This window comes from Leiobunum rupestre, chromosome 3, assembly GCF_980474605.1.
Source record: "Leiobunum rupestre chromosome 3, qqLeiRupe1.1.hap1, whole genome shotgun sequence".
NCBI lineage: Eukaryota > Metazoa > Arthropoda > Arachnida > Opiliones > Sclerosomatidae > Leiobunum > Leiobunum rupestre.
In genome coordinates this window covers 73,699,754-73,766,031 of record NC_143386.1, presented here as the reverse complement: position 1 = coordinate 73,766,031, position 66,278 = coordinate 73,699,754, and the positions used below count along the sequence as shown (strand labels likewise).

At 35.8% G+C, this 66,278-nt stretch overlaps 2 protein-coding genes and 1 long non-coding RNA gene across 3 annotated transcripts in view; 2 read left to right on the top strand and 1 right to left on the bottom strand.

The window, feature by feature from the left end:
- Positions 1-28,454: 28,454 nt before the first annotated feature.
- Positions 28,455-30,522, bottom strand: LOC149954592 (uncharacterized). Its single transcript, XR_016479796.1, has 2 exons — positions 30,352-30,522; positions 28,455-28,691 (listed from the first exon to the last, which is right to left on the bottom strand). It is a non-coding gene; the product is annotated as an uncharacterized LOC149954592 (long non-coding RNA).
- A 13,070-nt stretch (positions 30,523-43,592) lies between these two features.
- Positions 43,593-48,626, top strand: LOC149954591 (uncharacterized). The gene is made up of 8 exons (XM_090169151.1): positions 43,593-46,572; positions 46,628-46,715; positions 46,895-47,247; positions 47,309-47,478; positions 47,537-47,566; positions 47,625-47,767; positions 47,836-48,187; positions 48,246-48,626. Coding segments are annotated over exons 1-4 (444 nt in total). The 5' UTR covers positions 43,593-46,570; the 3' UTR covers positions 47,310-47,478; positions 47,537-47,566; positions 47,625-47,767; positions 47,836-48,187; positions 48,246-48,626.
- Positions 48,627-65,890: 17,264 nt separating this feature from the next.
- Positions 65,891-66,278, top strand: part of LOC149954590 (leucine carboxyl methyltransferase 1-like) — a 15,951-nt gene continuing 15,563 nt past the window's right edge. Inside the window, exon 1 of the mRNA XM_090167645.1 lies at positions 65,891-66,120. The gene's annotated coding sequence lies outside the window, so the exon portion shown is untranslated. The remainder of the gene's footprint in view (positions 66,121-66,278) is intronic.

Sequence of the window (66,278 nt, the reverse complement as noted above, 5' to 3'; positions counted from 1 at the left end):
TTCGCTAACGTGATTTGGTCCAACAAGGCGCTCTGGCTTCTTTCACTTCTTCGGTCACCTCGTCGATGTCTTCGATTGGCTTGCTTCAATTCTTCTTCCTTTAGACACAGCAACGTCAAATTTTCTATAATGTCATCGAAATCTGCCGGGTCCAATTTATTTTGTCCATCCAACGCGTCGATGAGACTACACGCACTAACAACTGCTAAGTTTTGTTTAGCTTTTTGCCTTTTTAACCTAATTTTATTGTCCGATAGGTCAATTTCATCAGATATATGATTGAAGTTTCACGTAGCGTTGATATCCAAAGTCAGTCTCGCTATTTCCGGGTTTTGCCACTAAAATAAGTTACGGATTTGTCTATCAAATAATAAAAACTTTTTGGAGAGCAAATTGTATTTCTTAATCTCAACCGAAACTATGACTGAACACCACCCCTCTCACACTCTACCAAAGCGTACAGGTTCAACTTCTCCTTTTCAGTCTTAGTTTTCGCTACCAGTGCTCGGAGAGACTAATTTTCCGAGAAAGCACATGCTATTTTCTAGTAACAATAGAAGAGCTGCGAAAAAGAGTGAGTGAGATTGGAAACACAGCTGAAAGCCATAAACACATATATTGCTTTTCCCAGTTCTAACATTTGCTCAGACGCAATTTAAAGCTGCTGATTGCGACAACCTTTTATCAGAGAAAAACAATTATATGTAAAGAGCCCGGTTAGACTTTGCTTAGGGCTTGGAAAACTGATTTGATTAAGGGCCATAGTTATGAGTAGGATTTCACACTCATGACCAGACAGTGACTTTTTTTAGATGTTAAAGGTACAAACACTCAAACAGAAGACACTAAAAAAATAGGAGGAACTCTCCAACATCACAATCACTGCCCAGTGATAAACAATGGCGGACACAGTGAACGGCAATGGTGGTTTTTGTTTTCTCTAGACAAATTCTTTAAAATAAATATCGAACACCTCTAGAACGGGCTATTTTTTATAAGAATTTTTACAAAACCACTATTATTAGGTTAACGTTATAAGTATCTATGGAACGTCTGTAGAATAACTTTCTCTAATGTTTTTAACGACTAGGATATCACCCATGGCGGTTGAGAGGCAGAAATTTCAGCAAGAAATCAAGATCTTTAATCTTTAATATGTGTCTGTACAACTTATAAGGAGTTAAAATTTTATCAGTTTTTGATAATTTATTTATTTATTATCTCAGTGAAGAGAAATCCGCTTTTTTACGGCGTGGAAGAAAATGTAACTGAAAACCAAATTAAAACTTTCCAAAAGAAATATCTTGAATATATTAAATTGCTCGTGTAATAAAAAATATATTTCAGTCAATTTATGATAATATCTAAATAATAAAACTGAGAAAAGGTTAGAGAAAAGAAATACTCTTCCTAATAGGGTGTGGACTTGAATCGTTTAAGAAAAAACCAAACTGAAAACTTTCCAACTAATTTCTTAAAGGAATATATTAAATGTGAGCCCACCTTTTTAATCTTTACGAAATGATATTTCGAACCAAATTCGTTCAACTTTACTTAAATAAGATTTATAAAACTTTGACCTACAGGAAACGGTCTAACTGTGTTATTTCTCTATATAGAATTCGCGACACTTAAGCAATTTAACAAATATTACATTGGATCCATTTCGATTTACTTTAACGTGATGTAAATCACTACATGTATTTCCTCTTGGAATATTAAACCGGCTTTTGAAATTTAATGTATGTATGTTAGTTATAAAAGCCTCAAAGGAAAGGTACCAGTTCCGAAGCCACCGAGGATTTCCTCTTTATTTTTGAAGCACTTAAACTAGGCTATGCGAAAGAACATCCAGGCGAAGCATATCAACCGCAAGTGTTAATTGCAGACAAATACGATACTTGGAAATCTCAAATCTGGAGAGTGAATATGGTGAGTAATTATTGGGAAACTGCGAAATGTAATTGCCGCTCATTTCAAAAAGACTTCTTGTGCAAGCACATACTAGGATTAGTCATCCGATCAAAAATTTACATTGTTAGACCAGAAGCAAAGGACCTACCTCTTGGAGAAAAAAGAAAACGCGGTCGCCCAAAACTATGTACAAAGGCTTTACTCCGTGAATAATACGACTAAATGTAAAATGTAAAATTCAATAAACGAAGTGGACAAAACTAATATTTTGGACGGTATTTAAAAAAAAAACAATTTCGGCGAAATTAAGTTTCTGCCTATTCTAGTTAAATGCCATCCGTAGTTTTTACGCTAACAACGTTGGAATCTTTTGAGTCTAATCCTTGGCTTAAGTGCATTTTCATTTGAAGAAATTCGATTGGTTAGTTGGTCTGCTAAAGGGAAAGCAGTACATCTCAGAGTTCTTCTTGTAGGTAAAATTTAAGATTATAGACTGAACCGAAATTATATTTTTCGTAGAGTCTCTAAAGCAAAGCCGTGCAATTTGCGAGGCGCTGGGTTTCTTAAAACCGATGTAAACTTCTCCTTGGCCCACAAGGGACCGGGAAATATTGTTTTACCAGGGCTTGGGACCGCTCTCGATTGCCCTGCCCATAAGCATGGTTTCTAAAACTGTAGGCTTGCATAGCATGAAGACTTTTCCACCGACCTCCTACGCCTAATTATTTGTGGAATAATGGCATTAACAGTCGCTCGTTTACAGCATAGTTGATTATTGTTAGATTTATTATTATTAAAAATTCAGGACTCAAAATCGCTGCTTTCAAAAACCAGCGAGGAGAACTTGTAAACTCTACGCAAAAGGAGCATTTTCACCCAGTGCCACAAGCTGGGATCGAACCCGGCTCGTTTTGCGGCAAAGCGAAAGTGTTAGACACTCTGTCACCCCGCACAAGCCACAACCAGTAAGCGTATGATGAACTTCATATTTTTATATTCTAAAATAATCAAAGTACCTAGACTTGGTTTGAAAATCGATTTGCAATAGTGGCTAGTTTACGCCGGCTGAATAACGCACAGTGCCGTATTTCCGCCTAGGCCAACCTAGGCCGTGGCCTAGGGGCCCATCCTTGGATGGGGCCCTCCAGTGACCTTAATTGCTGTATTCGAAGTCTTAAATCTATAATATTAATCGTAATTTATATTGGAGAAATTCCTAGGTAGAAGATTTTGTTTTAAAATTGCCAAAATTTCTGCCTGGCAGTTTACGGACGCAGCCTTAAATCACAATGTTGCATAATTATCGCATATTTAGTCGACGATTGTTAAGAGCTTTTATTTAGTAATATAACCATGGACATAGGACCTATACTTTTACCTAGACAAACTGCTGGATCTACGAAATTGAGGCCGGTTTTGAGCTCCACCGCTTTGTTATGCGTGATATGGACAAAATTACGTGGCGCCGCCTACGGCGTCTACGCGCGACTAACTATACCTAGGCTATAGCCTTGACTATACTAAAAAAAAGGAGGTCAGCTGTCATATGTAAACAAAGGAAACATGGAGGAATGTACCAATTAATTTCCAAATTATATAATGAAATGTGTGTAAATATTTATCTGTTAATGAAATACCAAGAATGTATTTATTGATACTCAGGGAGAATGAATATGTCGAAATTATTTTTAGCGTTTCTCCAATTCCACCCGTTGGGCCCCCCGGTATGTTCCTCCGCTTTAATAAAATCAAATAATAATGTAATCTCAGTGGTTCTTAAAAATTAGGTTTTTCGACGCGATTAACGCTGCAGCGAGGACGCAAAAAAAAAGACCACCTCCTTTTTCCCTCCCCCCCCCCCCTTAGCGTGACGGGGCTAGGGGCTCAACGTGTCCGTCGATAGTCTCGACATATTCATTCTCCCTGAGTATAAATAAATACATTCATGGTAATACTTATGAATATATTAGTTTCAATATTAATATAAATAAATAAAATAAACTACATAAATAATAGGAATAAAAATAAACAGTGTCAGAGTATTTGGCCATTGACATTGCATTCAAAGGATGTAAAAGGGAAGTATAATTGTGGAAGGGATTCTACACACATTGATGAAGGATTAAAGAATTCTTATTGCCCTTGAAAAAGAATTAGCTTGGTGAGCCTTTTTCGAATAGCTTCTTTCTTCATTTGATCATTTATGTCTCTGCTTATTTTCCTCAGCCTTATGTTAACGTATATTTTGATAATCTTTTTCATCAAAACATTAACGTGGTGTTGTGATCCAAGTTCGTCATCAAACATATGTTCAGTAAGAGTTGGAAAAATATTGTCTGTTACTAACTGGCGCAGAACCAAACATTCTATTTTTAAGTCAATGTTTTTAGCCACAGTTTTAATTGATCCGAAGTATCTCACTGCCTTCTCAGTCAAGCTACAAATCTTGAAAACACTAGCTGTCGGATGACACAATCCCCCATTGTCCTTTAAAAGGAGTAGAAGTTTGGTTGGGTCCTCCTTTGCATAGCTATGACTTGTTAGTAAGGAATGCCTTTCGTCTAAAGCGTGTAAACATGTTTGGCATTTTAATGCTTTTCGTAATTTCTCTACAACAAAACCAGCCATATAACGGATTATGTTTTCTCGAAAGATGTTGGATGTTGATGTTTCATCAGTAAGAAACATAATAAAGTCATCCATTTCTTCCTCTAGAGATTCTTCTTCAATAACTCGTTCGTTGGTTGGACCTGGCACCATGCACAAATTTGGAACGTGAGTGTTGTCCAAAGCAATTACGTTGTGTTTTTGTATCCGGCAGTGAAGTTTCTACAAGTAGGATTGTTGTTCCAACCTCCTCGCTGACGAATTGTGTTAAAATATAACTCTAAATGGTCCTGCGAAAGTTTGTAAGTTAGAAGGTACCTTAAAAAATAAACAATGGTTTACAAAATCTGGTATTTGCCAAAACATTTAAGCGTATTTAAAAAAAATATACTTCAGTGGTCCATCAGGGGGAACAATGAACTTTTCTTCAATGTCCAAAACACTGAATTGTGACACCAAAACCTATAATGGCTGTCTTTCTTTGGCTTTTCCAAGTCTGTTAAATTGAATAGAAGTTCTTTAGTCTTCATTATGTCACGTTTGGTTATTTCAAGGTTGGTAAGCCGAATTGGTGCCTTTTAACCTTTAGCCCATGGATTTCACTAACATTATTAAACACTGAATTATATACTTTTGTCCCAGTTTCATTAAATGTTAGATCACTTTTTTCCCTCGCAAAAACCGAAGGAATTGAATTTTCCGCGTCAGATCTTTCGCGTTTTTGCCAACACGATAATCTGAATCTTTAAAGTGTTTTCCACAAACAAAGTGATACTTTCTGGGTATTAAGTTCAATCGATTTATTGCCTTAAGCCATTTTGAGCACAAGTTTATGTTAGATTGAGGTAATCTTTATTATGAAAAATGGACAACACAAGGTTTTCAACAAAGATCTGAAGTTGTTATGATAAAAACAAGAAATACTTGTGAAATGGTATTTTTTCCTTTGGTGACCGACTTTTACAATTGGGAACCACACAAGTTTGTACCATTTTCAATTGTTTGAAGTTTAAATTTACGTAAAATATTTTATTTCGCGTTGTATTATACCAAAAACTAACTTTATTTCTTAAATTAAACAATTTTTACAAGTCGGTAAGCCAATACGTTTTTGCGTCCAGCGTTCGAATCTTCCGCTTTTTAGAGTTTCTCCGTTCTCCACCAAACGATTTGGTGGCGCCACGGAATTTTGTCCATATCACACATGAGACGCGCGCGGGACGGAAAACCGGGCACAAAACGCTAGTGCCTCGAGATTCTGCAATACTCCGTCTAGGTATAAGTATAGTTCCTATGTCTATGAATATAACCGTAGAGCTCAGACTTCTACGCTGAATCAGGGAAATTCAGGCACGGCCTAGTTCCAGGGATAAGAGTAAATGCAGTGCGTGAAAAGGGGGCCCAGACTCCTTATCTGCCTATGGGCCCAGGATCTCTAAGTCCGGCCCTGATAACGCAATAAATCTCTTCAAGTGGCTCTGGTTAAAGCTTAAGCTGTTTGCGAATTTACGTATTGCAATTTATCCGCAACTACCTGCTTTGTGTTTTTCAATTCTGATGATTTATCAAGCTGGCGGAAGACAAATCGTCTAAATGGGTACCAGTGAAAACCGGAATACACTAACATGGGCGGTTTAAAGACTTAGGCTGTATTCCATTCCGTGATCAAAATATTACTTTTATGGAATAAATTTAGTCAGAAAACTGAGATTGTGTGCTGCGAAATATAAATATCGTGCGACAGAAAAACCGATATATCATTTCCTTTGAGTGTATCAGTATAAGTAATTGCTCTAACTTAAAAAATATTAATTGATAGAAAGTGGGTTATAATAAAGTAACTGTACCAATTTTTATCGAAAGAACAATAAAACTGACTATTTACTGCCATTTTTCATAGTGGTATTAAGTTTTTATATCAATTCCCTTTGACATTTGTACAATCATGTCAGTTTTTGAAATTCATTAAATAGAAATAGGTTTCAGTGACCGACGTCTTTTTCGTTCGAATCGGCTTGATTGCCATCGGTTTAAACTAGAGGTCGGGGATGGTTAACATTTATTCAATAGATAAAGCTATCAAAATTATTCGTAAAACATTTTGATCAAGTAATTTATATTTCTGTATTATACGATTAATTGTTTGATAAATTTGTAAAATTAATCGGAAAAACGACGATTTTTTCGATAAAAAGCTCTAATTTTACGAATAATACATGTTTTTTAATCATTTTCCGAAATATTAACCGGTAAATTTCTTTGTTTACATTTTCCCCCGAAAAAAATCAATTTAATCATGGATAATGATTAACCGTCACCGACCTCTAGTTTAAACGCATTACAAAAGTGGTGGCCATTTTCAAATATGGCGGAATCTCTACAGGAATAGTTTCATGTGCACCTACTTTTTCGTATACCCAAATTATCTTTTTGACATCCTCGACGAAAAATTTTAATAATAAGAGGAGTTTATTGTACCGGAAATACAAATTGAGTAGACTAATAATAACAATCAACTAGGTTAATACCGATGGCACCAGCCTACGCCCAAGTAATCTAGCCACTCTTTATGCCCTTACCCCAGGTGGCCTGATTGTATCGCGTAGGAAAGTGGTGGAAAGCCTTTCATGCCACCCGAGCCACTCACTATTACCATTAACCTTACCAAGTTTTTATAGAAAGGAGAAGCCGAGGTATTCAGGGGATAACCCCTACAACCAGCCGGGATAGAACTTACAAATTCTACGCAGAAGGAACAGCTCCAAATTTTTACCAGTGCCACAAGCTGGGATCGAACCAAGGCTTTCTTTCTGCGATCAGGCTCCCCGCCAGCAATAGGCACAAGTAGGCACGTGCCTACGTTGAAAAAGTGTAGGCCTACTTTGGGGGCCTCTAAATTTTTGAAACGGTGCCTATAACCCTCAATATTTTTACTTACTAGTTTGTAAAATAAGATTTGATATTTCCATTTTTAGCCTACTGAGAGTAATATAACAGATTGGAAACGAAGAAAATCGAAAGTTAATTTTATCGAAATGTACTATAATTAGAGTACGGTTGGCAACGCTGTCCGTGATTATAGATTTTCCCCTTGAAAAAACTTTTTCTTTTGAATTGACTGATAAGAGATGGTGACGCCGGGAGGGGGAAATACGTCATGCTAGGCCGCAAAGTTCAGGGACACCTGTCTTTTTGCCTCGGTCTCAGTGAGAAGCTACAATACACACAACAAAGACATTTAGTTTCTTGGAATTTGACGACGTCAGTGAAGATGACCGGAGGGTGGGATTGCCAAAACTGGATTTCTCTCTTTCTCTTCCCAGCAGAGGTAAAGCCCAAGCCTATTGCTTTGATAGGAAGGGGTTATTCTTTCAAATATTGAGGAATTTGGGTTTCCCCTTTTTCCCTCTTTTGCGAAGTCACGTGATTTCAGTGACCATCGAACGGGGTCCGTCAGTGATTAGGGCCTCGCGTTTCGTCAATCATCATTTCGTTTTCGTCTCCTGAGCAAGATAGTTCTCAATTTCGAGTCTCTTTTGGCCAGAATTTAACTAGATTTAATAGTTGATTTTTCAACAGCCTTTTTCAAGGCTAATAAGCTATTGTAGCTTAATTTTCCAAACAGCCTTTTTCAAGGCTAATAAGCTATTGTAGCTTAATTTTCCAAACAGCCTTTTTCAAGGCTAATAAGCTATTGTAGCTTAATTTTCCAAACAGCCTTTTTCAAGGCTAATAAGCTATTGTAGCTTAATTTTCCAAACAGCCTTTTTCAAGGCTAATAAGCTATTGTAGCTTAATTTTCCAAACAGCCTTTTTCAAGGCTAATAAGCTATTGTAGCTTAATTTTCCAAACAGCCTTTTTCAAGGCTAATAAGCTATTGTAGCTTAATTTTCCAAATAGCATTTTTCAAGGCTAATAAGCTATTGTAGCTTAATTTTCCAAACAGCCTTTTTCAAGGCTAATAAGCTATTTATAGCTGATTTTCCCACTGCCTTTTTGAAACCTAATTAGCTATTATATTTACATATACTATAGCTCTGCTTTATCCAAACAGTCTTTTCGAGACTACTAAGCTATTACAAGCTTCGTTTAGAATAGGTTTTAAATTAAGTTTTAAAATATGAGCACCCGAAAGTGTTTATCTGGGGCCCAAAAACGCCAGAAGCGCAAGAGAGAAGATGGTGTTGTTAGTAGTCAGAAAGGCGCGATGGAACGTTTTTTGAAATCGTCAGGCAAGAGTCATAATGATAGTCCCGGGGAAAGCTTGGGAAATAAAGAAGGTTTAGAATTCGAAGGTGGTAATATTTCTGAGGTTCTTCCAAACGTCAGTTCTGCTTTAGACATTGCACTAAGTAATGAAGCCGAAATTATTAGAAACCCTACTATATCTGCCGATGTGCAAGATTTAATTAATTTAACAGAAGTGCGCTTACACGAATTGGATATTAGTTTAGATAAAGATTGCCTTCCAGTTTGTGAAAACTTTGTATTAAGTTTTGAACTTAATTATAATTAATTAAAATGTTTAATTTTGTATTTGTAACTTCGATATTGGATAAATTTAGAAATGTATAAAACTCATAAATATTGTTAAGGATGTAAAATTGACCTAATTTATTTGGATAAATTTAGAAATGTATTAAACTCATAAATATTGTTAAGGATGTAAATTAAACATTTTAATTAATTATAATTAAGTTCAAAACTTAATACAAAGTTTTCACACTCCCGCGCGTAATACATTAGTATTACCGATTACATATATAATTTTTTTTTAATCCATCAAATAAATTTAGAAATGTATAAAACTCATAAATATTGTTAAGGATGTAAAATTGACCTAAAAATATAAATGTTAAAGTGTTGTATATAAACAATTTGTAACCATTAAACGAGAGGGAGAGGTCCGAAGAGGGTCCACAATTCAAGGTAGTGAGTCACTGGTTTTTTGGAAGCTACCGTTCACTAGCGTCTAACTGTCCGGCTTAAAATAGTCGCCCGTAGGCTCTACATTGACGGACAGGTAGAAGGGGTCGAATTTTGGGGCTTTTCAACGGACTTCTCGCTCTCGACTATTGGAAAATTTCAAAATAAGAGGCCCGGCGATTGGGAAAAACCCGTCACGGGTCATCTTTGGTACATCTTTTTGTAAAAGAGGAAACGAAAGCATTGTGCAGTTCCTTCGAAAAAGTCCAAGTGAAAGGGCTCAAACATTTAGGTCGCTCCCAAATGGAGAAATAAAATAAAATAAAGTTTGGTTAAGGAGTACGAAATAAGTCTCTTTAAATCTAATCGTAGGTATAAATCTTAGTTAGCTTTTCAGTCGGCTAATTAAAGAACAAATTCAAAGTTAGCTCTCCCAAAAGTTATTAGGAAGAATCGTCAGAAGAAAACAAAAAATACGAAGTTTTCTGAAATACGGTTTAACACTTGTTACAGTTCAGCCTAAACTCAATCCTTTTCCTAAAACTTTAATGGGTGGTAAAATTCGTGGTTTCATTTCTTCTTGGTACGACAAATATCGAATGCTTGAGTATTCAGTTGCAAAAAATGCAGTTTACTGCTTTTGTTGTCGTCATTTTCTAGGCAGTAGAAATACTGGATTTGTGAACGGATTTTCGGATTGGAAAAATATGGCGAAAAAATTCGAAGAACATTTCACTTCGAATAAATCTTCCCACCAACTAGCCTATATAATGTATTTAGACTACACTGAATTAAAATCTCGTGGATCAATAGCGTGTCAGGTTAATGGCCACCATAGACTTGACGTAATTAGAAATAGAGAGGTATTATCTGCACACGTGGAAGTCATAAATTTATGTTCTCAACAAGATTTAGCACTTCAGTGGAATACATCTGCCGATAAAATTGGAAACAGAGGAAATTTTATTGAAATTTTAGAACTTCTGAAAAGAAAATGTCCTGATTTGAAAGCCAAATGCGAGAGTATGCGCAATAATGCAAAATATATTCACAGCACTGTACAAAATGAAATAATTGACATTTGTGTAAATTTAGTAAGGAAAATGATTGTCGAAGAGGTCATCGAATCCGGTGGGTTTTACTCTGTAATTGCCGATGAAACCCGAGACAATGCAGGGGTGGAGCAGCTAAGCGTTTGTATTCGATATACTAGAATAGAAATAGGTGTCGTAGAAAGATTTCTAGGTTTCACTGATTTACATAAGTTCGATTCTGAGAATATCAGTTTGGCAATTATAAATCTTTTGACAGAGGGTGGTTTAAAACTGGAGAATTGCGTTGGACAGACATATGACGTGGCAAGTGTAATGAGCGGACACGTAAAAGGAGTGAGTGTGAAAGTAGAAGAGGCAGTAGGCGGACATTGTCCGTACGTGCATTGCTACGCGCACCGCTTAAATTTAGTTTTAGTTGACTGTTGCTCCAAAATATTGGCAGTTAGGGAACTACTTGGTTTGGTTCAGGCCATATACAATTTTCAAAGCAATTCGGTTATTAGAAGCGAATATTTTGAAAACTCCCAAAAAGATCTGTGCTATGAGATACTTAAAATGCCACAAAGCTGCGACACTCGGTGGTGGAGTAAAAAAAGATGTTAGTTATTTTAGAAATAGACTCGATTCCGCAGTTTTAACGTTAGAGAATCTAATTGAAAACGGAAAACCAGAGGAAGCTGCTGAGTGTCGTGGGTATATATGCCAATTACATAACTTTAACAACTTAATATTAATTGTCGCACTAGACGAAGTATTAGGCGTAACGAAAGTTATTTTAACGGAAGCCGTTGCCATTTGCCAAGCTACCGTTAAGACCTTAGAAGAATGTAGGAGCTCGGAACGTTTTGATTTAATTTGGGTAGAAGCTACTAAAATCGCAGAATCTGCTTTTATTGCAATACCTGATCGTAACAGCGAACCGATAGCTTTATAGCCCAGGGTATTTAGGTTTTGGAAGGGAACTAATTATGACCAAGCTGAAAATTTCAGGATCGAAGAGGCTTTTGGTCCTATACAACCTCCCAAAAGTCCCCAAGCGTGCGGCGATGCGGTTGGCCGCCATCTTGGAAAATGGCCGCCGTACTGGATGTAACAATATCTCGAGAACTAATCGACCGATTTCGATGCAGTTTGTGTCAAACGATGTATTTTGAAAAGTATAATAGAACTAACTTATACATGTGCACCATACCCTAATAATACGGGTTTTAATACGTTTTAAGTCAGAAATAATCGAAAATGTTTTAATTATTTAATTATTTTTTCAATGTTTTACATTTGTTAATTTTTTTCAACACTACACCTTTTTAGCCTCATATACGCGTAAACTGATAGTTTTTACCGTTTTACAATCGGTTTCTTTTTCGACGAGCTACATCGAATTGTTTATAGCCCCACACTTTTCTTTTTATAGCGTGGGAAAAGTGAAAAAAAAAACCGAGAAAATATTTACGTTAATATTTTTTTCGTCTTTAGGTCTGAGATTAGGAGTATATATTCACTCTTCACATTGCATTTCATTATTGTAATTTAATTGTATATTATTTTAAAATATAACTAAATAATATTATATAATATTTTTATCTATGGGTTATACTTTCGTGGGTTATTTTGTTTATAGTGGAGAAATATACTTAAAAATATTTATACTTCTTTTACTTTCCGTTATAAACGATAAACCGAAATACTAGTTATTTTCGCTATTTGCACTTATCCATTTTTTAATATTAATGTTTTTTTTAAATTTTATCCATATGCATAAAAAATTATTCTTCGTCGTCGTGTGAAACGTCTTCCACGTTGCTGCACGTATGTCCTCTGCAATGATAGTATACCGCTGAACAGTACAGGCCTGCAGTTTTACAAGAACATCTCCCTGTACATCCCACTTTGCACTTGCAACTGATGATTTCCAAGAGGTCGTCAGGAGCGCATGGTTTTAGAAAAGGAATTGGACGAAGACCATCGTTAGATTTCTCCCACCCCCATTCTGTTGGTATTAAGTCTTTTCCAAGCCACTGTTGCACCTAAGAATAACTGATGATTAGCTTGTGGTTTTCACTTGTTTACAAATAAACATCGATTCACCTGCATGGAATGTTGTCTAGCACTGTCTGTAGTTGGTTGTAAGTCTGCAAGATAAAACTTAGCAGATAAGGACTGCGTGGCTACAATGCGGTTGTAGGAGTAGTATCTCGCTTCATCTAGCGATTTCATTTAATTTTGCCCGTACAGAGCCAATATAAACGACTCTCCTGCCTCTGCGATTTGATCTTTTGAAGCCGTGTGGCTCCTAAATATGTTCAGTTCCCTTCTTAATTCTATAACGTTCTTGAAAATTTTTAGAGCCGATTTCTTTCCTTTCTTAAAGAACGCCGATGTGGTGTCACATCCGGAAATAGCGTGCAAAACCATTAATGAATCCGCCATTTCACCTAAATTATCTTTTATAGTTTTTGCGTTTAATACTTTATCCGGTTTGTTTCCAATTCCTGGCAGTTGAAGGAAAACGGAAGATTGACATAGAGTTACTAAAATGACAAGAATATCGGTGTCATTTGCAACAACTACAACGTTATTGGATTTTGCAGATAACTCGAGCGCGGTGTTTGCGATTAATGTATCGGCATCTGCTTTAGCTTGTTGAACTTTAATTGCAGAATTATTGAGGTGTCTTGACAAAAAATCTATAAATCTTGATTTGGTTTTTTTATTGGCTAAAAAGTCTTGCTGTCCAACAGTAACGAACGCATTAGCTTGCACGATTATATCAGCTGATGACTTTCTAAAAGTTCTCCTGCTCTGTTCGACTACCTTTGTGCTTGATGCTGCGTCATAACCATCAAACACGATTATTGCATTACTCCCAAAATGGCTAAAAACATATGACAAGTAGGCGTCACATATTTCTGCGTACGTTGCTGGTCTCTGCCACACCACTTTGTGTAACAAGTATCCACCATCAACAACGAACTCTGGGTTTACTGGCAATGATTCTTTTGGCACTGAAAATTGTTCGAGCATTTCGGTTATGACAGATTTCTTAGTTTTACGCATTGCGATATTATCAAAAAGAGCAGGTGGCTTTGGTGAAAGTTTATAAGACGTGTATTTAGCAAGGTCACTTGGCTTGTTATTTATAACGTACACTATTCTATTAAAAAATTGCTCTGGATTAATTGGTACAACTTCATTTCGAATTTTCACTGAGCTAATTTGAAGAGCTAAAGTGGTAACTTTATTTAACCTTTTTAATTTAACGTCTGCAAATGAGTTACCGACCATCTCGGAAATAGCTTTCAGCCCAATTTCCTTAGCTACAAAACAGTTTACTGCTTCATTGGCTACAACACCTGTTGCTAGCGACATAACGTTATCAACCGTATCAATAAAAGGAGGATATGTGTCAACCCAATTCTTAAAGGTTTTAAAGTCATTTTGGTCCTTCGTAATCCTTGAATCTCTTAGTTCGACGTGTTGCTCAGAGGTTTCGAAACCAATTTTGCAATATTTTTCCAAGGCATCGCAAACTCGCGTACACGCTGGTAAAGTAAGGACCCATCTAGCTAAGGTACTCTCTGTTATACCACGGCCTCTTATTAGTCCCCCCGATGTTTTAATGGATCTCATGAGCACTTGCTCAATGGTCATGTCAGACCATATCCCGGACCAAAACCGATCTGTTCGTCTGATAGTGAAATACCCTTTTTCACTCATTAATTTAAAATCGAATTCGGGTATTTTTTCTTCGAGAGCTAACATGTCTTGCAAGTACAAATGGGCGCTTTTAGCGTAATTTAAGTGACCCGCCGCGTGGAAATACGGGAGCATTTCTTTGATACAAAACAAATGAAGATACCAGTCTCCAGTTCTCTATGCTCGAATATATAGACGTAGAAGCTCTACTTGTCTGTAATATTGCACCCAAAGCTTTCCGGTTGCATTCTGGCCTCCCGCGTCACACAATCGTTTATCAAATATCTCCTTTATAATTTGTACGCAGTCTTCTTTTAAGCTTTCTTCAATTGAAATTTCGCCTTTAAAGATATTATTATTGATAATTCTTAAAGGGTCCAATAATGGTTGTATGTCATCGCTGTTTTTTAGTATAAAATAGGCGAGAGCTTCTTGAGTTAGAAAGTGGGCTCTCAGCGACCTTGAAAAAGCTTTTCCCGATATCATATGTATTACTGACGCTTTTGCATATACGGTTTCCCACAACTCTTCTAACCCTGAACCGGACATGATATAACCAATTGAACCAAGATAAGACATTAGGAGATGAAATCCTCCTAATCGTACGATTACATTTGATAAAGTTCCATTCGATCCAGAAGCTTCAACCATTTCCCTGGCTTTCCAATATAAGGGCTGATCGAACGTGACTATGCAAGTAGTTTGGTTATGTTTCTCACATTCTGTCTTCGCATATAGAAGGGCGGTGAAAATGGTAGATAAATTACTCGGATCCAAATTAATAAACGGCAATACATCGACCCGGCTCTTATCGTAACCTTGACTTTTAGTCGCTATTTGCATATAACCATTCCAGCTAGTGCTTGGATCAGCGTTAAAACAATACGTTGAAATCCACATGGGGGTCGAATTTCAGAAAAGACGTAATTTTTAAGTTTTTGTCATTCAAAAGATATATAATGTCTTGAACATTTACACTTTTCAACCCCAAGGTACTAGGTTTTTTGTATGTTTTGATAGCTACTGCACCACGAGATACAATGTCTTTATTTGTTACGTCTTTTCTACGCGGAAGACCGATCCTATCGCTAAGGTCTTTTCTCTGTGGTGTTGTACATTTGATACCTCCCATGCTATGAAATGTGCCTTGACCTGTTAAAGTTCTAATGTTGAAGTCTGCATTGTCAAATGAAAACTGTACGAAAGAATTTAAGTCATCCGTGGTGGAAGGAAAAGAGAGCGCGGAATCTTCAAACCGGATTACTTCTTTGTAAGAGACCGTGACTACTATTTTCTGTGAATGTACACACCAACAGCGGTTAGAAGCTTCGGAACAAATGATCGAGGTCTGCATACTGATATAATTGCTTCGATTATTGCGTGTCGCTGTCTTTTAAAAGTTCCGGTATCGTTTCGCATTCTAGTTAATCGTGTGATAAAAACCTGCAACGTTTCTGGAATTAGTATATCGTTGATGTCGGAATCCAAATCGTAGTTTGAATACACGTTTGCATCGTAAACTTCAGATCTTATTTCTTGTCTAATTATATCAGCTGCTGCTTCTATGACTCTAAGTTGTGTTTTCATCTTGTCGCAGTACCATTTCTCATAAAGAATTTTTCCAATTGAATCTTTAAAGGAAACAACGCAAGATTTCCTCTGCACGTCCGTTAACAGAATGCAATCCCCATACCGTTCTTTCAGCTTTTTCTTAAAATATTTTGAAGTGTACGTGGTATTAGAGTGTGAAAACTCTTTTAATTTTTCGTCTAACTCATCCAAGGAATATTGACACTCGTCGCTATTTTCTAAATATTCACATAGTTTTGAAAATGCCGCTGCTAGTTCTGGATCTTCTGGTCTTCCCGAATGGCCCGATGGTGATTCTTCGTGCAAAAAAAAATTAGTTTGCAAGGTCTGTGGTATTTGGCTTCAGCGGCCACTAAATCGACCACCGTATTTACACGCGCCTTTACAATTTATCCTAGTTCATCTCCACGTTCCATTGCGCATTTCTCTATCGCGTTTGTTATTTCTAGAGTAGTAACTTCCGAAACTGCATCACGATATCGTCTTTCGTTTATTCCCTTCCCACAAAATAAACAATTAGATTTTAATTTAAATTTTTCAAGAGCTTAACTCCACTACTAGGCGGCACGTCTAACGGGACATCATTTAAAAGGGCTTTAAGGTGAGCTTGAATGCTCGATGGACGAGTATAGGTTTTCCGACAGGAAGAATGAACTGAAATACTTGCGACATTTTGAAGTTTTTCGTGAACTTGGTCTTTTCTCTTCAAACTGCATTCGATCAATGTTTTTATTCCTTTAGTTACGTTAACAGTTTTGCCGCACAAAGGCTCACAACACAAAACACAATTTGGCTTTTCCATCTTCAAATCATATTCAAACTCTAGCTTTTACTTTTAGTGAAATATTTTATAAGCCCAAACGATCTAGCTTCGTTAACTAAAAGCTGTTTTCAAACTAGATTTTATTTTGGTGGACGGAGGTGCCACCAGAATAAACAATTAAATTATAATAATGAAATGCAATGTGAACAGTGAATATATACTCCTAATCATAGACCTAAAGACGAAAAAAATATTAACGTAAATATTTTCTGTTTTTTTTTTTTTTTTTCACTTTTCCCACGCTATAAAAAGAAAATTGTGGGGCTATAAACAATTCAATGTAGCTCGTCAAAAAAGAAACCAATTTTAAAACGGTAAAAACTATCAGTTTACGCGTATATGAGGCTAAAAAGGTGTAGTATTGAAAAAAATTAACAAATGTAAAACATTGAAAAAATATTAATATAATTAAAACATTTTCGATTATTTCTGACTTAAAACGTATTAAAACCCGTATTATTAAGGTATGGTTAAGTTACTTCTATTATACTTTTCAAAATACATCGTTTGACACAAACTGCATCGAAATCGGTCGATTAGTTCTCGAGATATTGTTACATCCAGTACGGCGGCCATTTTCCAAGATGGCGGCCAACCGCATCGCCGGACGCTTGGAGACTTTTGGGAGGTTGTATAGGACCAAAAGCCTCTTCGATCCTGAAATTTTCAGCTTGGTCATAATTAGTTCCTTTATCAGTCCAAAAAAATGCATAAATACCCTGGGCTATTACGGAAACGTAAAATAATCCCTAACAAGAGATTAAAACATAGTGTGGTAACGAGTACAACGGGTAGCAGGGAAACGGAAGCAAAAACCCTGATTGACCAGTTGAGGTCCACCTATTTCGAATTAGTTGATAAATTTATTTCAGAAATGAAAATTCGACTATTGGAAAGCTCTGGCTTATTCAAAGGTATAATGGCGTCTGACCCTAACTCGGAAAACTTTCTTAACGAAAACGATATCGTAACCCATTGTAACACTTAAAATCGGTTTCAATTCGACCTGAATTCGTTAAAAAGCCAAATTAAAATAGCCAGAAATTTAATTATCCCCAAGAAATTTACCAGCGTAATCGACTGCTTCCACTATTTAATGAAAATGGCAGATGGGTTCCCCGACCTAGTGAAATACTACAAAATTGTTTCTTGCATTCCTGTGGCAAATACAATCTCAGAAAGAAGTTTCAGTTCACTCAAAAGAATTGAAACACGTCTACGGACAACTATGGGAGAATTTAGGCTTTCAAATCTGGCTACACTGTCGATAAATCGTGATTTGTCGAATTGTTTAAAAGAAAACCCAAAGTTAGTAGTCGACGAATTTGGAGAAAAAAAACTAATCGAAGAGTGTCATTCCTTGATTAAAATGCCTTTAAAAAATTCAATGGGAAAATAGAAATCATGTCAAAATTTAAAACATTTAAATAAAAAAAATCCTTGAAACTCGGGAATTTTTTAAATAAACATTATAGATGGGGCCTCTAATTCAGGCTGGGCCTACGTGCATAAAATCCCTGGCGGGGCTACTGTCTGCGATTCGAAAGTGCTAACCACTCCGCCACCCCACATTTGGAACACTGTGTCTTGGGCAATAATTAAATTACATTAAAAACAAGTAAGGGAAACAATCAGATTTGAAGGAAAAGCGTTTAAAGTTTAGATAAACATGTGAGAAACCTTAAGCAATTTCCTTTTAAATAAGTTCTTAAATTGGACCAAAAGCCCTTTAAAGCTACCGATTGCCAATCCAGCTTTAATATTTAAACGGTTTTCGATTGTAGTACACCTTGAAAAGTAAGCACTTCACGGACTGACAAAGATATTTTGAAAAGCTTCTACGGTCAAGTGAAGAAGAATCTCTTTACGTGTTTGAAACATTCTATGAGATCGGTGCGTATTCGTGTTGTTGCTAATGGCAACGAGTTAAGGCATTGGAGACGTTTTTCGTACGGCAGCTTTCCCACCACGGGGATCATAATTTTTATAGACCGAGCTGTCCTTGCTCTTTTGATCGATTTAGCTTGGGGGTTGTCGAGTTACACGCGTTACAGAAATATGGAAGAAATTATACGGGAATTTTTTAATGTGTTATCCTAGAAGAAATCCTATGAGCGCTCTGTGAAATATGTGCCTTACACTATTAAATAATATAATAATGTATAATATTGTTACATAAGTGTGACACTTCCTATTCTTCGCATGCAAATGTTTTACTGAGAGCTATTTACAAGACCAACTGCATTACAGGCTTCGTCACCGTTTTGCGTTCGCTTGCTAACGCGTCACACGTAGCCTTTCATATCGCCTCGCTAGGGGGACATTTTCTTCTCGTGATGACATCACACCGTTACTAGCTCTCAGTAAAATATTCCACAAAGTGGCAAACTTAAATATTATTATATACCTATGACTATAATTGAATACAAACGCTAAAAGCCTACATTAAGACTACATATGTCTCACAATTTAAATTTTAGATTTAAAGTATTGCTGAGAAGCATCTATACAGGATATCCGGAATTACTCTGACTGGGCAATTTTATCAAAAACTACTAGAGTTGGAGTTGCGAAATTTTTTCAATGTGGGAAAGCTTAACAGTGAAATATTTTAATTTTAAATTGTAAAATATTTTCACGTTTTTCAACAATTTGATTTTTGGTGGGAAAAAACCTTCAATGAGAAAATTGTAGAGAAATATCAAAAATGTACAATAAAGCAAATTTTATTTAAATAGAGAAATTTTTCACGGAGATACGAGTTGATGAACCTGGTCACCTGTTTAAAGGAATTAAAAGTCGCTAGATGACTTGGGCCCTAGGTGCTGCCTTGTGTATTAGCCTAGCTGATTATTAAACATGCTCGACATAGGAAGCAATAGTTTTTAGAGTTTTGTACGAACATGTCAGAAATAGCTTCAATGGTTCATTTTTTTTAAATAAAATGATATTTTTATTAATCGAAAAATTAACTGAAACCTATACTAGTTAAAGTCAAATTTTTTTATTTTTATGCCTACTAATAAAACATTTCCTTTTGATTTTGTACAAAAGTCTGTTTTTAATTAGTATTTAAAGCGAAATCCTTCCGTTTTAGAACCATTCTCTAACGATTTTGAGTCTAATCAATTTAGCCACTTTATTAGCGAGCTTTAATGGTAGATATGTATTACGGGGATGCCGATCGCAATGCTCATAGAGTTAGTGATTTGATTAGTATTCGCTATCCTGACATTAGACCAAGCCACAACAATGGAGACGTCAATCCCAGGTTCCATGGAGCAGGTCGTCAAAACGTCAACATGGAAGACACCATTCTGGCTTATTTTATTGCCTATCATCAAGCAAGCGTTAGAGGCACAAGTGACGATCTTGGTTTGTCAGGTACTACGTGTGGAATACTCTTCGAAATCACCACTTCCATCCGTTTTGAGCGGCCACCCACCAAGCTCTACTCAGAGGAGATACGAAACGGTGATAAGAATTTTTAAAATGATGCTGCCATTTTCAAAGGCGCAATAAATAGATTTTTATGGCAGTTTGTTGTTTTGGTCGAGATCAACTTCACACTTGGAAATCGCACGATCGTCACAAGTGACATCTGAATAAATAGAGGATTATCAACCACAGCATGAGTGGTATAAATAAATAACGTAGACAGTTTTCACCCTCCCCGGTTAAAAATTAAGTAGTCTAGGTGTCCACCGTCACGCTGCGTTATAATAATTAGCTAGGCTAATACCCAAGGCACCACCTTAGGCCTAAGTCATCATGCGACTTTTGAAGCCCTTAATTCAGGTGGCCGGGTTACAATGCGTAGGAGGGTGGTGGCAAGCCCTGCATGCCACGAGATCGAGCCAACAGCTCCCTACACTAACTATTACCGTTAACCTCGACAAGTTTTTATAGAAGGGGAAACCGAAGAACTCGGGGGAAAACTCTTTAAACTAGTGGGGAGAGAACTTGCAAACTCAACGCAGAAGGAGTTGTTCCGAGTTTTCACCCAGTGCCACAAGCTGGGATCGAACCCGGCTCCTCTTGCTGCGAGGCGAAAGTGCTAACCACCGGAGAATTACTTTGGTAGATATTTTTAGATGGCACGATTGGTAAAGTTTATCTCTGGTATGGCAAACCTTGTTTTTAATTATTTTCCACGCCTCAAAACGTTCAATTTCTTTGCAAAACTGTCAAACATAAATGAGTTCAAATTTGGAAACGCTTTTGGAGGAGCGATCTGTAAAGGCAATGCAGTAGCTCTAATAGTTTCTTGGTGGTCCTTAAAAAAAGTTAAATTTTTGGAGCCAACCCAAGATACGCATTCCTATGAAAGTATGGTAATTTAAGCTAGGTATTTAATTGTTGTTTATGAATCCATGAGTCTGGAACTTTTCACATGTTATTATTTAGTTAGAAATTGACACAATAATGACTAACCATTTCAGCATAAACGAAAGAGTTTTATTTATTTATACCAGTAATAAAAGGAGTGGAAAACTAGGTACAGCGGATCTGATGTGTGTGATGTAAATATTTCAAAACAATATTAAAGTGGTTTTTCATGCATTTATTCCCATCATCACAGCCTCTAAAATTAAATTTTGGCTTTTAAAACTGGTCAATTGAAACAATAAGAATATTTAGGCAAACATACTCAGGGCAATTTTAATTATACGCAGATCTTGCAAATTTTTCTTCCCTTATCTTCCTTTCCAACTCTATTTGGACCAGAGGTTTTTGCTGAATATATGGTTGAGTATTCTCTACGTCACGTCATTAACTGTCAATAATCCAAACTGGTTTAGATAATCAAACTATAAAATGAAGGATGAAACTTAAATTGTTAAACTGTACCTCACAGCAAAATAGAAGCTAAACCCTTACTAGTTTTTTTTACCTTTTTTTTCTAACTTTACTTCCAGAAGCTCAAGGGTTTCCTCATTATTAAAGCGAAATTCATACTCTTGTGATTGATTTTCAATTATGTTTCTAGCTTCTGTATTTTCTAGTTGAAGGGTTTCCGCTTAAAAATATTTCAACCATTTGTAAAATGTCTTTGGGATTGCGTAGAACATCTATAACTCAGACTAAATATATAAATTGAATTCATTAAATAACTTATGAATTACAAAAACCATATAGATAATCGATACATTGATAACTGAATAAATATGAAATGTTATATTATTATATATAAGATATTAATGACGTACTATTCTTGCAATTGAATAAAAATATTTTCAATTAGTTACTAGGTTTTGTTGGTATTGGCGGAGAGTCTGCTTCTAGAAGTAAAGGTTCATGAAAATATTTAATATCAGGAGTAAAATAAATAAAAAGGAATGGCACTATATATAATAGACCCAGCATAAATGCTTTAGGTCTTTACGAACTTGTTGAAAAACAGATTTAATTGTAAGGGCTTAACCAGTTTATTTGTAACCTTTTCAATAAAGTTCGTGATAAAGTACTTGAAACAATAATTTTAACACACCTCAATAAAATTATTACCGTATTACGGACAATTGACAGATTTCAAAAATACGTTTTTGCACGTGACAGTACCTTAACATTGTGAGGTATAGCAAGCTTAATTACCTGCTTTAAAGCCTAAAATGGCGGGGTACTTTCACCCGCCAAATGAATGTTAACATCCACCAATACATTAAAATTCAGCATATTTAATTATTGTTGGCCTTAAAGAAAAATACTCCGAAATTTGGGAAATAAGATAATTATTTATCAAATAATTTAAAATTTCGCTTCGGGTTTTAATATTGGCTCATGGAATCTCAATATAAGAGGAACGGCAAACGCTAGCCTTCCACAGTACAAAATAGCCGCGTTCACACTATGCACTTTGGAAACGTTTTGAAACGGTTTCGAAAGATAAAATTCACAATTTCGGAGTCAACTGTATTAATAGCCATACTATAAATACATTCGACACCAAAATTTTAAAATTTGATATTTCGAAACCATTTTAAAACGTTTCCAAAGTGTCGAGTGTGAACGAGGCTAATGTTTTTCCCCGCGCTTCAATCAGTTCGATTGTACCCCGTGATCGTAAAATTACAAAATGGAAGCTCTTTATAACAATGATTTAAGTTTTTAATCAATGCTTGTTGGTTTCCACTATTTATTAGTCTTTAAATAAACTATGAAGTTAAATTGGCTACTCTTTGCGCTCTAATTTAACGCGTAATACGATTTAATTGCTTAAAAATGCCGAAAAGTAAACAATGTATGTATTCTCTGTGCCAAAATAATACATATTCAGCTAAGCCTCGGACTGTACACACGAACTTCGTACCGTTTCCACGTCCCCGAAGAGAACCCCTTAAGTGTCAACAATGGATATCGGCGTGTGGAAGGTTTGATGATCGTTTAACCATCGAAAAACTTACCAAAAAATCTTTCTACATATGTGAAGAACATTTTATTGGAAGTAAAGGGCCAACTTCCGAACATCCAAACCCTGTACCCTATGAAGAAACCTCACAAAGCTTGAATCTTATGGTATGTTTTAAATGTTTTCTTGTGAAGTTATATATTTGTTTTTAAATTAATTATATTCCTTTCTATTTTAATAGAATCAGTCATTCGGAGTACAGAGTATTCAGTCTCGGTCAATATTAAATGTATCAGATATTTTGCCAGATACTTCTGAAGTGGTTATTGATGAGGAAACTGATCCGAACCCCATACCCTTTGAAGAAAGCTTGAATCTTATGGTATGTTTTAAATGTTCTCTTGTGAAGTTATATATTTCATTTTAAATTAATTATATTCCTTTCTATTTTAATAGAATCGGTCATTTGGAGTACAGAGTATTCAGTCTCGGTCAATATTAAATGTATCAGATATTTTGCCAGATACTTCTGAAGTGGTTATTGATGAGGAAACTGATCCGGTGGTTCTGATGACTGAGGTTACAATATGCTCCTCTGAAGAACCTTACCAAACTGAAACAGATTTGAGTAATTCCGTTAGTGATTCTAATATATTCAATTCCAGTGTAAGTTTAATATAATATAATTTAATATAATTGATTCAAATAATTAATCTCACACCTTTTTTAGACTTGTTTAAGTAAACAAGCGAACATTCAAACTCTGGTTGGAAAACCTATTCCGAATAATTGGACTCTAATACTTACGAAAGAAGGAATAGCATTAACCAAACAAGATATTGAAAAAGGGTTGATCACAAAGTCCTTCACTTTAAAAGACCATGAGCTCCGTGGTATATTACGAATTAATGGCAAAGTTATCAATCCGAATCACCCACTAGTAAAGTCACTCCCTGATGTTACAAATGAAGACCTACTTTTTAATCTTCTGATTGCTGTCGATCAATATCCCCTCTGCACTGGAATTCTAAAAGATGAACTCTTAAACCATTTTAAAACTAAGGAAAAAACAAATGGGTATATAAATTTATGTGATGAAGCCCTACATTCTTTATCCTGTGAAATAATTCAAAGCCACCAGAAAAAACAAAACAAAATTAATTTAGAAACAAAAGACTTGTGTCATTTTTGCACTAGTTATCGAAGAGTTCTGATTAATAGCATTATACGCCAAAAAAATATTCCAACAGCACATGGGGAAAAAAGAATACAGTATTTACAGCGTGATGCGCTAGTAAAAAAATTGAAAACTCAAACTCAAAGAGCGATTGACCTTAGAAAGAAAATAAAGAAAGTCAAGCTTAAGATGAAGAAGGATTTCAAGAAGTCTGGGCAGTATTTTTGTGACACCGATACACTTTTTATATGTGAACAGCTAGAAAAGCAGAAAAAAATATTGCCAAAAAATTCGTTCAAGAGAATATTTGTGGAACAACAATTAAGTATCTTAAAAACTAAAAGCAAAACACAAAGGCGGTGGCACCCTAAAATTATTAAGTGGGCACTTCACTTGTACAATAAATCATCGTCAACATACAATGCTATGGTTTCCAGTGGAGTATTCGAGCTTCCGTCGAAGAGAACACTATACAACCATAGCTCTCACGTTGGACTACTAGCTGGATACAGTTTTGTTCAGGCTACTGAAATGCTCTATTCAAGTTGTCCCGAAGAACACCAACGATATGTATCAATTATCATAGATGAAATGAAGATAAAAGAAGATATTATTTATCGGAACAGCACGGGAGAATTGATGGGCTTCAGTAACTTGGACAAGACTGGAAATTAAATTTTAAATATAAGGAGCGAGACCAGTCAATTACCTGAAGTAGCAACCCACGTCCTTCAGATTATGATAAGGAGTATCACTGGAAATTTTAAGTTTCCTCTTTCATATTTTCCATGTAAGGATATGAATACTGACAGCCTTCATAGGATACTTTCCGAAGCCATCTCGAAATTGGAATTTCATGGAATTAAAGTGCTTAGCATTATCGCAGATGGAGCAAGTACAAATAGGAAAATGTATCGTAATTTTGTTTCTAATGGATACCGTTCGAAGAATATCTACGCATGCGATGTAGAAAGATAGGTATATTTTATATGTGACCCACCACATTTGATAAAGACGGCTAGAAATGGCTTTAGTCATAGTAACTTCCACATGATGACCAAAAAACTTATTAAAAATGGTCAACCAATACAATGGACACAAATCGTGAGGTTATATGAATTGGACCTTCCCCGAACCATTAAAATAGTTCCCAAACTCACTAAGGATCACGTACGTTTGGATTCTCATTCTCGAATGCGAGTGCGGCTTGCATCGCAAGTTCTTAGTGATACAGTAGCGAACGCCCTCGAATTGGAATTTGGTGACAAATGCCGGGAAACAATTAAATTCATTCGTTTATTGAATAAATTTTTTGATTGTATGAACGCTAGGCATTTTAAAGAAGGACTTTTCAAGCGAAACCCTAACTTAAACCCATATAAAAGTGAAGAGGATGAAAGGTTAAAGGTAATTTAGCAATTTAATTATTGAATTAATAATTTGCTAAAGATTTTTTTAAGTGGCTTGAAGGACCATTCATTCAGTATTTTTTGGAATGGCAAAAAGAAGTGGAGAGTTTACCCAGTTCCGTCTCTGCAACTGAAAGGAGCCAAATGACCTTAAGTCGAGAGACGGTTGAAGGCTTCTTGATGACAGCAAAGTCAATTCCAGCTATAATACGCTTTCTACTTACCAAAAAGGCCAAATTTGTTTTAACTAGCCACCTTAACCAAGATTGTTTAGAAGAAGAATTTGGAAAGCACCGGAGTTCTTGTGGAGGAAACACGAATCCTGACATACTACATTATGCTCAAAATATTGACAGGTTTAAGGATTTAGATGGTATTATAAAACCTCCTAAAGGAAACACACAAATTGATGATCCGTAAAGATTTATACTTTTTAATTAATTTAAAAATAAAAATACAAATTACTTTTTGCATTAAAATCTTTTTATGAACAATTTTGTTTAGGACATTACCATAATCACAATGCTTTTATTAAAACAATAAATATACTAAACTAAATAAATATCGCAGCCATCATGAATTATTCCTTTTACTTTAAGGGGTAATGAAAAATCTTTGACTAGGGTTGGGTTTTCATTAGAAGTTTTTTGACATGAGATTTTATTCCCCCTTTTTTCTTTCAAGCCTTTACGTAGGCTAGCTTGAGCTTTTTCTTCAAGATTTTTTTCCCAAAGTGTTTGGCGCGCAAAAAAAGCTGTAACCCCTTGCCCCTCAGTCGCAAATAACTTTCAATTAGCCTTTTTAAAATTGATTCTTTCAGATCCTTCTCATTAGGCACCTGAGAACTCCCCAATAAACAATGCCACTTTAGTTCCACTTCTTCATCCTCCAATACTTTGCGCTTTGCGTTATACATTCTGTTTTGGTTTTCAGCAAGTATGGCTATACCATCATTAAAAACATCAACTATTTTGTCCACCATTTGAAAGAAAATGAAAGTTTCTTTCTTGACATAAAGTAGACCACCCTGTTATTCGATGTTACCCAATTTGTGATGTCCAGGTTTGGTAATTCTTGGTTTAAATACATCTTTACCTCTTCCCCTGACCCTTTAATAGCTAAGGCATTCAAAATGTCATATTTTTAGGAACTTTTCTACACGTTGAATTAACTGTAGATCCAGCTACATAATATAGAATCTGCAGTTCACGAACAGACGACTTCTTGTTGATTATTTCCGGACTAATGTTTTCGCTTGCCTTAGGCTCACTTTTTGCTGCATTTCTCTCGATGTATAATTCTAATTCATTAAGGATGGTACGTAGAAGTTCTGAAGCACAATATTTCTTCTGATATAAGGTAATGGCACAAAATATCTGAAATTAACAATATACAATTAAAGACTTTATAACAAACAAAAATGTAATTATGAAATGCTTACTGGAGGAGCAAATGAAGCTAAATAAGAGATTGTTTCTTCTAATATTGTCTCGTTTGATTGTAGCAATTGGGCCACTGTCCAATAACCTTTACACGGCTTAAGAGTAATATCACCTATAATTTCATAACCTTTTCTCCAAGGAGGAATCTTATCATCTTTAACTACACATCCTAATTCTTGTAAGACTAAATTCAAATCAGAATTTATTGTTGATTCACCTAAACTAGACGTAGCTTTAATGCCATTGATAATAGCTTCATGAAATAGTTGTTCAGAAATTTCTGCAAACGAGACATATGCACTTTTAAGTAAACATACAAATATAAGGTCTGCTTATTTAACTAACTTAATTGATTAGTATCTTCTTTTCTTATTTTTTTGCCTGGAATTTTGCTGGAGATTTTGGTTCATTTTGACGAATAAGTACATAAGACTTGTTATTAAAGTTGTTTGCGCAGATTGTTTCCACTGTTTGAGGGATTGAGATTGACAAATCCAAATCGCAATAAGGTTCAATTAATAGTTTTTCCTCTTTTTCTATGAATATCTCTCTGTCAATAAATATAGTACGATATAAAGTTAGAAGGTATTTTTAACATACCCAAAGCAAAGCCACAGCAGAAGTTCATGTAGGTTCGCCAAGGCTTAACTTGTTTTTATGGGTTATTACACCTTCTTGTTTATAGTTTAATATAATCAACTTTCAAATGTGCGTTATAAAATACCGATGTAATAAAAATCTAACACTGACCTTTGGGAATAAGCATGTTCGTCGTGTAATTCCTTTTTCTTTCTTCTTATGTTACCTTCCACTCTGAGCGACCTGAACACGCGCGCCATTTTGTTTTTTCTTTAATGACCTTGGCCCACTCCTACTATTCTGATCGGTAAATTAGGGTGAAAAAACCGCTTGCTTACCGTTCCTCTTAAATTGAGATTCCATGATTGGCTATTGAACCCCCTCAATAATATTAAGTAACACCTTAATTATGTAATTTACATTTTACGAGTAGAAGTATCAGCTAGGCTAATACCCAAGGCACCACCTTAGGCCTAAGTCATCATGCGACCTTTGAAGTATTCCTCTAGGACCTATAAATGATACGTGTTCCTTTGCAATTCGAAGCAGTTTCCAATGGACGCCATTTTCACGGCTTAACATTACTCCACTTCACTATATAAATTGTCAAAATTACATGGCGTTGAGATATTGACTGATTTATAAACCATAATTTTTCCAATAAAAACTTTTGAAAATCACTAAAACTACTCATTTCACCTTCACTATTTTATCCGATACGTATTTGGAAATATCAGTAGGAGTTGGTGAAGGTAAATATTTCAAGGAAAAAACTACAATATAAGTAGTTGAATCATGAATCTATTTAAATAGATTCATGCTTGAATACTTCTCTAAGATGAATATTATAAGAAACCTGCCTACATTATGAATTCCATCAAGAAAATGAAACCAAATTTTTAACTTTTAATGTATAATTTTTACATTTATTGACTTTCAAAAACATCCACCTATTTAGGCATGTTGTTTCATTTTCCTCTATGAATGTGCTTGCAGTCAGTTCTACTAGGTCGGTATGAAATGGTATTTCGCTGTCGACAAGGATTTCTACGCTTCCTGGACAGAAGTGGTAAACGTTTGAAGAGAGAGCCAGATAACGGATCCGAAATCAATAAACCTTTTCCTAGATTCGCCAACGAAAAATCATGGTAAAGATCAGTAATTATAATAATGTTTCTCCTTTTCGAATAATATTCGGCAAAATTAGATAATCAGCCTTTGTATAAAGCAACTGAGCCTGCTTATTTACTTCTAGTGCTTACGTCACTAACATTTTATATTAATTAATAAGTTCAATATTTACTAACATGTTCCTTTTACCGAATTATAAGTGCGAGATGAAATCTCGAGCACCATCTGATTTTCCAATTTATTTGTGCAAATGGTGCGTGTCCAAGAATATTTTATTGAACGTGTGACACACATATTATACTTCTACCATGATTATTAAACTATAGGAGGTTAGATTAATAAAGCTTTCGGATATCGCCCATAAGTCAAACTTGGTTTTGCCAATTTCCCCCTCTTTTATAGTTACAACATTGAATATGGTAAAAATTTATAAAAGTTATAAAAGTAAATATTTTTTATTACAGTATTTCCTTATTTACTCGTAATGGGTCGTAATCTAACCTCCTAAGAGTTCTATATTAATTTTTTACTTTAAAGAAATATTTTTAAATAGATCTCCTTATCATTTATTAGTTGCTCTTCTGTGTTAATGTTTTTTTCTACGTCACTAGAAATTATATACCGGTACACCTACGAAATCGTATCATCCTATATCAAGGCAGTCCTATTATAATGCTCTGCGATAGCGTCCACAGTCCGGACGGGTAACCAACAGCCTTGAGCAGCAGGAGAATCCAACCGCCGACAGTCGAACCGTTGACGCAAGCCAGCCAACCCTCCGAAAGGCAGAGCAATCGGAAGACAACTCTACACTGCACACATAGCCATGGGAATAAAGATAGATGCTTTAGCACCACCAACAGACAGCCAGCTTACAAAAGAACAGGAGGCAACGGCCGGAAGTGAATGTACCAATAGGCAGAAACGGGCGCTGGTGGTCCCAGTGGAACCCAAAAGGCGGGACGTAAGGGCCGCTGCACAGCACAGCTGAAAACCAAAAAATTCCGGAGCGCCGGCAGTGCGAGGATCTCCACTTTTAGGGTGAGCGGAAGCCCAATTTCCAGCTCCTACTTGACCGAAGTTGGATGTCGGGTTAGGATCATGTAACATATCTCAGTGCACCACCACCCTTATGGGTGACAAGTGCCGAACCACGACAACCTGTTAAAGCCACCAGCTATTGCACCCCTTGGTCCGATAAGGGCCAAAGCTACTACACAGATTAAAGCACGCTCTAGAACCGAGCGTGTCAGTAACTAATGTTTAACTTGGACTAGTGACATCGAGACCACCAATTATCAGCACCACCACGCGAGTTCACGAAATGTATTATGGACGTTCGCAAAGCAACAAAACACACCACAAAATTTGAAAGTGAAAAGAAGCTTAAAAAACGTTAAAAAGCGTACTATTGTTAGATGGCGACTTAGACTATACAACTTGTCTATTGATCGATCTTAAAATTGCTTTTTGGGAGCGACAATAGCTCTAAATTCTTGGGTCCCGTGGGTTTAGGCATGGTGCAATGGCTTATAGTTTCATATTAAACGAATTAGATTAAATTAATAAAGAAATTTGAAGAGATTTCGGATTTCAGGAGAATTTTATATTTGTAGAAATGTAAATTAAATGAAAATATAAATTACAAATACCTGAAAGCAGTTCACAATTTACCAGAGCCAAAGCACACGCAAAAAATATTAGAGATAAAATTAAAGCTTTCATATTTGTCGAACGAAAAAAATTTAGTGATAACAAGTTCTACTGTTACACTACGAGGTTTCCTTTCAAAATGGTGATTTCAATTCACATACTTTTTTATATTATCCACGTCCACAGAATCACAAAAGGATATTAATAAACTAAATAATGTTTCTTGGAGAACAATGCACACAATGAATAAATAATTGTGAGTCAATAATTAAATACGTCTTGTATATTGAAATCGAACTATCACAAAAGGTAATAGATAAATTCTACACGTGGTAAATAATCGTTAAATTTAAAAACTTACTTTAAATACAAATAAATTAAAAAATAAATAAAGAAAGAAAGAACGACCATACGGTTTTTCAATTTAAATACAAATATTAGATCTACAAATAGTTTATGGAATTTCAATTGATTCATAGCCAAAAAAAGGCGTCTATTTTTTATTCCAGTGCCCTCTATAACTCGTGCCATTTTACTTTTATTTCCAGCACGATTTTTGCAACACCCAATATTACTAACAATAGAACACATTACACATGTACCTTAGTAAGCGGGAGGGATGGAAAATTGTTGAGTTGGCGATATCAAAATTGCATTCACTTTTTTGAAAGGTTTCCCCAGCCATCCAACCCCTTTGCCTGTTAACTTCTGAGGTTCCACCTGTTAAGAACTTTCATATATCGGCTAACTCAAACACTTATGGTAGAACTAATGTCTTTGTTGAAGTAGTTTGGACTAGGCTAATCATGACAAGTAAGTAGAGATAAAATATAGTTTATTACATGACTGTATAACCCTATCTTATGCCGAGTTACATTAGTTTATATAGCTATACATAGACTGATAAGCGGTTTAGGCGGGAAGCACGTTATCTATTATAACAACCTTTTTTTTTTTTTTTAGTAGTCTAGGATCTTGGGTTTCTTTACAATACGACCAGACCTGGTTGTTTGTTTCTGTGTAGGTGATACAGCTGGTGTGGGAAATGGTTGGACTTTCGAAGGAAATGGTGACGGAGGAATGTAGTTCTGCTGTTGGATCATATTCGTAGGAACAATGTTCCTTCTCTAGTCTCTTGACGTGGAGGGCTTGTCCAGACATTCAGGAATCATCTGTTGTTGGGGAATTTGTTGAGCTTTTGCTATTTGAGGAAGATGTTGGGGTAGTAAAGATCGTTGACTCGTTGATTGCTGAGGCATTTGGTTTATTGTTGGTTGGTGAGGTATCTTTTGAATAGGTTGTTGAGGTACCGTTGTCTGACGTGCAGCTGTTTTCAGAGTCACTGTCTCTTGTGGTGTCGAACGTTGTTGTACTGGATAGCGTATGTAAGTACTCTCTGCTGGGTTCCATCTATCTCTGTATGAAGAAGTCTCATTAATTGTTAGGGTATTTGGGATATGTAGGTCTAGATTTCGAGGATCTTCACAACCCTCGGAATTAATTTTGCAGGGTTGACTTGCTGTCGGGATTCTTGGACGTAGATGTACACGTGTTCGCCTAAAGTTTTTTCCGTCTTGTGTCTTGATTAGGTAGGAATGGGGCTCTGGAGCTCTTGCATCAACGACAGCAGGGAGCCAAGTACGATGATCAGCTTGATAATAAACCGGGTCGCCCGATGAAAATGTTTCTGGCGTAGGGTGGCGTACGGTAGTCTGCTTCTGAATCATATTTTATCGTCGTTCCTCCAAAGCCGTTTGCATATGTCAAATCGGGAATTGGGGTTGTAGCGTAGCTCGTGACGTGGTATTCTGAGTGCGTGTTTGGCGACCCATCAGCATTTGGGAGGGAGTAGGTAGCTTCCCGATGGGCGTATTCCGGTACTCCATTAAAATGTAGTGGAGGTTTTTTCCTTCTGATTGAGCTTTTAGCATCAGATTCTTAATGGTCTGGACTGCACGCTCTGTAAGGCCATTTGATCTTGGATAGTGAGGACTGCTGGTAATGTGAGTAATGCCCCAATTCTTTAGATATTCCTTGAAGTGAAAGGAGTTAAATGGAGGTCCATTATCCGAAACCAGTCGAAGAGGAGCGCCATATCGTGCGAAGTGAGGATCTAGGAAATTGATAATTGCTTGTGAGTTAGTTGTTCGTAATTCTTTGGCCTCGATAAATTTGGAGAAACAGTCAACTAAGAGGACCAGTTTCTTGTTCTGGATTTGAAATATGTCCGTTCCGACGGTTTCCCATGCTAATTTTGGGACTGGATGTGGGTTAATTTGTATAGAGGAATTGGCCGGGTCCCTTGTCCTGCAAATGGTACACGATTGAATAAAATAAGTTATGTCAACAGTCATTTGGGGCCAGTAGACATGCATGCGAGCTTTAGATACACAGGCGGTGACCCCTTGATGTATGGAGTGGAGTTGCTTCATTACTTCCGGACGTAGTATCATTGGGACCACGAGGCGGTTACCTCTGGGTCATTCCATGACAAAACGACCTAGTTTTTTTTAATTTTAACACCCGACCCCTTTCGATTTCGCCAAAATTTTGTATACAAGGTTTTTTGGGCCTAGGAAAACGATTTTGACAGTTTCATAACGATCGGTTCAGCCGTTTACGAGATACAGCATACGCGTTTTTTCAAAAGTTCGCCTTGACCCCCTAAATGTTTTCTAGTATATCGTATGACATAATTATCGCAAAATCACATGTAATACCTCATTTTAAAGACAATGCGCACCCTAATATGAATATTTAATCAGAGTTGTCATTTGACGTAAATGTCATTAAAATCTGGGCCTTTAAATAATTTGACCTTTGACCTTGCCCAGACACCTCAGTCGTAGGTCAACGATTTTAGCATTTTTAAAATTCCCACTATCGAATACATAATAATCACTCAAAATCTCAAAGTAATATTTGTAGTTTTCGAGATATTAATTTTTGAAATTTACCCCACCACACACAAAATGAAATACCAAAACCATTTATTTTTATAGTTTACACACCAATTAATTTTTTATTTACACAAAACAGCTTAAACTTCTTTATACATGGAAAAGGCTTTGGTAATTTTATTTTTATCGTGTTCTTTGATTTGATAGCCTTTCGAATTTGGTAAACCTACAAGAATTTCAATTGCACATAGAACATTTTCACTTGACACCCAACTGCTATCGATCCTTCTGGGCCATGTGTATTTGTCCGAAATACCAGGGGGACGCAAAAAGTTTACAAAGAAGTCTCCAAACTCTTCTGATACTTCCTCAATTAATCCAACGTAAAGTTGGCCTTTGTAGACGCTGGCTACCAAATTTCCCACTTTAAAGTTTTCAGCCTCTTGATTTCGAGTATCTGACAATTCTAAAGTCGAAACCTTAACTGTGGTTAGCGAATCGTCATTAGATAACGGAGAAACCATGATTTCATTTAACGATTTCGGAACGAATTTATGAAACCCTCGAGTTCCTTTTACTGTTATGGCTTTAGAAAACCTTTCTTTTAAAAGTTCCTTTTGTCGCTCAATTTCTTCGTTTTTAACATAGATGAACTTGATATTTTCGAAGTTTGATAGGCAGAAATTAAACATATCTGTTGGAGTCAAAATCTGTCCAGTCACTGGTCGCTGAAGACTGACTCTTGCTGTTTTACGCTTCACTGTTCCGCCAATTCCGTCACAAGGTCCCTTGCCATGAGATGTGGCAAAAAAATGCCATTCAGCGTCCAAACCAAAATCTTGTTTGTGGCAACAGAGATTAGAAAAGTTGTATTTGTTTTTATACTGTCCAGCACATCCATCCGTAAAATAAATTAGCTTTCTAACATTAGGAACATGTGTTTTTATATTTGGAATTAGATAAGTTAAAAAACTGTGAACAGTATTGGTTGTATGTGTTCTGGTATCACTGATAATACAAAAATTTAAGTGGTTAAGTTCTCCGTTTTCGACTACCCTGAAGTAGATTACGAAGGGATGCACTGTCGCTTGAGAATTGTCCCAATGGAACCCTTGTGCTTCGTCTTGAATTACGAAGGAATAGTTCTCCGCAAAATCACCGAGAACAATTACGTCACCAGGTTTTAGAGTTTTTTTGAGGTTTTTAAGATAATTAGATTGCGACTTAGATGTGTAATGATGACGCGTTAGTTCAAGTAGTTTAATGGCCAAAGAGTCGAAAAAGTTTTCAACACTCTCGCTCAAGGTCATGAGCTTTGTGCTGTCAGTTGTCACCCATTGCATGAACTTTATATTTTCAAAATCTTCTAAAAGGTTCGTTAAATATTCATTTTCAAGTAGACCATTTTTCCCAGGACAGTCCTTGCACACCCTCATCATACAATTCCTGTTTTGAGTGTCACACACGGTGAGCGCCATGAAATCGATATCACATTTTAAAGGACAAGGAGACGGTAGAGCTGATATCATTAGCTTGACATTTTGGTGATAGGTGCAGACACACACTGAATGTGTACCTGACGAACCTGCTAATACACACCAAGGTGGTCGTAGATAACAAAATGACGAAAATCCTAACGTCAAATCATGCTCTTCCTTGAATTTGTTATAGAGCTCTCTCAGGTTCAGCAGTACAAGCCTCTTTTGATGATGTTCTTTTTGACCTGTCTCGTGGTTTCTAACTGACACAAACTCCTTTTGTCCAGGTGTCATACGACTGTTATCGTCATTTTCGTAAAATTCAACGACCTTTGATTTAACGTCTTCGGTCAATATTAATCCCTTCGATTGTTTCTCTGGTAGCGAAAGAATTCCTTGACTAGATTTAAGATTCCTGCTTCGTTTGACCATGTATTCTGGTGCTCCAAATTCCTCCATTGTGCGTTGTATTCCAAATGGTGACAAGGTCAGGATCTGAAGCTTTTCGCCGTATGATGTCTTGGAGTTATTGAATTTCTCTCTCAGTTCGTTCAAAATATTCTCATATAATCGATGTTCTTCGAGCTTTCTAAAAACATCGTCCGTAACCATATTATCGTCTGTTTCATCAAGAGAAATTTCCATTGACTCTTCTAATTTGCGTTTCAATGAATTGTTCACAGCGTTTAACTTAGTCCTGCTTAGAATTGTTTTTTGGCGAGATGACAAACCTTCTGTACAAAAGTTAAAAAATATATGTATTTATATATGTATACATATATAAATTCTTTCAAATTGAATATATTTCTTACTTCTTTTAACAGGAGATTCTCCCAAGTTTATTAGAGTTTCGTTAACTGCCACTAAAGCTATAGCTTTGTCGTCTTGCGTCGCATCTCCCGATGAACAAGGTTGACTAAATGAAAAAGAATCGCTTTCTTGTGATTCTTGTGCAGTGTGAACTTCTGAAACGTCCAACTGTATTTGGAGTTCATCCTTTACTTTTTTTCCAGCAGACATAAAACACTGGATGCACAACTTATTTCCAGCGATAACTTCAATTCCTCGTAACTTTAATTTTTTGAACAAATCCAATGAAATAGTTTTTAGTCCACTCTTTCTTTCAGCGTCGTGAGTCCCAAAAGGATTCATACACTTCTTTTGACTCGTTGAATACCTTTTCATAAAAAGTTCTTCATGGTGACGACATATGTTTCTTATTTTGGACATAGGTATAGCTGTTCGGCTGCTAAGAACTAATTTGTCATCCTCGGACAGATGGTTGTTGATACCAACTGTTTTCGAAAGTGTTTGCAAATGACATTTACTACTGTCTCTCCAAAACGAACAATTTCGATCCATTTCAGGGCTTTGTTCGAGAATATACAGTTAAATAAATTCTATTTCGCTACTCAATTATCGCTGTTAATATATTTAACTACTCAATTATAACTATTATATATTAAAAATATATTAAAACATTTTTACGTTATTAAAAACGTAATCGATATGACTAAGAGCAATATTGGGTTTTCTTGAGATATCTAGCACATTTCCATTTTAGGGTGCAGTAAGATACGCTACAATAATATTGAACGCCAGACTATACTAAGGACAAGCAATTTAGTGATGTCTTCTGTCTACAGATAACATGCAAAACTAAAAATAATATGTAAATAACTCAACTTAATTTAAGAATTAGTGTATTTGATATTCTAAACTCAAAATTACCAAAATAATAATATTTTTAATTTATTTAGTAGGTCAACTAGTTTCGTGTATAAAATAGCATTTTCATTAATTTGAGGGGTAAATTTCAAAAATTAATATCTCGAAAACTACAAATATTACTTTGAGATTTTGAGTGATTATTATGTATTCGATAGTGGGAATTTTAAAAATGCTAAATCGTTGACCTACGACTGAGGTGTCTGGGCAAGGTCAAAGGTCAAATTATTTAAAGGCCCAGATTTTAATGACATTTACGTCACATGACAACTCTGATTAAATATTCATATTAGGGTGCGCATTGTCTTTAAAATGAGGTATTACATGTGATTTTGCGATAATTATGTCTTAAATATAGTAGAAAACATTTAGGGGGTCAAGGCGTACTTTTGAAAAAACGCGTATGCTGTATCTCGTAAACGGCTGAACCGATCGTTATGAAACTGTCAAAATCGTTTTCCTAGGCCCAAACAACCCTGTATACAAAATTTGGGCAAAATCGAAAGGGGTCGGGTGTTCTGTGGCAGGCGTTTTGTCATGGAATGACCCCTCTGTAAATGAGGCCATCAGACTCGTGCATTTCTTCTTGGTACGGCCAATATGGGACGATGTCTTTGGCTAACTTCTTTTGCGAGTTCGGCCAACCGTTATAGATGGATGTACAAAGCGTCTGTAAAGTCGAGTCTTGTTTTGTAGCCTTCTGAAATTCCCGTTGCCTATCTTCAGAGAGAGCTGTCATGGAGTAAAGGGTTGCATGGAGTCCCTCCATTTCAGTAGTATCGAGGACTGTCTGTTGGAGGGCTGCACGGGAAAGAGTGTCAGCAATTTGTAAATTTTTACCAGGAACATACGTGAGTGTGAAATGATATCGTAGCAAACGCAAGACCATTCGTTGTAATCGAGGAGAGAGGAGGTGCATAGGTTTGTGGACAATTGCTAGGAGAGGCTTGTGGTCCGTTTCAATGAGTACATGAGTCCCTGCGATGTACCGCTCGAACTTCTCACATGCGAAAAGGACCCCAGCAAGCTCTTTCTCAATTTGTTAATATCGTTGCTGTGTCGGAGTGAAGCTAGTAGATGCATATTCAACAGGTTTGCTATTCTGCAGTAGGGCTGCCCCAATTCCTGTAGAGCTAGCGTCGACAGTTATACAGCATGGAGTCTGGGGTTTGTACATAGCCAGGACCGGAGCTGTTGATTTTAGTAATTTTAATGAATCATATATAGCTTGCTTATGTTCGTCCCAGTAGAAAACCGCGTCTTTCTTCAGGAGGACACGCAGTGGAATAGCCTTTTCGGAGTAGGATGGTAAGAAACGTGTAATATAATTGAACATGCCTAGGACACGTTGAAGCTCTACGGGATTCTTGGGTGATGGTAAGTCCATAATCGCCTGAACCCTGTCCGGATCAATTGAGATATTGTCTGGAGTAATGATGTGGCCCAGGTACTTGATACGTGACACAGCCAGTTGAAGTTTTCTAGAACTGAGTCAACCCGTTGTCACGTGAAGTCTGTAAAATGCGTGTCAAAAGTTGGTTGTGATCGTTATTATCGGTGGCAGCGAGTAAAAAGTCATCAGTCGCAATGAATGTGTTCTTAAATTCATCTAATGGGAAAATGAGCGACATTACTTGTTGGAATACCTCTGTAGCGGTAAAGATGCCATATGGTAGCCTCAAGAAACGGAAGGTGCCAAATGGTGTGGCAAAAGTGCAGGGGAATGAGCTCTCTTCCGTTAACTCCACTTGCCAGAAGGCACTCTTCGCATCTAGGACTGTAAAAAAAGTACATCCGTTAATTTTGGAAAAGATATCCTGAGCTGTGGGTGAGGGAAAAGGTTGGCGTAGTATAGATTGGTTCAGTTTTCTAGGGTCTAAGCAAAGACGGAGATTTCCGTCAGTCTTCCTCTCGACTACCAAGGGATGAACCCATTCTGTTGGGCCATGAACAGGGGTAATTACCTTATTCCGAAGCATCAGTTGCAATTCTTCGTAGACTGGTTGTTGTACGGCATGTGGGAGTTTATGAGCGACGGAGACTGATGGGACTGCGTTTGGCTTCAGCTGAATATGGTACTGTATTGGCAGTTGTCCTATCTTGTCGAAGACATCTGAAAAGGTGTTGATTATTTTTTGAGGATCAGTATAAGCGGTGAGTTCATTTAAAGGTGCCACCGAATTAGATTGACAGCTTAATGGTACGGCACACGGTCGTGGAACACGATACAGCAAGCCCAAGGCCATGCAAGCCGAAGCACCAAGGATTGGAGTGGTGTGTGCCGGAGTTATGTAAAAAAGCCAGGCGTTGATGGGCCGCAAAGGATGCACATGCAAAGGAGCCCATGCCTATTACGGGAACTATATTACCAGTATAGGCAACTATCCGACGTAATGGTGGCTGTAATGGAGGTTTTGTTGGCATTTGGTCATAGATGTGTTGTGGTAAAACGTTCACGTGGGTTCCAGTGTCTACTTTCAGAAGAACGGGAGTGTTATTCAAATATATATGCTCATACCACAAACTGTCCCTCTGTGAGATTGGACTGCCAGAGTCACTCAAAGCCATCAAAGTGTGCAGCAAGAAATCGGGTTCGGCTTCTTGATAAATTGTTGATGGATCAAAGAAAAATTGCGTGTGAGCTGAATAGTTGGCCATATCCTGATGCATGTGGTCGTCAAGGAAATCCTGGTTCGTGTATTCACCTTCTAGGCGGGCGGAATAGTGATCACCAGGTAAGGAGTCCAAAGACTGTACTATATTTGATCGGCAAAGGCAGCCCAGTGACCCTTGCGGTGGCAGTTGTGGCAAAGGGAAGCAGCAGCAGGGCAGCGGCCTGGGTATCGATGCTGGAGTCCACAATTTAAGCATCCTGGTTGTCGTGAAGACGAAGAGGAGGGTCGCTGCGATGATGAAGAGGTCAAAAATCGTCGTCGTTGCGCCGAAGATTGAGACAGATTTTGCGAATAACCCCGGCCCCGATAGGCAATAAGGCACGTGGCTGGAAATTATGAGGTGGGTGTCGAGGACGTGTACGGTTTTGTTGAAACACTGCGTCTAGGCTAGTTGACGAAGGACCCGTAGTCTGAAGAGACGTAGGGCGTTGCAGGGCGGCATGATGTGAGGAAGTTTCGTCCGCTTAACAAATCGCTATGGCTTGGAGCATGGTGAGATTGTGACGAGTAAATAAATTTTTGCGTAATTCATCTTTGTAGACACCGGCAAGGATCTGGTAACGGATTAATGAGTCGTGAACAGTGTCAAACTCACAATTCTTGGCATGAGAGCGGAGGGCGGTCAAGAACTCATCGAACGGCTGGTTCTGTTTTTGTATGGTATGAAAGAAAGCATATCGGTGAGAATCTGGATTGTGATATGGTGCATAATAATTATCAAATGCAGTATAAATATCTTCCAAAGCAGGGTGTGCTTTCTCTGGTGGTAATGGAATCACCAAAGCATCGTAAATCTTCCGGCCAGCTGGGCCTAAGGTATATAAAAATATGGCAACTTGAGTACTTGCAGTTTCAGTGGATAGTTTCGTCGCTGTAGAAAAAATTTCTTTGTAAGCAGCCCATGCAGAGGCAGGATTGACAGTCCCCGGATCGAACTGGTCTGGGGCGCGAAAAGACGAGGCTGTAGCCATACTGAGGCCTTATGTCTAGGCTAAATAACTCTGTTAAATTTTAATACAATAGATACATATCCCACTTCTGACACCATGAAGTGGTTTGGACTAGGCTAATCATGACAAGTAAGTAGAGATAAAATATAGTTTATTACATGACTGTATAACCCTATCCTATGCCGAGTTACATTAGTTTATATAGCTATACATAGACTGATAAGGGGTTCAGGCGGGAAGCACGTTATCTATATTGGCGGGAAGCGCCATCTATTATAACATTTGTTAAAATCGGACAATGTAGCTAATTGAAAGTCTTGCTGTTATCTAAGCTGCTTCGATTTGACCAAGCTAAGACATCTCGATTGACTAAATTCATCAATTTTGAAAATAGTCCATGAACCACGCGTTTTGTCAGTCACCTCCGTGGGGGGAAAATTCTTACTGTGCTACGTGATAGCATATGACCCCAGTATAGAGCTCTACCACTTGTATAGGGGTCTACGTCACCAATGCTTTGTCGTATTAAGAAACCCGCTCAAAATGGCGACCATTACACTGCAGTAGTTTACCCCCCTATTCCTGGATACGCGAGGGGGGCGCAGCGTGCTTTCCCCCACGCGTCCCCAGCTGCGTGACGGGGGGGAATGAAGCGGGGAATCGCGATTCCGCCCCCCCTCGGGCGCGTGTCACGCGTGCACTCGTGCGTAACGAGCACAGGTGTTAATTAATTAGCCTAGTTAGTCGACCTGTTCAAGGTCAATTAAAAAAGGGTGAATATTAATGAGCGTGGTATTGTTTTACCGTTAGGGGTCATTGACCTGTTAGATAGTAACATGTGTTTAGGATCATCAAGTAGTTATATTATATGTTTGAATATTAATTTTTGGCGGGAAAGTGTAAGCGTCGATCAACAAGTGGTTAAACTCTTTAGGTTTATTAATGTACACTTATGTTTGACATGATTTTGCCGGGGAAACGGGTAAAGTTTGTACCTTTAAAATAAACCGTTAGGGTATTTGACCTGGTAGCTAGATGGTTAACAACTCATTAGCATTTTTGGCGGGGATTTAACATGCGTTTATGATGATGTAAGTGCGAAAAGGATCAATGAACAAGTGGAGGGGGTAAAGTTTGTATTTACTAGTATAAACGTTTGCATGGTTTAATTACCTGACAACGGTTAGGAAGCGTCTTTGGGATTATGGACCCGAACAAGTGATCTCTTTTAGTGGATGTTATATGGTTGAGCTTTTAGCATTTTGGCGAGAAAATTATTTAACATGTTCTGAAGACGGTTAGGAAGCGTCTTAAGTAATCTTAAGAAGTAAATATTAACGAGTTTTATAAGCTGTGTTTTAACGTTAGGAAGCGCGGTAAAAATGATTCACTTTTAATGACTGAACATAACGGGATAAAGCTTGTATCGTGTTATAACCTGTCATTCATGGTCATCTTTATAGTGTCCCACCAGGGGTGTCTCATTGGGTAACAAGTTGTCCCTATATGGTTCGTTAATGATTATAGCCGCGTCACGTGATCATTTTATTTACGGTAATTGAAATGGGTCTTCCATAAAGATTGCTGGTGAAAGTTTAACATTTGTCAATGCTTCACCACTAGACTGGTATCCTTGGATTCGGGTAGAAGTTTCAAATATAAGTCACCCCTAATACGGGCCCCTTTTTAACGGTTTTTAGGTTATTAATCTTTATGCACATAAAAAGTATAGACTCTTAAACGCGCCTTCCCGAAGCGCGGTAAAAATGATTCATATTTACGCTAACAACACATAACGGGGTAAAGCTTTTAGGCTGGTTTTAGCGGTTGTTATATGCACTCTTAGTAATTTTGGTTGGAAATTCATGTGTTTTGGCCGCCATCTTTAATGATTCATATTCAAACGGGTTCTGTGTATTGAAAAGTGTGGCTATCTTTGTTATTTTTTACGAAATTTGCCATATTTACTTTAGATCAAGCTTGTTTTTAAACAAGTTGTCCCTAAAGGATTTTTATATATATTAACCTAAAACGTCGAATTTAAAGTCACTAGGCCTAAGGTAGTGCCTTGGGTGTAAGCTGATAAATATTATGACAATGCATCATGTATTAATTTTATATTACCGTTAATGAGGACGCGCGAGAAACATTGTGCATTACGTGGTAAAGTTTTATTGTTAAGCCTGGCCATCGTAAATAATAAGCCTAAAATTTATGAAATGTAAACTGTGTATTCAAGGTTATATTGGGGTGAAGAAATGAGGGAGTTTTTTATTGGATATTTCAAGTTTTTAACATAGTCAATACGTTAATGACAGTAAAGATAGTATATCCTGTCGTCCGTTAGGAAGGGTCTTTGGGGTCATCTCACGTAAACATGTGTTGAAAAGGGTAAATTACATAATGCCAAAAGACATTTCAAGAACAAGTTTCCCTATATGGTTCGATCAAAAAGCCGCGTCACGTGATTATCTGATTTATGGTTAATGAAAGGGGTCTTCCATAAATTAAATTATTAGTTTGTCAGTCATGCAATGCATTTTTTAGGTATAAACGTCGCTATCTATGGATATTTTCATTCGGATACATGATTACCTGATATGAAAACTGTACAAGTTTCAATATTTGGTTAAGTTGTCCCAAACAGGGGAAACATTATTCTAACCATGCCTCACGTACATAAATCGTTTACGTATACATTGTTTTATATTACCGTACCATCGGTCTAGTCTAATAAGAATTCGAACATGTTTTGTTCGCGAAAGATAAGGAGAATGAGATTAAGAAACTATCATTTTTAATATTACCACTTCTATAATAAACTAAGGTAGTGCTTTGGGGTCCAGTTGCGTTGGGGACGTGTTAGATATTTTTAAATGTAGAAAAATAATTACTTCTGAGGGTGGCGCGGTAATAATTATCAATTACTTGTAAAAGTATATTTACATCGTCTTTGTAGACTTCTTAACAGTACATAACGTGGTAAATTGTCAAGCGGGGCCATCTTTGTTAGATCACGTACAATGTTGTTTTGACGCTTATAAACAAGTTGTATATATAAACACGTACCTAAAAAGTCGCTAGATGACTTGGGTATAAGCTGATTAATATTATGACATTGTTCGGCGTCGTCATTTTAAGTTCAATGTTAAATTCGTTAACCTCGCAGTTTGAAACAAGTTGTCCCTATATTAAGAATAAGCTTGGGATTATTAACAACGTTTGCAGCTCTGGCCTTATAAATGTTTCACAGTCTTTACGCACATCGTATACATTTTCCACAAAATATCAGTTTTACGCATAAAATTTAATATTACCACTTATAAATCCTAGTAAATATAATGCATTTATACATTGACACTATACGAAATATTTACATAACAAGGTCGGTTCGCGCTCATGAAATTTAAATAATAGTAAACTTTGTAGGGTAGATCACTTGACTTTGTAATGGATATTTCAATAACCGTTCATCATTTTAATAGATCAATGACGGTTTGAATTAATATTGTGGTATCTTAGGTATAATTAACAACGTTTGCAGCTCTGAATTTTCGTCGCTAAAGAATATGTCCATAAAGATTGATTATAAAAAGTTAAACACGCTGGTATCTATAGATTCGGGTTACCTAAACCGTTACTTAAACAAGTCGCTCCTATATGAACTTTTAAACGGTTATTCGTGTTAAACGTGTACATTGCATAAAACATTTACGACAACATATAACCAGTCGAACATGTCTGCGATTATTTATAATTTTGCGTTAGTTTATCAATAATATCGTGTATATAAATTATAGTATTAAGAACTATACTTGTATTGAGCCGTTATAAATGTCGTAAAAATCTTTAATATTTAAATCTATCGTTAACTAGCTATATATTATTCCGTGTTTACCAAGCGGCACGAGGAATGTTTACGTACCGGTTTAACATGTACGGTCCGTTAATTTTCGTAAGTGGTAGCGAAATTATGGGAGGGGCCACTACGTGAAAGAACGCTCATTCAATTTGTGAACCTTTAAAATGATTAATAGTTTAGTATTATTAGCAGACATGGACTTATAGTAATATTTACAGATTCTATTTAGATTTTAGAGTGGCATTGCCATTTCTCACCACCAGGGGTAAATTGAACTCTTATAAACGTTCGTTGTTTATTAAAGGACATTATAGTATTGCCATTTCTTACCACTAGGGGTAAATTGAACTCTTATAAACGTAACAAATAACGAACGTTACTTAATTCGTTGACCGAGGGTATTAAAGAGCATTATAGTTTCACCACCAGGGGTAAATTAAGAACTTAGTGGCAGCACACACTACCCTGATTGTAACGACTGCGTTATTAATGTAAGCAATGTTTAAATACTTGACCAACGAATGTTCCTGTATGTTAGTTTAATGTTGATATTTCGGTTAATAATGCAGTAAAAAAGCTAAGCCTAACAAATACGTTGTCGTCAAAACTCGGACCAAAGCTATAACTTGTTTTTCTGTTATAATCTCCCGCGTATTAATTTGGTAATAATAATGGTTAAACGTATTTTATAGCGTCATATGAAATAACTTACTAACAGGTGTTTTCGGTAACGAGTTTAGGGTGAACCCTACGAAGCTAGAATTACATATTTCATTTTACGGAACAAAATTGGACGACAGTTGGATAATGAGTGATAAGGAAAATAACGAACCGTGTACGGAACTATTAAAAAGTATAAATATATTGAAAAAAAGAAACGAAAACTTCAAGCGGAATATATAGCAGCGAGAATAGAACTTGAAAGTGTCCTTCCTACGATACGAAAGGAGCATTCGTACGAGTCTTTAAAAATGTTTTCGGAACAAGAAAGATTATTAAGTTTTAAAAACTGGGTTAAATATGGAACCGAAGAGTTGGCCGCCTGGGGATTTTATTCGCTCAAGAACGACTCGAGTGTTAAATGCCCTTTTTGTGGAATGGTGGTTGAGGAATGGAAAGATGAAGACATACCGTTAATAGTTCATTGTCGTTCAATTCCCTTGTGTCCATTTATTCGAGGATGCCAAGTTGGAAATGTAACAATATTACAAAAGTCGTAAACATATTTTAATTTCAAAGTGTAACGAAAAATATTATAATAAAGTATCAATGTAAAAAAATATGTATCCGAGTTTTTTAATACCGCCTTTACATTAAATTTTAAGTGTTAAACTGTAAGTGTTCTAAAAAATCATTGTTAGTTTACTTTAATTAAAAAGTACTTTTATACGGTCCCCTTAAAATGTTATTAAAAAATAACAATGAATTCAATAGAAAGAACGTTTATTCACAATTTCTTTACAACGGTTTTAATATTAGGAATTTGATTAGTTTTACAATATTCTTGAAAATAAATCAAAGCATCCATTTGCTTTTCAGTCGGCAATTTGATTCGGCTGGCAGGTTAGATGTAGTTGACTCGGTTGATTCCATTGTGGCACCGCGCTTTTTACATTCCCCAATAAGTTCGTTAAGATAATCGATAATTTTATCATCTGACATTTCCTCGGCCTCCGTGTAATGGAGAGATTCACTCTCATCACAATCACACACCAGATTCGAATCTTCTTTCATTGTATTACACGATAAATGAGTCATTAAATGTTTTTTGAAACCTCTCACGGACTGGTATCGTTCCTCACATATCCAGCATTTCTTTGGTACTCTAAGCAGAGACATCTTTCTCTTTCCCATAGCGGCTGGCTTATGAAAACCACAACGCATCTATGAAAATTATTTCACGACTTGTGACGTAGTTTATATCACGTGATCTGTTGAAAAAAAGTTGAAAGCTGAAGGAAGCCTACAGAATTGAAAATACTGAAACTAAATCTCCAAATGGATTTTCCAATGGAGTCACGAAATGCTTTTGGAAATACTGGGTACTTAAAGGCGACGAATTAGGTACATTCATAGCGACGGCGATAGTAAAATATCCATTTTTATTTCAAAGTGTGATCCCGAGTTTGGTAATTGCTAGGATGCTTGGATAACGCCGCCATCTTTAGTTACGTTAGCTTAATAAAATTAACCACCTGCACATTAAAACCGTTACGAAAATTAAACCAAAATGGTTTGCAACGAAATAGAAACAGCTGCTAGAGTTTCCAACGCGTCCCGCTAGGGGTTATAAAATGTCAGAGTAGTTACATTTACACTTTCAGTTACGTTAGCTTAATAAAATTAACCACCTGCACATTAAAACCGTTACGAAAATTAAACCAAAATGGTTTGCAACGAAATAGAAACAGCTGCTAGAGTTTCCAACGCGTCCCGCTAGGGGTTATAAAATGTCAGAGTAGTTACATTTACACTTTCAGTTACGTTAGCTTAATAAAATTAACCACCTGCACATTATTCTTAAAACCAACGCGTCCCCCTAGGGGGTTTTAGGTAGTATATATATCCTTAAGTCGCCCGAATCTCGGAATCCTGACCCTAGTGAGCCTTCCCGGAGTAACAAAAATGTAAGTTTCTATAGGTGTTTTTTTATTGTTACAAATACTTAGTTTTTTCTTCTAGGGAATCGTTTGTAGCCGTACACATTCTTTTTGCCATGATTTGGCCTAAAAATAAATATACGTCATCAAAACGATTTTTAGTAAAAGAGGTAATTTTTTTAAGTTTTATATAGTAATTAGTATAGTATTTATTGTAATAGTTAGTGTAGGGAGCTAAATTAATGGCTTCAAAAGTCGTTTGATGACTTCGGCCTATGGTGGTGCCTTGGGTAATAGCCTAGTTGATTATTATTATTATTATATTTAAAGTTCCATATAAATCTTACAGATTGGATACAAAACTTCGGATGGTCGCGAAGACCTCATTGTTTTTCGAACACCGGCTGCTCAAAATTATTCGGGGGATACAAACCGCAAAATGAACGCGATTAGCAACCATGTCAATAAGCTTCCCAGGGCTCAGGGACAATACGATATTGAGGCCGTCGATCGCCATGTTTTAAATATAACGCGACTGGCCGAATACGTTATTGTCAAAGAAAGGCAAACGAAAGAGTACCTGGGAAACTTTATCGACTTAGATCGAATAATTGTGGCCACGAGATTCGAGTGTCCTAATTTCCCCGAATTAGAGCTAGAGCCGGGAGAATTTCACCACCATTTTAACAACGACCATACGTGGTATGAATCAATGACCACCATCTTTTGTCGAGGAAAATATATAGTATTTCTTATTTTACAGAAATGTGTGCGCCTATGAAAAGGCGAGGCAAGTGGCCGCATATGTAAAAAGTATAGAGGGTAATCCCCTAGAAATATATCCCGAGAAACAGGACGACCCGACCGAATCGCCACCAGCCACATCTCCGAAACCTCCAGCGAACAAACCTAGGGAGCTTGATCTTCGAAATGGTAATTATAAAACAAAACTATCATGTTTCTCATTTTTAATTTGAAATATTAATTACAGCTCCGGGAATCACTATCGTCGTACAAGGAGGTAAAACATTAGGTTCCGAAAAAATAATTACAATTCTAATACCATTTTCCATTTCTAGGTTCCGAGTTAAAAATTATCTTATAACACGTTTTGTAAAAAAAAAATTGTATAAAAAAATTGTTTAAAAAAATTGTATAAAAAATGTATAAAAAATTGTATAATAGGTTGTATTAAAATAAAGCAACACACTGATCAAAAGAGGTAAACTTATTGTTACGTATCACTAAATTTTAAATGTGTAATTATTTAACATTTTAAAAAATTTGCAGGAGGACTTGGCCCAAAAGCGTTTGGTATAAATTTACACGCCTCCCTCATTCAGGCGGAGTTTCACCAGCTGGTTATCTCGGCGTGAGAGAAAAACGCGCGCCACAACGCCGTGGAGAGAGAGAGAGCGATTCATCGAGGTTCCCCGAAAAGCGCGACGTCGAGAGAGAGAGAGAGAGAGAGAGAGAGAGAGAGAGAGAGAGAGAGTTTCGCTGAAAGAGAAAGTTTTTGCCGAGGAAGCTAAACCGCGAGCTATTAAAAAATTCCTGCACGTTTTATACAAGGACAAAATTTTACAGTTGAATTGATTCGATAACAAAAAGTGGATTATTCATACAATGTCCTTTAAAAAGGGTACGTTAAAACTTTTTTTTTTAAACTTTAATTTTATTTAACACGTATTTTATTTTAGTTTCTCTGACGTTACATTCACCTACTCAATTGGTAGTGACCGTATCAATATTTAACAAAGAGCCAGGTATTTATATTTCTAATGGAGCCCAAAGTACGGACATTTCCTTAGAAACATGGGACGCCCTTACAAAAGAATGGTCTTCAGTCATTGAAAATCTAAACTCAACAACAATAAAAAATATTTATCTGCCAATTCCTACCGTCGAACCTTATTCCGATTGTACTTTTGAACACAATTTCGAAGTTTCTTGTTCGGGAGGAAGATTTTCATGGAATTTAATGCCGTTTACTCAAAAATATTTGGAATACGAAATAAACTTATCAGCCAGTCTATCACTTAGTAGAGCGCAAGTTCTGGCTATAAATGAAATTAAAGTGTTTATAGATGAACAGTTAAGTCTGTTAAAACAAAGCGCACCGGTTATAGACTTAATGTTTAGTGTTTTGGTCGACAATTTTTCGAAATTTCAAGCGGTTTATAAACCATTACAGAAGCGACAAATTCCCTGTGTCTTTATAGAAATTTACGCCGCCTTTCGTATTTCTCAGGATCACCAAGTGGAAAAAGATTTTTTGGAACAATTTATAGGTTATTGTCCATTTGACGTAAGGGATTTGATTGATCATTGTTTAAATGATGTAATATATTTGAAAAACATTTTATAAATAAATTTTTTATTAGTAAATGTGTTCTTTGTTATTATACCATACGAAAAATTAGTTTACACTAGCAAATTATATACACGAGGAACCATGATAATAATAGTTTCAGTATATTTTCAAAAAAGCCTCCTCAGGACAGGCGCTACTAGCGACGATGCGTAACGTCAGAAAATAGCTTATTTTAATTGTACATCATTTAAAATTTCCTTACCAACGCGTTCAGAATAGTCTTTTCGTATATTAGTTTTAATATGATGAAAACGAGGGGAAAGACACTCGCTCACAAAGCTACATTTTAATACTCATTGTTTCTGGTTGAAAATTATAAAATGCTACAAAGTCGTCTAGATTTCTTCCGATCTAGAGTTTCAATGACATGATTAATTAAGCTATAGACCAGAGCCTTCTCGTTAGTGCTTGAATAGGGCGCTTGGTTTGAATCATGCTCGTATGGTATATTACCGTAGGCCATTTTAATTATTTTTGAATTATTTGGAGATATTTGATTGGCTAGATATTGGATTTGACTTAGATCTCGAGGAGATTTAAACAGATTTAGATATGACATATTAAGAGAGATTAAACGAGATTGTTTGCCTCGAGGAAATAGGGTTTGTGAGATTAATACGACTGAAATTTCATAATGATGACTGTCTACGCTAACCAATTTAGCAATTTGATCATTTTTGTAAAGTTCTTCTGCTAAGTCATCAATAATAAGTAAGGAATTTCTATTTGATTCCCAAAACTCGCTGTCCATTGGAGGAAGTCCTTGAATAAACTCTATATCGGTTAAAAACTGAGATAAATCATGGTAACCTGATTGCCAAACCGAATAACAATAAATAATTTTAATAGGAGGTTTATCGATTAATTCATTCCTCCATCTAATTAGTGAGTTCGTCCATGCTGATTTGCCCGACATAGTAGGTCCTGACACCATCATTCGAAATGGTTAAAGAAATTTTATATAAGACATTACTGTTTAAACAAAGACAACATACTACGTATTTTGTTAGTACATTGACTGTTTTATAGAATATATGTAAAAAACAAACAAACACATTTTAAATTTAAAAAATTATTTTATTAAAAGTATAATGTTTCTTATCAAAACCATTCCTTCACCAGTTATATAAACTTCATAATAACATACAAAAATAATATTTTTGAATAAAAAATAAATCATAATATCTCCTTCACCAAAAAAAATTATTAATTCCCGTTTTTTAGTAAAAATTCAATTTTGGAAGTTAAAAGTTTAAATCTTAGGTTATTTAAAAATAAAGTATTTACTCGATTTTCGGAAGAGATTTCATTTACGATAACTATGTTGTTAAATGACACCTGTTTTGCTGGGTTTTTTGTTACATGATTTTTAGATTTATAATTAAAAGATGACAATTTAATTTTACAATTCACCATTTTCACATTCTAAATAGCCGTAGGGGACACTAGAAATATTATCTTTTAGAACACGTTTACAAAAAGTTTTTTTGAAAGTTTTACTTAAGTTGCCAACACGTAAAAGCATTTTGTACTTATCTTTTATTACGTTAAAGGGAATTTTCACCTTAAACTCGTTATTTGGTACAAAAATCATTTGTTTGAAAGCGTCGAAATGTATGATTTCTGAATTCTCCCTGGTAAGAGTTATTCCTTTAAGTTTTATAATTGTCTGATTATTTTCAAGTTTAAAGCTGTAGCTTTTAGGTCCAGTTGATACGAATTTTGTGATATATGTATTCGGAGTCTCGCACGTAAGTTCACCTAAATTACCACCGAGGGGGGTAGCCACTCGTTTGGTTGATGTGTAAATTTTACTCCATCCGTGTCATAATAAATTACACGCTTTCCCAACTTATTAATTAACTTATGCAGATGAATACGACCGTAACTGGTGACAAACGAAGCAACAATAACATTACCTTTTGTAAATGTGGGGGCCAACTCACTTTTTTTATAGCTTACCATGGCAACATCGTTGTTGATTAAATGAAAGTCTGTTAATTTATTCGTTGTGTCTGCTATAATCTCGGTTAATTGGGAGTATCTATGTATAATTTTAGTTGATGATTTATCCATTCTTAACGCCATTCTGCCATATAACGAATTTTGCGCCAATTTCGCGGAAGTTCTTAAGGATGGGTTATCAACAATTTCCTCAGGCTCTAACCTTACTCCATCAGCTTCGTATATCGCGTCTAAATACTCTTTTTGCTATTGATATGTTTTAATATTGGGTGGAAATCCTGAATTTTTAACTTTTGCTCTAAAAAAAATGTAAATATATGGTTTGAAAAAATTTGTTGTAATATTGTAATGGTAAACTTCGAAAATTTCTAACAGTTTGTAGTTACACTCTTTTATTGAGTAGTAGATTTCCACCGAGGGTTAGACTACCGTTATAGCTCGTTCGTCAATACTATGGGTACATTTTTCATCATTATGTATTACACAACTTCCGCATAAAGGATAATAAAGTTTTTTATTAAATCGGTAGGGAAGAACGGGTAAGTAGAGGTCTCTGGGGGGGAGGATTCGACAACTAATTATTCCAAAATAGACGTCTGGTGCATAATCAAAGTTGTGTGTGATAACTTTAACATTTTTACAACCGTATTCCATTTTTTGTAAGCAATACGCATACAGACTACAAAAATCAAAATATCGGATTTGTTCTCCAATTAAGGGTTCTACTTCATGGTACAGCTTAATTGTTTCTACACGCCCTCCAACTAAAGAATCTCTAGGGTTAATTTTAGGAATAATTTTAATTGTATTAAAAAATACTTTCGCCTCGGCATTTTTTCTCAACAATTCTAATATCTCACATTCAAAAATTTGAATATATGTGTGGTTTGGTAAATTTTGTTCAATAAATTCTTTTCGATCTAATTCTCTTTCTCTAATTTCTTTGAATGATTTTCCGACAATTGAATTAAAGCTCGAGCCAGAAAAATGTTTTGGACAACCGTGCCAGAAATCACCCATTACATCAATTACTATGGGTGGATTTTCACAGTAGCCATCTACGAAATACGGACCTACAGCTTGTTCCCCAGCCGCGGAGCTGACCGTTTGCCAAATTAAATTATTTTCCTTCTCATACCAAGATAAATATTTTAATGCAATCTCGCTTTGATTCTGTCTACTTGCCAAACCGATAGCCGGTATAGTACATAGTGAATATGGTTCTAAAAACTTGTCGATAAATACATTATTAAGTGCCCCAGAAAGAGAAATACCACCATAATTACTGATATCAATTTCAATTAGTTCTTTATATAAGATGCGAAATTTCTGCATAGCTAAGCGTAATAAATTACAATCTAAAAGACAATACGCTCTGGATTCTGATTTAATACAATAGACCGGTTCGAGCTGTTTGTGTGAATACCAATTTTTAAATTCTCGGTATTCAAATTCTTTCATTTTACTAGGCTCAAAATATTTTTCGTCCGGAATTTTACCTGAATAGTTCAAAGTGTCTTTTGTCCAAAAAATATATGGAAAATATCCTTTAGATTGAGGCAAAGAAAACATTTTAGGAAAATGTCTTAGTGGAGCACTAACATAGTTCAAAGAATCTACAAAACGAATGTCTACCCCTTTAATATAAATAGTAAGTATTTTGGCTCCATCGTAAATAACCTCGGGAATGACATGATTAATTAATTTAGAAATAATAAACATTCCGTCGAAAGATCTTAGATTATGGGCCATTACGATGAGGTTGGTAAATTTCGGCCTAATTGTTTTTCTCTTCCGTTTCCCATCCGTAAGTAAAATAGTTTCATGTTGAAACAAAAAATTGAGGAAGTTATTTACACAATATTGTCCTTCAAAAACCGTGGTTTCCACAGGCTGATTTAAAATTTCACTTTGGGCCACTAACAGAATAGGTTTATGCATATTATTCTCAATTATAGTTTCAATATCGAAATATACATAGGATCGTGGTTTTTTTTTAAATGTCGACTGTTTAACATAATGCTGGTTTGGAGGATGTTCAATTTTACAAGAGTTGCAAGCTGTTTCACATTTGTGAGTTTTTGAAGTTTCAAATTGAACACAGCATTTTTCACATCTGTGGAAAAGCTTGCAAGTTTCATTTTTCAGGTGAAAACTATAACATTCACCTTGTTTTAAATACCTATTACAAAGTTTACAACGAATTAAAGTTATTTCTAAAATTTCGTGAAAATCTCGACCTAAACACCTTTTACATTTAATATTTCTAGTGTCAAAGCAGTGGTGCTTGTTTCTATGTGTGGTGGAATAAAAAAAAATTTCACAGTCTAAGCACGAAGCTACCCCACCCCAAATGGAATGTAGATTTTTAGCTAAATGAACGTGCGTGCCAATTTTTACAAGTAGAATTTTGTTTTCGGCAGGGGGAAAACCCTTGAAATAAATTTGAAAATTTTCCGTGGCGTTAAATATTATTATCTGATACTTTGGGGCTAAATATGATTGAAATTTAGCTATATCGCCAATTTCTACAGCTCCTTGTGCAATTCCTACATCATCATGTAATTTCTTAGCGTTTTTAGTTTGTAATTTACTACGAAAGAATGTTAAGGCTCTATATTCTTTAAGAACACTTGTTAATGGAAGTTTTTTCTTTTTGTACTCGGCAATTTCACAGAGTTTTATTCCGACTGTGAGGCCTCTCGCTACGCATAAATTATCGATATTGTTGATATAGTAAAAATTGGTTTTAGTTTTTAAAAAAGCATCAAGATCGATAATATCTCTGTTTTTTAGAGCTAAAAAATTTTTTCCCATTTTCTGTGGGGATTTCAAAAGAATTATACTAAATTTAATTTCTCCATCTAGTAAGAAATCTTTTTTCGATTGAGAAATGCGAGCTATATGGTTAAATATTCGAGAAACAGTTAACTGATCAATTTTAATAAATTTAATGTTAATTGGATGTTCTAAATTTTCCGATTGAATTGCAAATCTGAGGAAATCGAAACCTGGTGCCTCTTGTCTTACGTATTTGATAATTTTGGACAGAATCTTTTCAAATACTGTAAAAAATAAATGTGTGGGGATTTCGTTTAAATCTATTAGTTCTAGATCAATATCCAGTTGTTTACATTTCCACTTTTTTGAATTTCTAGGGCTTAATTTTTTAATTTTATAAAACTTTTTATAATTAAAACTGTCTAAAGATGAAAAGTCTAATTCACTGTCCGAATAGTAATCACTGGAGTCTTCCATATTCTAATTTCGTTTCCAGGTCTAAAATATTATTCTAATTACTATTACGAATAATTAATTAAAGAGTTTAACTTGCCTTCGTGGGTGGGCAAACAATTTTTCCTTCCGTCTGGTCAATTATCTTTTTCAGCCTGTTTGTTGAGTTTATGATTCGAATAACGTCCATGGATAGGGTGTTAGCTAAGAATTTCACCCTTTTATAATCACCCTTCCAGAGTTCATCTTGGGGAAGATGTTTGATGTTTTTATATGAATATATCTGAAAATCTAGATATATTCCCTTGTCGCTCGCTTTTTTTCTCGGAGTTTTAGTTTCGTAAGAAACTCCACCTTTTTTAACTTTCACTGATTGTTCGATTCCAACTTCTTCGATGTTTGATATCCTACGGACCTCTTGAATATAGTCCCCATCCGATTCGTCCGACTCTAATAACATCTCCTCTTCAGGCCTATCAAAAACTGAAACTGCTTGACTCGCGGAGCTTTGACTATTGCTTGTGGAAGCCATTTTAGCCTGTTATGTTTTAATAGTAAAATTTTGCCCTTTTATACCAAAAAGTATTTATTTTTTTCATTAATTTTTTCAAAATATAAAACCTTGAATATTAAAGTGATTAATACTACAAGGATAGAACCTAGTTATAATTTATCAGTATGTAAATGGTATTTAAAATTGTTTGTGAATGTCAATTTAAATATATACATGTATAAAAATATAAAATTATTAATTATTTTTTTGAAGGACTTTATATTTAATTTCGTGACAAAAAAGACAACGCCCTAAGAGTTTTAATATTTTTGCTTTAAAAATCGATTATAGATGTAAGAATTTTGGTAATTACAGGGTTAGATGATTTAAAATTCTATGGGAAGAAATATATTTCTGCGAGGTATAAAATTTAAACGAAGGGATAAAATTATATTTCTGCAGGGTGTATTTGATAAAAAATTACCTTTTTGACTTGATTTTAAAACAGGTTAAAATCAGGATGTAAAAATTAAATATTCTGAAATTTTTCTTATAAAAGAGTGTTTTTCAACGTATTCCTTTTATAAACCATGGGCTCTCGCGAAGTTTTGACTGTTTCTGGTAAGATTTCTCATCCTCTCGCTATTAACCCTTTTTCACTTAAATATCTAGCATTACGCAAAGTTAGGAATTGTAATCTTTTTAAAATTAACGAAGTTTCAATTAGACTTGAAAATTACTGTATGAAAACAGTCTTTCTTGAGTGTCAAGCCTTAGTAGAACCTTTTAAAAAAATCATTTTTGCTTGCCCCTTTATAAAAAAATCTTTCAAATTATCGCCAGCTGTTTTCACTTCGGTTTTTTCTAGAAGAATCAATAACAATTCTTGTCTATTTGACGTTCATTCTATTAATTTTGTCTGTCCCCACGAGGGTTTTGAGTTTGACGGCTTACTGTTCCACACTCAATCCACCCTTGAAGGCTGGTTTTCTTACGAAATTTTACGTTTAATTGGAAAACATATGCGGCTATATCAAAATTTAAATAAGATCCCATGGTTTCGCCAACACAAAAATCGTAGGAGCCTTCAACGTGACCTTTTGTTACTGTTTCAATTGCAACAAGTTTCCTTTTTTCGAAAAAAACAATTATCAATTACAAATAACTTTCACCTAACAAGATATACTATCCGTTTAGAATTAGGAATGATAGTTAAAATAGTTACAACTTTAAAGTAAGGAATACTTAATTTAAAAAAATAATTACAATAATTAAAATAAATATTTTTATTTAGTCGCAAATTATCTCCTCCAAATTCAAATTTGAATGATCGTCGAGAAATTTTCCAACTACGACTCAAGGTATTTATAATATTTTATTTATTTTGTTAAAAAACCAAAACTATTTATTTTTTTAAATAGGACTCAAACCTTATAAAGTTTTAATTTTTGAGGAATAGTTCTCAGACATTTTTTATTTAAAGACTTTATTGTGTTTTTATTTTTTATTTGTTTATTTTGGTGAAAGATTTTAATTTTTGAAAATGTTTTATATTTTTAATTTAAAATGTTTTCTTTTTAAAGGGTTTAAGATTTTTTTAAACATGTTTTCTAAAATAACTAGTTTTATTAATTTAATTCAGGCGGTGGAGGTTCTTTTTAATACTTCATAATCTACTTTTCCTTTTTTAACTAGTTTTATTAATTTAATGTTGGGATTGGTGTAAAGTTCTTTTTTCTCTATATTAAACATCCTTTGTTTTCATCTTTTTTATCCAATGCATTTTCAAGAAATTTTATTCTTATCTTTTTTGTCAGGTATCAAATTTTTTTGGTTAAATTAATTGAGTGATGTAAATATCTTTTTGTTTTTTTATTAATATTAGTTTTTTTATATTTTATTATTATTATTATTATTATAATGATTATTTAAAAAATTTCTTGAAAATTTCTTGTTTAAAACTGATTTAAACAAAGTTCATCTGGGATACAATCTATCGCCTATATCAAACTACCCATTGGTTATTTATTATTATTTTTGATTTTTTTCATGTCCTCTATGTACTTTTTTATACTAATATCGGTTAAACTTTAATGTTTTATGTTTTTTTTTTGGTAATTGATAATTATATTAACTGAAAATTGTATAAGTACATTTTGTACTAGGTTGTTTTTAAAAATTGAATATAATTGTTTTTATTAATTTATAAAAACTTGTTTAAGAAGGATAGGGATAATTAGTTAACCTTAGTTGTATTAAAAAATTAATAATTATTCCCAAAGACAATATTTTTTTAATTTTTAAAATAAAGGTCGGGCTTAAACTATAAAATCTCAATGTAAAGGATTTTACCAAAAGAAATCTAGAATCAAGATGTCTGGTGAATTACATCTAAAGCCTGTACTTTCTTTACCACGATCTTTAAAAATTCTCTCTTTTCGAGTAGTAAGAATGTTTATTCTTTTGTAATACTCGTCAAATTTCGTGGTGGAATCACAAGAATTTAAAAAGTTTAAGTCTGAACTTCGTGTGTTAGATCAAATTCAACATGTTGGCACTGTACAACATACCGTTCGATCTGTTTTAATTCAGACAGTCTCGAACTATATACTTCCGAAGTGATTAAGACCAAAACCAGTGTTTTTATTCGTTCGATGTTAGAGCAACAAAAAGAATTCTTGTGGTAAATATTTTTTAGATATATTCATTTTTAATAGATTAATTTATTTATATTTATAAATTCTAGCCCGAATTTCCAACCCGAAATGTTGTTTTGTACCGAAGAGGAAAAATACCTTCTACGAATTGATGTAATTATATAATTATTTTTAATTATACACTTAAAATATTTTTTAACATTGTGTTTTTTATATTTTTCAGCCTTCAAATTATTTATATATCCTTCTTTAATTCTTTATTAATTTAATTTGTTAGATTTTAGTTTTATTTGTAGTGTTTCATATTTTGTTAAGTGTTTAAAAAAATATATTGTTTGAAATATCATAGTTATTAAATATTTTAATAACTAATTGTGTTTTTGATTACTTAAACTATCATTGTTTTTAAAATAATAAAACTATTAAAATATTTGCGAAAAATGAAAAACTTATTTATATTAGTTTAATTATTTAAAGTATTTTGGGTGGGGCCAAAACCACCAAGGATATAAAACGAAGGTCGCGAATTCGTTTCCCCATCTCGCAAATAACTAATTAGCATTTTAAATGGCGAAAAAACGAAAAAACGAAAAAAGTGACACCAAAAGTGAATAAGCGTAAGTATTTGGTGGGGTTACATATTACCGCCGATATCTCGGGCCGACCTTGTCCGATCGTGACCAAACTTGTTGGGAGTATAGACCGAGGCTTAGGGGGGGGTAGACAGTGCTCGAGCGTCGAGGTCAAAGATCATCTTCAAGGTGAAATTTGAGATTGAAAACAAAAATATATTTTTCATTTTTTCCAAGGACAAAAATTTTGTTTTTGGAAAAATATTTTGGGGGGTGTCTTGGGGGGGTGTAATGGCGGCCATCTTGGATTTACATGTTCATATTTAGTTACTCTCTACTGACGCACCCACTTATCTCTGATTAGTCAGCAGAGTAGATGTACTTGGGCTATTCATTTGAATAGAGGATTTCGGACAAGTGACTAGAGTAGGCATACATGAAATATTCATTTCAGTTTCAGGAGATAACTTTATAGGGCTAACTAAAGTGTCAGTACTTGGGTTATTCATTCCGGCACTAACAAGAGATTTATTTCCTACGGTAGTGGAACTTAAAGCAGCGCTTACTTTTTTAGTGAAGAAATGGCCTAACAACTCTGGTAATATTGCACAACCAAAAAAATTTACAGCTTTAGAAACTGCGGCTTCCCAAAACTGTTCATCCGGGAAAATTCGATAATGTGCTAATCCACTTTTGACCACACACAAAAGTCGGCATATAACGATTTTGTCAAAAATATCTGGGCCTGCACCCTGTAATAATATCCGTGCGTTCTTGGTAACCTGTATCCATCTTCTGTTTCCTCGAGGCACGTAGTTTTAATTTTTTTCTTTGACAGATTTGTCTTTTAAACTAAATGGGCATTTCAATTCTAACACTCCTTTTCCACAACAATCACAGTAAAGAATTCCATCTGGTGAGGCCCCTAAAAAGGGATACTTCTCGTGTAGCCATAAACCTGATTTGTCGCAACTAAGATTTTGGTGTTTCTCTTTTTGATCATTAAAATATACGTTTCGAGCCACATTTTCATTTTGAATCCGCCATTTCGTGGCTTCGGTTGAAAAGCGGCGAGTTGCGGGATATCATACTGTCTCAATCAAAGACACTGATGGCATTGCTGGGTTAGTATGACAGGCAATTTTCAAATTCGACGCGTTATCCTCCCAGAGCGAACCCTTTGCCAAAATGAATTTTTGGCTTGATCTTGAAGTGATTGAAACTGTTGTTATAGATTAAAACATTTAATACTAGTTAATTCCAATGATTTACAATGATGTGCTCTCTATATATATACACTTGATTGAACTGATTACGTTATCAGTTTATCATAAAAAAACATAAGGTCTAATATGACCAACTTTTAGAGTCTAGTGCGCCATCTAGAAGTGAAGTTGTGGCTGAGTAGGTAGTGTATCATAGACCTGTTGTGGCAAGATGTTGACTTGCGACCCAGAGTCTAATTTAAAAAGAACTGGATTATTGCACACATATATGAAATCGTACCATTCGTCATTGTCTGTGAAGGGAGTTGTACTGGTAGCTTCACACACAGCTATTATTGAATGCAAATAAAGGTCGGTGGACTGTTCCACTGGAGTGAGTGCCTGTGGTTCAAAGAAATATTTGTCATACTGATGTTGATCTTGGAGTTGTGAAGTCCCATAGGTATATGCCGTAACATCTTCCGGTGATGATTCCATATTTTGATGGTCAGGGTTAAGGCGTTCATGGTCGAGATAGTTAGAACTGTTCTGATCATGATATTCCCCAAAATCATAATTGCGACGTTCACTTTCTAAAACGGCTATAGAATGGGAAGGGCGAGAGCGGCACAATCCTGCCCAATGTCCTCTCCTGTGACAATTGTGACATATAGATTCAGCTACTGGACATCGACCTGGCCGATTATGAAGAAGCCCACAATTTAAGCAATTGGTGTTTGGTCTTGATGCAAATGGAAGTCGAGTAACTCCAACTCCAGCTTCTAAGGGAAAACGGTTATGGCCCCTTTGATATGAGTGATTAACATACCGTTGAGGATGTTGAGTGCGGAGATTGACATTTGGATGCCAAGAACCTCGAGATGAAACCGTTGGGCTAGAACGGGAGCCATTGAAAACAGGACGTGAGTGCTGTATATGATATCGAGAACCATGGTCACCACGGAAAACGGCATCCACAGTTATCCACAGTTGAGGTAGAGTGACTCACTATTGCAGCTTGGGTTGCGGAGGTCTCATCAATTTGACATAATGAAATAGCTTCAGGGAGCGTAAGATTCCGTCGGGCAAACAGTAACTTCCGTAATTCAGAGTTGTAGATGCCAGCAAGAATCTGATATCGGAGTAATGAGTCAGATAATGTACCAAAATCACAATTTTGTACTTTGGTCCGAAGATCCGTAAGGAAATCATCAAAGGGTTGATATTGTGATTGCAGAGAGTGAAAGAATGTATATCGATAAGAGTCAGGGTTTTCATAGGAGGAATAGTAAGTATCAAAAGCAGCATAGATTTGATCCAATGTCGGTCTGGTTTGGCTATTTTGAGGTTGAACAGCTAGAGTATCATAAACTTTCCGAGCCTTTGGTCCAACAGTATATAAAAAAGAGGCTACTTGCGTATCCGAATCCTCAGCTCTTAGCTTAGATGCAACAGCGTAGATTTGGAAATTATCCTTATAGGCTTTCCAGGCAGTGGCTGGATTCGCGGTAACAGGTTCAAAGTGATCGGGTCCTCGGAAAGTTGACATCATGGCAAGGTGAGAGCAGCACTTCTGACACCATGAAGTGATTGAAACTGTTGTTAGAGATTAAAACATTTAATACTAGTTAATTCCAATGATTTACAATGATATGCTCTCTATATATATACACTTGATTGAACTGATTATGTTATCAATTTATCATAAAAAACATAAGGTCTAATATGACCAACTTTTAGAGTCTAGTGCGCCATTTAGAAGTTACAAGTATTTCAGATCTCTGGTTTCTTTTTCTACCCTAACAATTTGTTCTTGACTAACTTCCAAATTAATGTTTTCACTTTCAATTAAAAGCTCGTTAAATGGTAGGTCCACCTTATCTTCCGCAAACAAACTAGGTAAATGAACTGGATACATTTTGTCGAGGCACTTTGGAATAAAATTATCGTAGTAATCAGGTAGTAAACGGAATATCGCAGCTCTATTGTCTTTCTCAAAAAAGCGGTTATTTCGCCATTTGAAATGTTCGTAATCCATACAGGGAATTTCGGTTCTCTTCTTAATATTGGTTTTTGGTGGCTTGCTTGTTTTGTGACTGTCATCAGGAGATTCATCCAATAGTCGCTGTTTCGCTTTGGCCGAAGTGAGTTTCAGTTCAATCACGGGACCATATTTAACCTCCTTGGCAGTGGGTACTTTCCAGTATGCTTTTTTCCCTGTCACTGTTACAACTTCTTTGTAACGAACTGAATACTCGACGTAAAACAGCAAAGCAGCAACGTGTGTGCAGCATTCATCTAATCCTGCCATGCAGGTACAATGAGCTGATTGAATAACACCATCCATGCCAGCAATAAACCAAGTTTTCAGGGGTGTTTCTCTTAGTCGTTGAGAGTGTAATTCCTGTAATGATAATTTACTTATAGAACCTTCCAGAGCCAGAAAACATATAAAAATTAGATACTTACTCGGCCTTTAACAACAACATAGTCCGAATGGTCGAATGTTCTGACACAGACGTTTTGAACAAGTCCGCAAACGAACTGATCATAGGCTAAGAGACTTTTGTAGTTCTTGAGTTGAGCATGTGTATAAGCCGAAACGCCACAAATCAAGTAGTTGAAAATGTCTGGGTAATGAACCATGGGTAACATAACTAACAATTGGCTAGAATTTTCGCTAATAACTAACACACAATCTTTCTTTTTTAATTTATATGGATCTATCCCATTTATACACGGAACTTTTTCCAAATATCGTTCTTTAACATTTAGTGGTAAAGAATCCAAGTATTCCTTACTAGAAACTTTATTTTTAGATTTTAACTTACTCATTTTACGCACCAAATTTTATCGAACTCATAAAACGGCCGCCATTATATACTTTTGAAAGTTTTAACGATAGATGGCGCTTTCCTTTAATACGTTACCGCCTTATAAGCAGACGACCAATAGTTCCTTCCCCCAGTGCCAACTCCCTATTTTCTGAAAATGCTATCTCTCGCTCATGCGCTAGAATGTATTTTCGGCTCGATGGCCGAGACAAGTTTTCTTAGCTTAGCTGTAACGATTCTAATGATACCAAATAAGTTAAATAACTTACCAAGTTAATTAAAGAAAAAGGTCAATATAAGATAAAACGTTTTATTAAGAATGTATAAAGAGTGAACAAATCATAAAATTTACAACGTAGCGGACGAAAGGCAAACATAAATATCAAGAATTAGTTCCTAAAATCGATGTAGATGCCAGCATAACCTAATCACGGGACCATTTCAACCTCCCGACTTAAAAGTTTTCTTTCGTTCTCGCAAAACGTGGCCCGGCTTGTTTATTTTATTTATAGGTGTATATATTGTTTAGATCGAAATATATTACATGTATCTACTCTGTTTAAATTTACTCTTTTACCTTAAAAGCAAGTAAGCGAGTTTCAATAATCAGAGTCAACATAACTTGGCAGTGAAATAAGCGTTGGTACGTGTTTAATTCTTGTCTCGCTCAAAGTACCACCTTGGCCAACCGAGACATAATAAAAACACTCGATAAAATTACTGAAACTGTCCGTATTAGTGGTAATGAAATGTTTTATGATTGTACAAAGGATTTTAACTCAGTAAAACACTTAGGACGCGCAAGGTCTGGCATATTACTTCAGAGCACATCACTTGTCGACAAATAAGTCCAGTTTATGACGTTTATGGGAATATAATTACAGATCTTGCCCGTTATTTGATTTCAAGACTTTTATGGCCTAGAGTAATATAGGACGTGACGTTTTTGTTTAAAGGACCTTGCTATTTTTAACCGAATGGTTTTTGGGTGGATTAGTTTGACCGTGTCATATTTAAGAAAATTAAAGGCGAAAAACGAGCAACAGAGTTAACTCCTTTATTCTTTGGTAATATTATTTAATTAATAATTTATCCCCTATAAGAGGTACACGTCTATACTTGGTGTCTATCGATAGATCGTGAAGGCTTCTATAAATTACGTAAATTTAAATTAGTTTGATAAAATTAGTGAATTAGTAGATTAGTCCATTATAAAAAGGGATAAAAAAGCTAAGCCCTAAACAAATTTGAAGAAAATTTAAAAACTTACATAGCTCGTACCGATAGGTCTTTGAGCAAACAAAAGACGCGAAACTAAATAAAATAGCCAGAATTTCCAACGGAAGACCGGTTTCGTACTAGTTGGAACTCATATCATTACCGTGCGGGAAATCTGGATTGCGACTATTAAACCGAAAAGAGAAACTAAGCCTAAACATAAAAAATTTCAAAACGAGTTGCGTAGCAACGGAAAGCCGAATAGGTGGAGAGTGGTGGAGAATAGTAAATACGAAATGTAACGTTAAAAGGAACCACCTATGGACTGTAATGCAAAGGATGATAAAATTAGCGAATTAGTAGATTAGTCCATCATAAAAAGGGATAAAAAAGCTAAACCCTAAACAAATTTAAAGAAAATTTAAAAACTTACATAGCTCGTACCGATAGGTCTTCGAGCAAACAAAAGACGCGAAACTCGGGACCAATAGATCTTCGAGTGAAAAACTAAATTAAATATAAATAAAATAGCCAGAATTTCCAACGGTAGTAAATATTATCACAATTAATTTAACCATTAAAGTCTTCATTCCAAACCCATAGAGCTTAATTTTTTTTCTACCTTTATTCATTTTAATAAAGCAAAATTTTCGTCTTCAATGGCACTGTTACAATTACTGTGCCTAATGGAATACAGAGCAAGACTAACGAAGTATGAAAATTATTCCCCACACGGTCCACACCTGTTTAAGTTAAAAGAGTAGAGCTGAAATAGTGACGGTCAGTATACACTATAGAGTAGTTTCAGTTCGTAGCTTTGGCTATGGTCGCCATTTTGTGCGGGATTTTAACTCTATGGGAAAAATCATAGGTGACGTCGTGTCACGTGATACTGAAATCACTGTATACAGATGCCTCAAAGAGAAAAATAATTCTACTTTTTATTTAATTCTAAAAATTTTCCCTCTTTTTACATATAATTTGAGGGAGTCCCGTGGACTCTTTACCCCCTTCTAAAGACATTTTTTTAGGAGTCCCGTGATTTTTGTCAGGGGTTTTTGACGCGTGGACTGCCGCTATTTACAAGTCTGCTCAACAGCCGATGATTTCGTTGCTCAACGGACGGGCAACGTGACGTCAAAACCGGAAGTTAAAAAATCCGTACAGTAAAAAACCGCTGACCGTTGAGCTTAGCGCTGAGCTTTTTTTAAGTTACTAAACTCTTGGCAAGAGAGGGGGTTGCTGCACGACATCGTAGACGAGATGGTTATCAAAGGTAAAGAATAAGTCAATTTTGCTAGGCCCCTGGACGAGTTATCTCCAGTACAGACTGGGTAAGGTGATGACTGAAGATGGCATCAAGGAAGGATTTGGTAGCTTGGTCCGCCGGCGGGAACGTTTGGCTTAGCAACCACGAGATGTGTGGATAATTAAAGGCCCCAGGTAAAGGTTAAACTCATGTTGTTGTGCAGTAGCGGATCAGTGTGTAGATTACTTGCAGTACTTCACTGTGGTTTTTGTAAGAGGGAGAGCGATTCAAAAGACAGAAGACGATTTCAAGTGATGGCAGTGTACAGTGCACATAGATATATGAAACGTATATAAAGGTCTAGATAAAATATTTCAAAAGGAGTTAATACGGAGGTGACAGCTAGCAGAAACGCGTAATTTCTGCAGGCTATCCTTATAAGACGCTATCTATCGGTAACAAAGCTCGTGCCATCGCCGTGAGAGCCATTGTCTCCTGCTTAAAAATTATGCTAAAAGCCACCAACAGATGGTGTCTAAAGACTACGGCCTGCGGAAAGGTAATGATAAGAGAGCTCGCGCTCTTGGTCACGTGCCTTCCTCGGTGTCTGCTAGGTGTCAATTCCGTATTTTATGTTAGGCTTAGACGCCCCGAAATTTATCTAGACCTTTATATACATTTCTTATATCTATGACAGTGCACTGCAAGGACGTCTAGGCCATAGTCAACAGAAAAACATTTGTAGACGTCCGGAGGTAAGATGTCTATGTTGCGGGCTTTTAGGGCGTTCGGGAAGAAGAGAGCCACACCATTATTTTTATTAGAGCCATCGTGATCACAACGGAAGATGTTGAATTGAGGAAGTCGTATAGCTCACCATCAAGGATCTCAGACTTTAGGCCGGTTTTGATAACCGCTACAATGTCCGCTACGAATGGATAAAACCTATCACTCGGTCACTCCACTAGTGGCGAAAGAATGACCCGAGGGGCTAACCACTCTTAGAAAGTCTGTACACCGGATTACGCTTAGATTAGCACTGCCAAAGGCAGGGACTTCAAAGATTACGCGTAATACCATTAGTACAGTCAAAGGTACGGCTCTGTACACCGATTACGCGGAGTGATCAGCCCCTCGGATTGACCGATTTCAAAATTACGTTTTTTCACGTGACAATACTTTTACATTATGAGGTATAGCAGTCTTATTTACTTGCATTTATACCCTAACATGGCGGTGAATTTTCACGCACAAAATGAATTTTAAGATCCATCAATTCTTCTTAGATTGCCATGGCCCCACCCTCTTTGTATGGGAATGACTATATAATTTATGTATATAAAAAAACTTGTTGACCTTATTTCCAGCCCTTTTTCCAAAGAAGGTTTTTTTTTTTATTTTGAAAACCTTCTTATTTAAATGGCGCCTTCCTTTGGTGTTTGCCAAAATTATCCTTTAAAGTGAGTATTATGGTTGTACTGTTGTATAATATTTCTGTTTGTAGACTGTAATATTTCAAAGTTAGTTTTTCACAAATTCCTAGATAAGTTATGATAATTCATTGCCTTACAGCAATATTGTAGTTGTGAATCAAATAAATGTAGTTCAGAGCTTAATAATAAGTGTTTTTCAGGCATATAATTATTAGCCCGTCTAAGCTCTTCACTAACCGAAGCTAAATAGACTGTCACCCTGATATTGGAATTAACAACACTTCATAATTTATCTGCTGGTCCATCATGTCAATGTACCTACATCTACTCTCCTACGCGTTGTAAGACTAAGACATGCATTTTTTAGTGCGGGCTTAACCCGTATAATACTACCGTGGATAATTAATTAGTCCATGATACTACCCTCTATTTTCCCCTTTTTTCACTTTACTATTAAATTAAAGGAACCTAATTACTCGTTAAAATAGCCATATGAGTT

Bases quoted from the DNA above. Each gene is read 5' to 3' on its own strand.
- LOC149954591 (XM_090169151.1), top strand. The intron at 46,716-46,894 runs GTAATTTTTTTA...TAAATCTTACAG, and splicing joins AACGATTTTTAGTAAAAGAG to ATTGGATACAAAACTTCGGA.